General features: G+C 58.1%; 3 protein-coding genes across 5 annotated transcripts; 1 reads left to right on the forward strand and 2 right to left on the reverse strand.

The window, feature by feature from the left end:
• Positions 1–13,432: 13,432 nt before the first annotated feature.
• INPP1 (inositol polyphosphate-1-phosphatase) lies at positions 13,433–28,427 on the reverse strand. Of its 2 annotated transcripts, none has more exons than XM_045576241.1 (6): positions 28,367–28,427; positions 21,070–21,293; positions 18,015–18,075; positions 16,842–17,042; positions 15,616–15,790; positions 13,433–14,158 (listed from the first exon to the last, which is right to left on the reverse strand). In XM_045576241.1, the coding sequence occupies exons 2-6, from the start codon at positions 21,271–21,273 to the stop codon at positions 13,579–13,581; spliced, it is 1,221 nt and encodes a 406-aa protein (XP_045432197.1). In that variant the 5' UTR covers positions 21,274–21,293; positions 28,367–28,427; the 3' UTR covers positions 13,433–13,578. The 2 variants fall into 2 exon arrangements, with proteins under 2 accessions (XP_045432197.1, XP_045432198.1); XM_045576242.1 differs by having other exon boundaries at positions 21,070–21,287; positions 28,388–28,414.
• A 5,783-nt stretch (positions 28,428–34,210) lies between these two features.
• HIBCH (3-hydroxyisobutyryl-CoA hydrolase) lies at positions 34,211–57,388 on the forward strand. Of its 2 annotated transcripts, XM_036423196.2 has the most exons (14): positions 34,212–34,357; positions 38,143–38,185; positions 39,325–39,465; positions 40,899–40,983; positions 43,169–43,240; positions 46,235–46,287; positions 48,647–48,725; positions 49,157–49,302; positions 50,643–50,729; positions 51,720–51,778; positions 52,318–52,399; positions 54,231–54,350; positions 54,596–54,629; positions 56,938–57,388. In XM_036423196.2, the coding sequence occupies exons 1-14, from the start codon at positions 34,338–34,340 to the stop codon at positions 57,051–57,053; spliced, it is 1,137 nt and encodes a 378-aa protein (XP_036279089.2). In that variant the 5' UTR covers positions 34,212–34,337; the 3' UTR covers positions 57,054–57,388. The 2 variants fall into 2 exon arrangements, with proteins under 2 accessions (XP_045432195.1, XP_036279089.2); XM_045576239.1 differs by lacking the exon at positions 43,169–43,240 and having other exon boundaries at positions 34,211–34,357.
• A 3,256-nt stretch (positions 57,389–60,644) lies between these two features.
• On the reverse strand, positions 60,645–61,815 carry CUNH2orf88 (chromosome unknown C2orf88 homolog). The gene is made up of 2 exons (XM_045576244.1): positions 61,141–61,815; positions 60,645–61,032 (listed from the first exon to the last, which is right to left on the reverse strand). The coding sequence occupies exons 1-2, from the start codon at positions 61,191–61,193 to the stop codon at positions 60,732–60,734; spliced, it is 354 nt and encodes a 117-aa protein (XP_045432200.1). The 5' UTR covers positions 61,194–61,815; the 3' UTR covers positions 60,645–60,731.
• Positions 61,816–68,411: the final 6,596 nt, after the last annotated feature.

A 68,411-nucleotide genomic window follows, 5' to 3' on the forward strand; every position in this document is an offset into this window, starting at 1 on the left:
GGGCGGACAGGCGGGCAGCGGGCGTTTGGGGGGCGGACAGCGGGCAGCGGGGCGTTGGGGGCGGACAGCGGGCAGCGGGGCGTGGGGGGCGGACAGCGGGGCGTTGGGGGCGGACAGCGGGCAGGGGGGCGTTGGGGGCGGACAGCGGGCAGCGGGGCGTTGGGGGGCGGACAGCGGGGCGTTGGGGGCGGACAGCGGGCAGGGGGGGCGTTGGGGGGCGGGCGGCGGGCGTTGGGGGGCGGACGGCGGGGTGGTTGGGGCGGACGCGGGCAGCGGGGTGTTGGGGGGCGGACGGCGGGGGTTGGGGGCGGACAGCGGGCAGCGGGGCGTTGGGGGGCGGACGGCGGGGCGTTGGGGGGCGGGCGGCGGGGCGTTGGGGGGGGGACAGCGGGCAGCGGGGTGTTGGGGGGCGGGCAGCGGGCAGCGGGGCGTTGGGGGGCGGACGGCGGGGCGTTGGGGGGCGGACAGTGGGGCAGCGGGGCTTTGGGGGCGGACAGTGGGGCAGCGGGGCGTTGGGGGCGGACAGTGGGGCAGCGGGGCGTTGGGGGCGGACAGTAGGGCAGCGGGGCGTTGGGGGGCGGACAGTGGGGCAGCGGGGCTTTGGGGGCGGACAGTGGGGCAGCGGGGCGTTGGGGGCGGACAGTAGGGCAGCGGGGCGTTGGGGGTGGACAGTGGGGCAGCGGGGCGTTGGGGGGGCGGGCGGCGGGGCGTTGGGGGTGGACAGTGGGGCAGCGGGGTGTTGGGGGTGGACAGTGGGGCAGCGGGGCGTTGGGGGTGGACAGTAGGGCAGCGGGGCGTTGGGGGCGGACAGCGGGCAGCGGGGCGTTGGGGGCGGACAGCGGGCAGCGGGGCGTTGGGGGCGGACAGCGGGCAGCGGGGCGTTGGGGGGTGGACAGTAGGGCAGCGGGGCGTTGGGGGCGGACAGTGGGGCAGCGGGGCGTTGGGGGCGGACAGTGGGGCAGCGGGGCGTTGGGGGCGGACAGTGGGGCAGCGGGGCGTTGGGGGTGGACAGTGGGGCAGCGGGGCGTTGGGGGGCGGGCAGCGGGGCGTTGGGGGCGGACAGCGGGCAGCGGGGCGTTGGGGGGCGGACAGCGGGCAGCGGGGCGTTGGGGGGCGGGCAGCGGGGCGTTGGGGGGCGGACAGCGGGCAGCGGGGCGTTGGGGGGGCGGACAGCGGGCAGCGGGGCGTTGGGGGGCGGGCAGCGGGGCGTTGGGGGGCGGACAGCGGGCAGCGGGGCGTTGGGGGGCGGGCAGCGGGGCGTTGGGGGGCGGACGGCGGGGCGTTGGGGGGCGGGCAGCGGGGCGTTGGGGGCGGACAGTGGGGCAGCGGGGCGTTGTGGGGCGGACAGCGGGGCGTTGGGGGCCCGGGGAGCAGCGCGCCCAGGCCCGGCCCTCTCCGGGGAGGGCGCGGGCGGGGAGGCCGGTGCGTGCTGCGCCCGGAGCGCCCTCCGCTGTGTTTCTGGTCAGACCCCGGGGAGGGCGGGAGGCGTGTGCGAGTGTGTGTGTGTGTGTGTGTGTGTGTGTGTGAGAGAGAGAGAGGGGGGGGGCTGGGCGTGCAGGTGCGGTCCCACAGTGACAGCAGTGATAATAGTGATAATAATAATATTAATAATTTATTACTAATTAAACAGGCAGCCGCACAGGGAGCGTCCGGTGCCCCGTGACCCTGACCCTGAGAGAGAGGCAGCGGCACGGCCAGTGGCTGGCGTCACGTGACTGCCCCCCAGCCCGATGCCAGCTGGACAGTCCCCTCCACCTCCGGGGCTCGCTCTGCACCGGGTCACCCGTGGGCTGAGCCGGAGAGTGAGGCGTGAGGCCGCTCTAGGGGGGCACACGTGCCGGCGCCACCCCCAGCGCGCCCGGAGGGGGGCGGCTGGGGTCCACCGGGGGCTGGGGGCGCTGTGGGGTCGGGGGTGGGGTTCGGGCTGGCGGCCTCGGGCTTCCAGCATGGTGAGAGGGCCCTGACCCGCAGCAGCTGTCACCACAGCACTGCCGCCCGCAGCCCGGCCTCCAGGGCCTGTGCGAAGGGGGGCAGCCGCTGACTCAGTCCTCTGCGCTGCAGGTGGAGGGCAGGAAGCTGGAGGATGGGGGGTGTTTGGGGGAACCACGGTCGTTCCTGAGTTTCAGCGGGAGAGGGCGCCAGGCCTGCCCCTGGAGCCGTGGTGGTCTCACAGACGGCAGTCTGAGGCCACGCGTGCTCCCGCACCTTTTAGGGCGTGCGGGGTTCCAGCAGGCAGCCGCCGCCTCCGTGAAGCTGAGCACAGACGCAGACAGACAGACAGACAGACAGACAGACACAGGCCCTCCAGGCCGGGCTCCGCCCCCGTGGGTCACTGGTGTGTGTGGGAATGCGCTCCCACGCGGCCGCCCGCCCGGGGAGGTCCCCGGCAGCGAGGACGTGGGAACCACGGCTGGCCGAGGCCGTGTGACTGAGGAGGCAGCGCCGGGGCGGGGTGTGTGTGTGTGTGTGTGTGTGTGTGTGTGTGTGTCACACACTGAGGACGCTAAGGCCCGGTGGCGGAGTTCGTGGAAAATGCAGGGAGCCTGTGCGTTTCTCTCTCTCCCCCTCCCTCCCTCTCGCCCTTCCCTCTCCCTCTCCCCCCTCCCCTGCATTCCCTCCCCCCTGCGCGGATGGCGTGGCTGCAGGGACCAGGGTTGGGGCTGGGGGGGCGTGGCAGAGAGGGCGCCCGGGCCACGGTCCACGCAGGCTCGGAGCCAGGCTCGCCACAGCTCTGGGTCCCCGGCCGCCTGGATGCTGGGCCTCGGTCTGCAGTCCCCGAGGAGGACAGGGTGCAGGTGTGTGGCCGGGCGGGCCCAAGCCTCCCGCATCCGCACTGGACCCGCCAGCCTCCCCGTGGCTCACAAACTGCCTCCTTCACCTCACTCCTCCCCACAACGCCTGTGTTTCCTGTCTGCTTTTTCCTGGCAGGAAAAGATTATTCTTTTTAATCCTCACCAAGGACATGCTGAGAGAGGAAGGGGGGAAGGGAAGTGTCCGGGGAGAGGAAAGCCGCGTAGGTGGCCTTCCCAACGAGGGACCCCCAGGGGTGCGCCCTGACAGGGATGGAGGGACCCCCAGGGGTGCGCCCTGACAGGGATCAAGGGACCCCCAGGGGTGCGCCCTGACCGGGATGGAGGGACCCCCAGGGGTGCGCCCTGACAGGGATCGAGGGACCCCCAGGGGTGCGCCCTGACAGGGATGGAGGGACCCCCAGGGGTGCGCCCTGACAGGGATCGAGGGACCCCCAGGGGTGCGCCCTGACCGGGATCGGTGCCGGGAGGGTCCTCAGCCACCTGACCCTTCACAGCTGAAGTGATCATCCTCTCTGATGAAGAGGAATATGCTAATTAACCGTCACTGGATCACAAAGATGGCTGCACACACAGCTGAGGCCAAGTTCCCATAAGGAGCCTTAGCGAGCAATCAGCAGGGACCTGAGGCTAGCCCTCCCCCACCTGGCAGGGCTTGACGGGACCTCAGGCCACACCCCCTGCCCGGGGTCAGGCTGGGGCATCTCCGGCCACACCCCCCCAGCCTGGCCCCAGCGCCAGGCCAGCGGACCCGAGGCCATGCCCCCTCCCGGCTGGGCCTGACGGGCCTCGAGGCGCTGGGCTAGGGGACCTCAGGCTGCTCCCCCCGCCCCAGCACCAGGCTGGGGGAGTCAGGCCAGGCCCCACCCAGCGGGGCTCCACAGGTGATCTCACCTGGTGGGGTGTCCCCTCCTGGTGGGGCTTAACGGAGGACCTCAAGGCACGCCCCCACCCCAGTCTGGGCTGGGGGACCTCAGGCTGTACCCCATCCTGGCCCCGGGCCAGGCGACCTGAGGCTGGCAGGGCTTGACAAGGATGGGACTGGCTGGGTCTGGATCTAGCCCAAGGGGGCGCGGCAGCCAGATCGGGGTCTCACGAGATTTTTGAGGTGCATGTGGGTGGGCGGGGACTTGACTCTGACAGGTGAGCCCCAGACTCTGTTTTCATACACATTTTACTGATTTTCTTTCATCTCTGACACTTCTATGATAAAGGGCAAATAGCAACATTAAATCATTTCCTCTAGTCACAGGTCACTGGTTGTTGATAACAAAGCGAGCAGGTTGCTGTCGGCAGGAACAGCTCACACGTGCATGGGACTCCCTGTGCCTGGGCTGGGCGCACCCTTCCCGTAGTTATTCACGGACCCTTTAGAGCTCACACACAGTACGGACCGTCATCCCGGTGACACAGGAGGAGCCGGTGTGTGTGAGCGCGAAGGGCCAGGGGGTTCCTCCGTGCTCCCGAGGGCCCCCGGGCCCCGCCCGAGGGGAGAGCCTCGCCGTGCCCACTCCGCCTCGGTGCCCTTCTGACCGGAACAGCCACGCCCACACCCCTGAGGCCACACCCCCTGCCCGGGGTCAGGCTGGGGCATCTCCGGCCACACACCCCCCAGCCTGGCCCCAGCGCCAGGCCAGCGGACCCGAGGCCATGCCCCCTCCCGGCTGGGCCTGACGGGCCTCGAGGTGTACATCCTCCTGCTGGGGATGTGCCCGCAACCAAGGTACATGCCCTTGGTTGGAGTCTACGTGGACGGGAGCTGTACACATCGCCACCACGGCTCTGTGCCCGGACGGAGCGGGGCCCGTTAGCCGGCGGGCACGGAGGACGGTGCCCATCATGGGTGGGGGGAGCCTCCAGGGAGGAGCAGGAGGCCTGGGGCCGGGCACAGGCCTGGGAAGAGCAGGCCGGGGCAGCGGCAGCAGCGATGACGCCGAGTGGGAGCTGTGCGTGGGGGCCGGGGGGCGGGAGGTGGAGGATGAGGTCGGAGGCAGGCGGAGGCAGGAGCAGCCAGACACCTGTGCCCCGTGGGCAGCACGGAGTGGAGCTCGCTGCTGTGCACCCGGGGGAGGGGGGCGGGAGGGCTGGTGTGCAGGGTCAGGGGCAGGGGCAGGGGCAGGAGCAGGATCGAAGAAGGACCAGCCACAGAACTGCCGTAGGAGGAGGAGGCCCGGGAGAAGGTTGCCTCAGAGCCTGGGGGCAGAGGTGGGAAGAGTATAACTCAGCCCTGCTGGTGTGGCTCAATGGACGGCGCATTGGCCTGTGGACTGAAGGGTCCCGGGTTCCATTCTGGTCAAGGACACCCATGTACCTCAGTTGCAGGCTCCTCTCCAGCTTGGGCCCTGGTTGGGCTCCTGCAGGAGGCAACCAAGTGATGTGTTTCTCTCCCATCCATGTTTCTCTTTGTCTCTCCCTCTCTCCCCCACTCTCTCTAAAAATCAAGGGGGAAAATATCTTCGGTGAGGATTAAAAAAAAAAGTACCTTCCATTAAGAGGCTGGTAATTTACCAGCGAACACGGCTCTCACATGATTGATCATATAGAAGGCAGCAGACGCTGTCAGTGGAACACAAATTAACTTTTAAACATCATCACGCCCCTAACTGGTTTGGCTCCGTGGATAGAGTGTCGGCCTGCGTACTAAAGGGTCCCGGTCAAGGGCATGTACCGTGGTTGCGGGCACATCCCCAGCAGGAGGTGTGCAGGAGGCAGCTGATCAATGTTTCTCTCTCATTGATGTTTCTGACTCTATCCCTCTCCCTTCCTCTCTGTAAAAAATCAATCAAACATATTTTAAAAAAACACAAACATCTCATTTCACTCTGCTCCTCTCCTGAGAGAACTCCATTCGGCCCGTGGCCGGATGCACACGGTTCCTGATGGCTGACCACCGCCATGAAGCGCTGAGTCTCCTGATGGCGCCTCTGGGTGTCCCTGCAACAGGTTTCTCCGGCCCCTCCCTCCGCACGCCCCTCCCAGGCCCGGAGCACCACGCATCACGGCTTCCCTCTGCACATGTCCCAGTGCACACCACCGCGCCTGGGATGGGACTGTTACATGACTCTTAAAATACTTGTTTTTTTCTTTATGAAATGTTTATTAGAGTATAAATACAGCCAGAAAAGTGCATGTCATAAGGATAAAACCAATGAGCTATAATATTAAAAACTTTGTGTATTAACCTCCAATAGCAAAACGATGGAGCATTGGAGCACCCCACAAAGCCCCCTTGTGACGCTGACAAACTGCCGGCCCTCCCCTCTGCCCACAGGTAGATTTCACGCTGATCTCTAACCCCTCAGAGTGGTTCTGCCTGAGTTTGAACTTTAATTGGAATCAAACGGTATATTGTGTTCCGTTTCTTTTGGTAAACATTGCATTGCTGTTGTAGTTATTTCATTTCCAACCCATGTTTTTTAAAATTCTCCTGCCGGTAGACATTCGGATTATTTGCGTTCTTTGGCGCGCACACGTGTGGATTTCCGTCGTGTACACTGGGAGTGAGTGCGGTCGCTGAACCACGGCCTGGGTGCGCGGCCACCTTTACTCGTCACTGCCAAACAGTGTTCCACCGCGGGTGCGAGACTCTGTACCCCTCCTGTCGGTTCTCTGTTCCTCCTCCGTGCCCTCGCCTGTATTGTCAGTCTGCTTTTTTCCAATCTTCGGTTTTGAAATAATTTCGTGCTCACAGAGGAGTTACGAAGGTAGAGCAGAGAGCTCCACCCCAGCCTCCTCTGAGGTTACCGTCCTCCGCAGCCACAGGGCAGCGATCAAAGGGAAGGAGCCCGCATCGCTCTCACCGGGCCGCACCCTCCCCGGCCAGCGCCCTCACCAGGCCAGCACCCTCCCCGGCCAGCACCCTCCCCGGCCAGCGCCCTCCCCGGCCAGCGCCCTCCCCGGCCAGCGCCCTCCCCGGGCCAGCACCCTCCCCGGCCAGCGCCCTCCCCGGCCAGCACCCTCCCCGGGCCGCACCCTCACCGGGCCGCACCCTCCCCGGCCAGCGCCCTCCCCGGCCAGCGCCCTCACCGGGCCGCACCCTCACCGGCCAGCACCCTCCCCGGGCCAGCACCCTCCCCGGCCAGCACCCTCCCCGGCCAGCGCCCTCACCGGGCCGCACCCTCCCCGGCCAGCGCCCTCCCCGGCCAGCGCCCTCACCGGGCCGCACCCTCCCCGGCCAGCACCCTCCCTGGCCAGCGCCCTCCCCGGCCAGCGCCCTCCCCGGCCAGCGCCCTCACCGGCCAGCGCCCTCCCCGGGCCGCACCCTCCCCAGCCAGCGTCCTCCCCGGGCCAGCACCCTCCCCGGGCCAGCACCCTCCCCGGCCAGCGCCCTCCCCGGGCCAGCGCCCTCCCCGGCCAGCACCCTCCCCGGCCAGCACCCTCCCCGGCCAGCACCCTCCCCGGCCAGCGCCCTCCCCGGGCCAGCACCCTCCCCGGCCAGCACCCTCACCGGGCCGCACCCTCCCCAGCCAGCACCCTCCCCGGCCAGCACCCTCCCCGGCCAGCGCCCTCACCGGGCCGCGCCCTCCCCAGCCAGCGCCCTCTCTGGCCAGCGCCCTCCCCGGCCAGCGCCCTCTCTGGCCAGCGCCCTCCCCGGCCAGCACCCTCCCTGGGCCGCACACGGCCCTGGCTTTGATTTCCCGTCTTCCGCCCACGTCTTCCAGTCCCGGGACCTCATCCAGGCCTCCTGGGACACGTGTGCTTCCGAGTGCCCGCCCCTCTGACCCCTCTCCAGCCTTTCCCTGCCTCCTGGCCTTACCACTCACAGGACTCCAGTCAGGCAGCTGGTAGAAGGACCAACAGTGGTCTTTCTTTTAAAAACATGTTTCTATTGATTTCAGAGAGGAAAGGAGAGGGAGAGAGAAACATCAGTGTGAGAGAGAATCATCTATGGGCTGCGTCCTGCACGCCCCCTGCTGGGGATCGAGCCCGAAACCCGGACACGTGCCCTGACTGGGCCTCAAGTTCAGGACGATGGTCAACCAGCTGAGCCACACCAGCCAGGCCTATGGTGCATGTTTTCATTAAAACAGAACATACCCATAGTATGTAAACAACATGAATCACTACAAAGTAGACACACTCATGTCTGCCATCAAGGTAGAGAGCCATGGTTGGCAATCCGCGGCTCGAGAGCCACATGCGGCTCTTTGGCCCCTTGAGTGTGACTCTTCCACAAAACACCACTTGCGAACGCGCACATACCGTGCGATTAAGACTTCGTGGCCCATGCGCAGAAGTCGGTTTTCAGCCTGGGCGAGTCTGTTTTGAAGAAACGGCGTTGGAACAAAGAGCCGCCTGTGGCTCTCGAGCCGCCGTTTGCCGACCGCTGGCAGAGCATTCCTGGCACCCTGAAAGTTCCCTTCTGCCCTTTCCCACTCACCGCCTCCCCAGGGCACCGACTGCCCTCCCTGGACCCCGAGTCACCCTGCGGCTGGGCCCCGCCCTTGGGGGAGAGGAGAGAAGGAGGGAGGGGGAGAGGGAAAGACGGATAAAGAACCACGATGGGCAGAGGCTGGCGCTGGGCTGAACGGCAGTGTGTGTGTGTTCCCCCGTCTCCATAGTGAGCGCGGCACCAGGACGACCTTCAGGGCTACCCCAGGCGGGAGGCGGGGGGCGGGGGGCGGCACTAAGGCCCAGCCCGGGATGAGGGCGTCACCTTGGCCAGCGGCTCTCGTCAGCGGCGCGTTTCTGAAGGGGACCCTGATGCACATTCCACTAGCTCGGCTTGGTTGTGAGCATCGTGTGCACGGAAGCGCACAGGAGGGATGGTGCGTTGCTCCTTTCATCCAGCATCACGCCTGGGAGGGGCATCCGTGCGGCCTCGTTCCGTGTCAGTGGACGTGACACGTCTGCGCTTCCCCTGCGCTGAGCGCCGGCTCCGTGCTCAGGTTCTGCCCGTCAGGGGCAGCGTTGCTGTGGGTACGCCTGTGCATGCCTCTGGATGGGTTCGCACACGCCCTCTGCCGGGTGTGTAATTCTAGGGGCATTGTCTAAATGCCAACAGCAGTAGCGCTTGGATGTTGGGTTTTCCTCCTTTTTACTTTCCCATATTTTTCAGTAAAAAAACATGTAATGAAAAGAAAACTTAAAACACAATCAAATAGTTAAGGGAAATGGTGTGTTCAGCTGTATGAAATACTAGAGGCCCGGTGCACAAAATTCATGCACAGGGGTGTGTGTCCCTCAGCCAGGCCTGCACCCTCTCCAATCTGGGACCCCTCAAGGGATGTCCTGGTAGGATCGGGTCTAAATGGGCAGTCGGACATCCCTCTCACAATCCAGGACTGCTGGCTCTCAACTGCTCGCCTGCCTGCCTTCCTGATTGATCTTAAATAGTTCTGCCTGCCAGCCTAATCACTCCTAACCACTCCCCTGCCATCCTGATTGATACTTAACTGCTACCCTGCCAGCCTGTTTGCCTCTAGCTTCCCTCCCCTGCAGGCCTGTTCACCTCTAACTGCCCTCTCTGCAGGCCTGGTCACCCTCAACTGCCCTTCCTTGCATGCCTGGTTGCCCTCAACTTCCCTCCTCTGCCAGCCTGTTCACCCCTAACTGCCCTCCACTGCAGGCTTGATATTCCCCAACTGCCCTCACTTGCAGGCCTGGTCCTTCCCAACTGCCCTACCCTTCTGGCCATCTTGGGGTGACTATCTTGTGTCCACATGGGGGCAGCCATCTTGTGTGTTGGGGTGATGGTCAATTTGCGTATTACTCTTTTATTAGATAGGATTGACAAATATTTCCTAAATTATATAAACTTATGCTCCCACCAGCATTGTATTATAAGAGACTTTTTGTTGCTCCAAATTCTCACAAAAAATGATATTGATTGAATCTTAGCTATGGAGGGGGGGGGGCGGCAATGGTACCCTTATGTGGTTTTAATGCATTTTCCCGATGACTAGTGATGTTGACCATCTTTACTCTTAAATACTCTCGTTTTTTGTTGATTTGAAGAAGTCTTTTATATCTTCTGGATGCAGGTCTTTTGCCAGATTATAAGTATTTTCTCCCACTCCATGGCTTAAATTTTCATCCAATTATGCTTAGAAGGAAAACAATTTTAGGGACGTTGTCTAAATGTCAACAGCAGTAGTGTTTGGATTTGGGGTTTTCCTCCTTTTTACCTCCCCATATTTTCCAGTAAAAAGCATGTAATGAGAACTTAAACACAATAAAACCATTAAGGAAAACGGTGTGTTAAAATAGGATGATGTCATTTAAAAGTGGCCCATTGCCAGAAGTTAGCCAAGACAAGGACTCGGCCATCATTGTCTTCAGTGTCTCCCGATGACCATGCATGTTTGCTGGAGACACCTGGCGGACATTGGTGGAAGTTCACAGGAGAGCATTTGCCATCTTTCTTGCTCCAGCATATGTCAACAGTTTGCCTCAAACAACTCTTGTAAAAAAATTGAGAAATAAAATTAGCCAGCCAGTGTTATTCAGTGGTTGAGTGTTGACCTATGAACCAGGAGGTCATAGTTCAATTCCCTGTCAAGGCACATGCCCAGGTTGTGGGCTCCATCCCCAGTGTTGGGTGTGTAGGAGGCAGCTGATCCATGTTTCTCTCTCATCATTGAAATTTCTCTCGCCGGGACCGGTTTGGCTCAGTGGATAGAGCGTCGGCCTGCAGACTGAAAGGTCCCGGGTTCGATTCCGGCTGAGGGCATGTACCTTGGTTGTGGGCACATCTCCAGTAGGGGGTGTGCAGGAGGCAGCTGATCGATGATTCTCTCTCATCGATGTTTCTAACTCTCTATCCCTCTCTTTTCCTCTCTGTGAAAAATCAATAAAATGTATTTTTAAAAAATTTTTAGAAATTTCTCTCTCCCTCTCCCTTCCTCTCGAAGTCAATATACACTGAGTGGCCAGATTATTATGATCTCTGAACATGTACTAATCTGGCCACTCAGTGTATATTCTATATAATAAAAGGCCAATATGCAAATTGTCCTCTCAATCAGGAGTTAGACCAGCCAGGCAGGCTGGCCAACTGCCCATGTCCCCTCCCTCTGACCAGGCTGGCCGGACACCACCCATGCTTGAATTCATGCAATGGGCCTTATAGATATAGATATAGATATAGATATAGATATAGATATAGATATAGATATAGATATAGATATATAGATAAATATATAGAGATATATATAGATAGATATAGATACAGATATAAGGCAATTGCAAAAACAGAGGGGACATTTTTAAATCCCGAGTTCTGCTCTCAGATGACTTTGCGAATGTTTTTGAGCTCCTCCTCTAAAGAAATGAGACTCAGAGCTCACCCTCCCCAGTGAGGGTCATGAAGAGCATTAATGCAGGCCTCTCAGCGGCTGCACTTACAGGGGCCCTGGCTCTCCGCAGAGGCTGCACTTAAAGGGGCCCTGGCTCTCCGCAGAGGCTGCACTTAAAGGGGCCCTGGCTCTCCGCAGCGGCTGCACTTAAAGGGGCCCTGGCTCTCCGCAGAGGCTGCACTTAAAGGGGCCCTGGCTCTCCGCAGAGGCTGACGGGAAGTGAGATGCTCAGACTATCCGTGTCTCTGTTCTCCCCCGCTTCCCCCATCCTCCCCCGCATCCCAGTGAACTAACAAACTGCCTGTTCAGGTCACACTGAAGATGACTGTTCTCACTGCATTTTACTGATATTTTACATATTCTAAAGTGTTCGTATGGACAAGAGCTTTTTCTTAAATTGTTACTGACAAGAGAGACAGAGAAACATCAATTTGTTGTTCCACTTATTGATGCATCCATGGGTTGATTCTTGTCTGTGCCCTGACCTGAGATCGGACCCGCAACCTTGGTGTATGAGGAGGAAAGTCTAACCAGCTGAGCTACCCCGCCAGGGACCAGGGCTTTCTCCTGAACCGTGTTCCAGTTCTCCGTTCTGGTGCAAGACTTGTTTCTGCTCCTTCATAGTGTGTTTTGTGAGGAATGAACTCAGTGACTTAACAATCAGCCTGTAACATTACACGTTAAATGGTGAGAGCACATGGGGTGGGGGAAAGTAAATCTACAATTATAGTTCAAATAAAACAATAATTAATAAACAATACAAGAATAAATCCTGTTCTGCACACTCACAACTGTAAACCTCCTTTTACCCATTCCTGAACCGCGGGCGAGTCCACCGTCAACCACCGAGCACAGGTCAGGCTCTGAGAGCGATAACCCTGTCACTCAGCAAGTAGCTGTGTGCAACCAAATGCTGTTGGAGTTTGTGATTGTGAAGAAAATGCTGCAGAAATGGGCTTGGCCGCCAGAGGTGGCAGGATGTGGGCGAGAGGGAGGCCTGTGAGGGCAGCTCTGCACCTCACCAGGCTGCTGGACCAGGAGGTCTGGGCTGCAGGGAGAGAGCCCGCCCGCCGGGGACGGGTACGTACCTGTACCTCTGCTCGGTGTTTTAAAGAGCCACGTCCAGTTTTTGCTGAAGAAAAGGCCCCTGTCATGTGGGGGGGGGTGCGGGAGGGTGCAGTCCGGAGCTGAGCAGAGGCTGTGAGGTCACAGGGTGTGGCGGTGGGCAGAGGCTGGCCTCCCACCTGCTCCAGGACTGTGCTCTGTTACCAGGTGTGTGTGTGTGTGCGTGTGCGTGTGTGTGGTGTGGTGGGGGTGGGGAGCGGAGGCCCGGGTCCCAGGACATGGTTCCCGGACACTGAGGGCCCAGGAGCAGCTAGTCCTGTGCCTGCCTCTGGCTTCAAGTGCGGCCCGAGCAAACACTGCGGAAACCACTGCTCCGTCCTTTCCCTCTCACCTGCCCAGCGGAGTGTGCAAGGGGAGTGTGCAAGAGGAGTGTGCAAGAGGAGTGTGCAAGGGGAGTGTGCAAGGGGAGTGTGCAAGGGGAGTGTGCAGGGGGTGTGCAAGGGGAGTGTGCAAGGGGTGTGCAAGGGGAGAGTGCAAGGGGAGGGCTGGAGAGAGAGGAGTGGAGAGGGAGGGTGTAAGAGTATTAGTGTGTATGAGTGTGTGTATGTGTATGCGTGTGAGTGTGTGTGTGAGCATGTGAGTGTGTGTGCATGTGTGTGTGCGTATGTGTATGCATGTGAGAGTGTATGAGTGTGTGTGTGAGCATGTGTGTGTGCATGTGAGTGTGTGTGCGTGTGTGTATGCATGTGAGAGTGTGTGTGCATGTGAGTGTGTGTGTGCGTGTGTGTATGCATGTGAGAGTGTATGAGTGTGTGAGCATGTGTGTGTGTGTATGCATGTGAGAGTGTGTGTGCATGTGAGTGTGTATGTATGCATGTGTGTATGAGTGTGTGTGAGCATGTGTGTGTGTGCATGTGAGTGTGTGTGTGCATGTGAGAGTGTGTGTGTGCGTGTGTGTATGCATGTGAGAGTGTATGAGTGTGTGTGAGCATGTGTGTGTGCATGTGAGTGTGTGTGTGCGAGTGTGTGTATGCATGTGAGAGTGTGTGTGTGCATGTGAGAGTGTGTGTGTGTGCGTGTGTGTATGCATGTGAGAATGTATGTGTGTGGGGATGGGGAGAGGAGGCCCAGGCTTTCCTTCGTATAACAGGAATGCTGTTGGAAGCACATGAACTTGGCTAAGTTATGCATCAGATTCCAGGTCTAAAGGCCCCGCGGCGGCAGCACGGACAGCACCCCCCAAGCACTTCACACGGCGCTGCTGCAGGACTGTTTATTTACAGAAATTACATGTATGACACAGAGGGGCACTCCTCCGGGGAGGGGCTGCTGGCCACCACAGCAGAGCTGTCTGCCAGCGACAGGCGTGGGCCCGGCCACGCTGGGTGTCCACGGCCGGAGGGCGCCTACGCCCGGGCACCCACGGGCGCGGGCTGGTCCTCAGGCGGGTCCTCGGGCGCAGGCAGGGCCCCGGGCGGCAGGAGCGGGGCCAGCAGGCTCAGGAGGGCCTCCAGCTGCGGGCGGGAGCGGTAGGCCACGAGGCCGCCGCGGTTGGCCCAGCGGTCCACGCCGCGCGCGCCCGGGTGGCCGCGGTGGTACAGCAGCTGCGGCCGCTCGCGGGGCGCGGGGCCCGGGGCCAGGCAGGCGCGCAGGCTCGCCACGCCGCCGCCCATGGCGCGCAGGATGGCGTGCGGCGCGCACGAGTCCCACTTGAAGGTGGAGTCCTGGGAGAAGACGTACAGGTCCACCAGGCCGCGCACCACGCACAGGCCCTTGTAGCCGGCGCCCGCGGCGCGCACCACGCGGCCCCCGCACGCCCGCGCCAGCGCCGCGCGCACGGCCTCCCGCTCGCTGGCGCTGACCACGGCGGAGAGGCGGGCGCCGCCCGCGGCCTCGGGCCCGGCCCACCGCTCGGCGGCGGGCGGCAGCGGGGAGTGCACGTTGGTGCCCATGTAGGAGAGGCCCCAGTAGCGCCGTCCTTCCCACCTGCGGGGAGAGGGGTTTGGTGAGACCCTTACAGCCTCACCTGTGCCTGTGTGTCCGGCGCTCCGGGGGAGGGGCAGCCCGGGGAGCACCTGGGAGCGGCCCCCGCCCCGCCCCGCCCCGCCCCGCCCCGCCCCGCCCCGCCCCGCCCCGCCCCGCCCGCCCCGCCCCGCCCCGCCCGCCCCGCCCCGCCCCGCCCCGCCCCGCCCCGCGGGGACGGGCCCACCCGGGCCTGGGCCTAGCCTACCTGCTCACAGGGCCACGCCCCCACAGGCCACGCCTCTCCGGGCCACGCCCCCGCCGCCAGGCCACGCCCTCACAAACCACACCCCCACAGCCACGCCCAATCACCAGGCCAGGCCACGCCCACGGGCTACGCCCCCACTGGCCACGCCTTCATGAACCGCACCCACAGGCCAAGCCCCTCCGACCACGCCCAATCACCAGGTCACACCCCATTGGGCCACATCACGCCCCACGGGCCACGCCCCCGCAGGACCACGCCCTCATGGGCCATACCCCACACACAGGCCACGCCCCCAGCGTCGCACCCCACTGCCTGGGCACGCCCACCGCCGCCGGGCCACGCCTCAGCACGGGCCACGCCCACCGCCGGGCTCACATTTGCCTTTCATTTCTTCGTGTTGAAAGCACGACTGAAGCGTGCAGTCTGCCCTAACCAAGTCTGACCCACTTCAGGGAGAACATGGAACCGGCGGCGTGCGGCTCCGGGGCTGAGCGTGGGCCTGTGAGCCAGGAGGTCAGGGTTCGATTCCCGTCAGGGCACAGGCCCGGGCTGCGGGCTCCATCCCCAGTGCGGGGCGGGCAGGAGGCAGCCGGTCAGTGATTCTCTCTCCTCGTGGATGTTTCTCTCTCTCCCTCCCTCTCCCTTCCTCTCCCTGAAATCAGTAAAAATGGATTTTAAAAGAAACCACAAATCAAAACGGAACCCCCAGGAGAGAAGCGGTGCTTCCACCCGGGCCTGTCGGGGGCGCCCACCCGCCACGCTCCACGAAGCTCCGTGGAGGGAGGGGAGCGAGGGGCCTCACTCTCACAGGGACAGCACCCCGGAGGCAGGGTCTAATCCGGGCCAGAGCCCCTCGTCTTTTCTCTGGGTGATTTTCACGTTTGGGTTTTGAACTTCTTCTAAAATTGTGGGACAGTTCAACAGGCCCCTCCCATTCCAAAGGTCTCAGCGGGCAGGGCGGGCCCGTGCCAGCCACTTGCTTTGGCGCGGGTTCGAGGACCAGGGAGCAGGGCTGCTCTCTTCCAAAGGCACAACCACGACTCGGCCCACACGCCACTTCCTTCCCGAGCTTCCGCCGTGGCCCGCCCCCGGCCAGTGGGCCAGGCCCCAGAGGACGTGGCTCCAGCGGCCGGCCCGGCGGGGCGCGTCCTGGGAACGCCACCGGGGCGGTCCCCTGCAGCTGGCGGAGCCGCGGCGCCACGGGGCCCCCTACCTGTGGGTGACGGGGTCCAGCGTCACGAAAGGCTGGTTGATGACGCCCATCAGGGGCAGCCCCGACTGCAGGTCGTAGACGCCGATGAGGATGGTGACGCAGGCGAGGCCGCGGGGGAAGACGCCGTGGCTGGGCTCCACGTCGGCACAGCCCTGGATGTACTCGTGCGTGGAGTCTGCAAGGGGTTCAGGCCGCGGGCGTGGAGGAGTGAGGGTGAGCACACCCGGGAGCGCGGTCCTGCAGCATCTCGTCCTTCTCAATAACCGCGACAGTCTGAGCGTTTGTGGCCCCCGCCCCCATCCGAACCCTCAAGACAGAGCCAGTCCGGGTGGCTCAGTGGCTGAGCGTTGACCTAGGAACCAGGAGGTCATGGTTCGATTCCTGGTCAGGGCACAGGCCCGGGTTGTGGGCTCTGTCCCCAGTAGGGGGCGGACAGGAGGCAGCTGATCCATGATTCTCTCTCATCATGGATGTTCCTCTCTTTCTCTCTTTTCCTCTCTGAAATCAATAAAAATATATTGAAAACAAATACACACACACACACACACACACACACACACAACCAAAAATCAATGAGCTACAGATTTTGGTTCTATCACAGTCGTGACCTGAAAAAGTGTCCACGGGGCCTCCGTGCTGACGGCTGGGGAGTCCTAAGGGCTTCGCCTGGCCTGTGCCGGCGCTGACTGCCTGTTTTGTTGAATTGGCAGGAAGTGGTTACAGGGAGCGACCTCACCGAGCCTGGGCTTGCGTTTCCCTCCGAGAAGCCGAGGACCCGGCCTGTGGTGCCGCCTGGCAGGTGCCCGCTGCAGCTGTGTGCCCCGTGGCTGCCTGTGTGCCCTGACGTGTGGCTGCTCTCGCTCCCTCCTCCCTCCCATGAACAGCCTGGACCCTGACACCCTTCAGAGAGGAGGGAACTCAGCCCTGCACGTGCGCCCGTGTGTGTGTGCACCCCCCCCCCCCCCCCGCAACAGATCCACAAACACGTATACATATCTGTTACAGGGGACAGGTGCACGTCTGTTTATAACAACACGTGCTAACACCTACCCGACTCTTCATTTCAAACTGTAAAGATTTTAAACTATTCTCAATTTGTATTATTCTAAGTTCCCTATCCCCCCCCCACATACACATACACATACACACACACACACACACACACACACACACACACAGAACCAATTGTGACTAAACAAACGAATGAAAGCAAACCCTCCACTGACCTATGGGGTCCACCCAGATTCCCATCGTGTCCTGTGGAATGGCGACCTGGACCGAATCCAGGGCCTGGTCGGCGAAGGGCACGTCCTCATGCACGACCTTGGCCAGGGCCGCGGCCGCCGGCTGGTTCCCGTTGAGGACTTTGCTCAGCAGCTCGGCCGTCTCTGCCTCCGTGGGGCACAGCCTCAGGACGATCTTTTCCCCTGGAGGGAAGAGACAGGCACGGCATCTCAGAGTGATGGAAAGGACCGCAGCGGGGAGGGGGCAAGGCGGTGCGCTCAGGGCAACGGGCCCGTGTCCGTGGCCCCGGAGCTGCCCACGGCCAGAAGCACAGGAGGTCCACATGTGGGTTTTGAGTTTAGACCTTGACCTGAAATCGTGGTCTATTCTGAAGAAGCACATCTTTCTGGGGCATTTGTAACTCCCATTAGATTCCCAAAGGACCACTCAACTTTCCAAAAGGTTAAGTTAAGCCAAAACCGGTTTGGCTCAGTGGTAGAGCGTCGGTCTGCAGACTGAAAGGTCCCAGGTTCGATTCTGGTCAAGGGCATGTACCTTGGTTGTGGGCACATCCCCGGTGGGGGGTGTGCAAGAGGCAGCTGATCGACGTCTCTCTCTCATCGATGCTTCTAGCTATCTCTCTCCCTTCCTCTCTGTAAAAAATCAATAAAATATATATATTTTTTAAAAAGTTCTGATTTAAAAAAAAAAAAAAAAAAAGGTTAAGTTAAGCCCTGGACAGTGATGCTCAGTGGATAGAGCGTTGGCCTGCAGACTGAAGGGTCCTGGGTTCTATTCCGGCCAAGGGCACATGCCCGGGTTGCGGACTTGATCCCCAGTGGGGGACGTGCAGGAGGCAGCCAATCAGTGATTCGCTGTCATCACTGATGTTTCTATCTCCCTCTCCTTCTCCCTTTCTCTCTGAAATCAATAAAGATATATATATTTTTTTTAAAAAAAGGGTTAAATCATACATTACTTAAATGCCACATGTTTACATCTAAGATACCTCATTTCCCTAAGTTAAATGGCCTGGAATTCTGAATGGAGCTTAATATTCAAATATATAGTCGTTTAATGGAAGGCTCCCAAGCACCCATTAGAATGTAAGCTGGAAGTTAGGACAGGATACGATCATAAAACTGACAACGACACATGAGCACCTGTGTACTTACCCAGAGCATTGGTAAACTCGTTGGACTCTTCCCCCAAAATTTTCTCCTCCAAGCCTGGAAACTGAACAATGCAGGGGATGACAACAAGCCAAAGCAAGAACAACACCCCCCAACACACACACACACACACACACACACACACTCACACACACACACTCACACACACACACTCACTCACACACTCACACTCGCACACACACACACAATCACTCACACACTCACATACACACTCACACACACACACGCACACAGGCACACACACACACGCACACACGTGCGTGCACACAAGCACGCACACAAGCACGCACGCACACACGTTCCGTTCTGAACAGGTTCCCATTTTCTACTTCAGAGCGAGCAGCACGCCTAGGCGTGAAGTTCAGGAATGTGCCATTCTGGAAGCCCACCTCAGTGTGACTCAGGGAGGCCAGGGTGGCTCAGCACTTAGCTCACTAAGTCTTCCCTGCTCCCCCGCCCTTAGAAAGTGCAAGTCAGGGGAGAAAGCTAGCTTCCTTCTGTCCTGGTGAGTTTGCAGAAGTATTTCTAGAAACTTCCTCTATTTCCTTAAGGGCCATGGGACTACCCGTGTTTCCCCGAAAATAAGACATCCTCCGAAAATAAGACCTGGCACATGGAAAGATAAGACATCCCCTGAAAATAAGACCTAGCACAACGTTGGGAGAAAAAATTAATATAAGACACTGTCTTATTTTCGGGGAAACGGGGTAGAATGCTTCCAAAGGAAATATGTTAACTCCTGCTCTTAAACAGCACCCTGGTCGCTGAGGTAAGTTAGCGTTATTGATCAAGCACCGCAGACTGTACTTGAGCCAGACAGAAGGGGGTGAGAAGGTAACATTACTTTCATCCTCCATGTTCACCTGTGTTTTCTGCACCTGTTGGAGGTCTGGTTCACCTTCAGGGTAGGAAGGTGATACAGCCAGACAAGGGAGATATTTGATGAACCAGTAATTTATGCATCAATATAGAATTAAAAAAAAATAAAGCTGCCCTAGCCGGTTTGGCTTGTGGATAGAGCGTGGGCCTGCGGACTGAAGGGCCCTGGGTTAGATTCCGGTCCAGGGCACAGGCCTGGGTTGCCAGCTCAATCCCCAGGAGGGGGCGTGCAGGAGGCAGCCGATGGATGTTTCTCTCCCTCTCTCCCTTCCTCTCTGAAATCAATTAAAATTGTTTACACAGAGCTCAGGAAGACTCTCCTCCCATCTGTGTAGGACCAGGAAGCGTTCCGATCCCTCTGCCTCTCCAGGAGAGATGTTTCCCTCCACATCCGTGCCGACTCCCGGTCTGTGAGATGTTCCCAGGGGAGGAAGGCAAGGAGCGCTCCCAGTACGTGCCCTCAGCCACCCGCCAGCGGCAGGAGCGTGATAACGCCCACACCCGCTTGGCACCCAATTCTGAGGACAGGGCGCGCCCGCCGGGCTGGGCCCGGCTCCCCGCCCGCCTACAGCCTGAGTCTGAGGCTGTGGGAGGCGAGTCAGGAAACAAAGATGTTTCTTCCTTCTCGCCAAAGGGGAGCCTCACTTCTCCGTTCAGTCCTGGCCCGCACCTCCTCAGCGAAGCCTGCCTGGACGTGCTGTAACGCTGTGGGCAGAGACACCGCCAAACTGCATGCGGCACTTCCCTCAACCAGCTGCTCGGCAAGGCCTTGCCATGGCTGTCTCAGTCAGGATCAGCGAGGAGCTTGCCCCATTCAGCCCAAAGGGGCAGGCATCGTAGGGCACAGAGAAGTGTAGTTTGTAGAGGATTCTAAGGGTTGTTTAGCCCTAACCGGTGTGGCTCAGTGGATAGAGGGTCGGCCTGCGGACTGAAGGGTCCCAGGTCTGATTCCGGTCGAGGGCATGTACCTTGGTTGCAGGCACATCGCCAGTAGGGGGTGTGCAGGAGGCAGCCGATCGATGTTTCTCTCTCATCGATGTTTCTATCCCTCTCCTTTATCTCTCTGTAAAAAATCAATATACTAAAAAACAAACAAACAAAGGGTTGTTTATTCTTCCTTCCTGTGGTCAGGAATTCATTTAGATGATTCTCTTTTTTAGTAAATGTTTTTGTTGATTTTTAGAGAGAGGGGAAGGGAGATGGAGAGAGAGGAACATCCATGATGAGAGAGTGAATGATTCTTACTGATTCCTAAACTTTGAGCATTTCATAGAGAACTAGTCCAATACCTTATAGTGCCTTCCCTCACAAGCTCTGTCCTCCTGAGGGTGTAATCTTTCGATCCGATAGAAGCCACGGCAAGGCAGAGCAGACTGGAGCCATGTGGCCTGTGCTCAAAACTGGCTCACTCGCCTGCTGTGTTACCTCTCTGTGCCAGCCTTTCCTCACCCTCTCCCGGGATTACTAGTCCTTCACAAAACTGTTCTAAGAGCTGAGAAGTCAAGTAAGCCTTTAGAGCAGTGTCCGGCATGCAATAAGCATTTGCACGTGTCTGTTAGTGGAGTGATTATTAGCATTCATGAGTACAGCCCTGCCCCGATCAGTTTAAAATCACTGGAACCACAATCATTGTTAGTTCTAAATAATACTTTTCTAGTGGAACAAAGGGGGACTATAAGACTCCAGAACTCTATGAGCATTACTCGATTATGTCAGAAAGTGAGACTTAACAGATCAAACTCTTTTTTAAAGTTATCAAAATAGCATTTTCTCATTTCTGTTGCAATAAATGATATGTGTCATGCACACATACAGGGGAAACGTTCTGACCACACGGAGCCGAACAGCTGAGGTTCTCTCTCCTGGGGGATGATGTCTGCTTATTTTCCCGAGAACGCGCGCGACTTATTCAAAAAGAAGCTCAATAAAGGGGAAGGCCTGTTTCTCTCTAGCTCTGAGAACGGGGACTGGTTTTTATTTCATTTGCTCTCCTGTATTTTCAAACTGAATTTTCCTGTATTTCCTGCAGTGAACGTGCCAGAAACGTTATAGTGAGTGAGAACCAGGGGCCTCAGCCCCCCGGTGGAGTGTATGTGGACCGAGGTGCTGGCCCTAAGGGGGCGGAGGAGGGGGCGGGCGCCCGCAGGCGTGGGCCTACCTTGGCCTCCATGTGCCGCTTGATCACCTCCTGCACCAGCACGTCGGCCAGCGTCTTGAAGTCCAGGGCGAACTTCTTGTTCTTGTCCTCGCCCTTCTTCTCCTCAATGAGCAGCTCGAAGAGGGCGTCGTGCTGCCGGCAGGCGCGGGCGATGTGGGCCGCCTTCTCCGAGACGCGGAGCAGCTCCCGCAGGATGGCCGACATGGCGGCCTGGCCCCCGGCAGCTGGAGAGAGGAGGGGAGAGCGTGCTCAGAGCGCGGAGCCCGTGCCGCCAGTCTGGCCGCTGGCAGGGGGCGCGGTGGGCATGGCAGGGGGCGAGGCGGGCAGGCTGAGCGAAGGCTGTGGGGCGGGGGCCGCCGGGTGGGGGCCGAGGGGTGGACAGCAGCTCATGGGGAACACGCGCTGTGAACAGGCACCAGCCAGGAGCTCACCTCCCAGCCACCCCTGTGCCCACCGCACCAGGCACGCTTCAGGGGACGGCCGGGCCTCAGCCAACGGCGGCCGCTTGTTTCTGTTTGTTTACATCTATTTTATTGATGTCAGGAAGGAAGGGAGAGGAAGGGAGAGGGGGAAACATCAGTGATGAGAGACCTGTGGATGGGCTGCCTCCTGCACATGCCCACTGGGGACAGAGCTCACAGCCGGGCCTGTGCCCTGACCAGGAATCAAACCCTGACCTCCTGGTCAACCACTGAGCCACGCCAGTCAGGCGGAAACTTGTTTTTTAAATATTTAAAGATATATATCGATTGTCTGGAAAGCCCATTAGGCCAAGGACCGACATCTCGGTGCCAGAAGGCGTTTGGACGGGAACCTGGGTTCTACGTGCGAACCCTGCAGACAGACAGGTGAGCGAGGGCTAAGGGAAGCCAGCTTCTCTCAGGGACCAGGATGCTCACCTGCGGGGTGGACGCAGGGTTCTCCCGTTTACCTGATGGGGAGGTGGGTGGAGAGGGTGTGTCCTACCAGTTCTGGGGTGACTTCCTGAGCACGGAGGCCCTGTGAGCGCCGTGTGCCCGGCAGGACTGAGGCCGCCGGGCCAGCAACCACGGCAGCCTCCCGGCCCCCCCCCCTCCCCGCTGAATACGTCCAGCGGGGAGAATTTCAGAGAACACAGTGAGTAACCACGCACTGCTGGGCCTGAGCCTTCTGGCCTCCGAGCTGATGAGGACGAGCCCCAGGAGCCCTCGGCGGCGGCGGGTTCATGGTTAGTGGCCACAGCTGGTTTGCGTTGAACACGTTTGCTAAAAAAACTTTCAATGCTACTTTCTTAAGAGTACGGGTCAACCACCTGAGAACTGTGTCCGCCTCCACAGGGATGAGAGGACAGGGAAGGGCAGCAGAGGCGGGAGCTCACAGGAGGGCGGGAAGCCGCCCCGCAGGGAGACCCCCGCCCCCGGAGATGCCCTGCCCTCCAGCCCTCAGCTCCAGGCCCGCCGTGAGGCCTGAGAGGAAGTCGGGGAGGGGGGAACCTATTGCAGTGCCAGGAGGAGGGCTGGCGACAGCAGCAAGTTGGAAATAACCTTAAAGGTGGGCGACGTGGGCGCTAGACTATGCGGTCCTCAGACATGGTCCTGAAGGACAGGTCACATGGGGCCACGTCACTGCTGTCAGCCAAGAGGAAAACAACTGAGACACGCAGCTGGGGGAGCCTCGTCCCGCCCCCGGGAGGTGCGGGTGCGATCCCGGTCAGGGCACACACCAGGTGTGGGGCCGATCCCGGTCCAGGTGCGCGGAGCTCACACCTGGCAGCTGCTGTGTTTGACCCGGGACATCGCTACTTGGCACCTGCCTCGCTGCAGACGCGCTGACCTCGCTACTGACGTTTCTCCGCGCCCCCCTCACCCGCACCCACCCCGCTCTCTCCGGCTGTGGGGCCTCCGGCGAGGGAGGGCTCAGCTCTGCCAGCACCCAGTTCCCTTCCACCGCCTCCTCGGGCTGCCCAGCGCCAGGCCGCCACGGGGGACTTAGACTCAGGGTCTGTGTCTCACAGATCGGGAGCCGGAGGTCCGGGACCGAGGCGCTGGGGCCGGTGTCTCCGGGGCTTGGGGGCGGCCTCCTCCTCGCCGGGCCTCGCCGTGGCCTCACCGTGGCCCCTCCGCGCTGCGCTCAGCCTCCTGGTGCGCCTCCCCCGCTTATAAAGCCACCGGGCGGGGAATCGGGGCTCAATCAGGGCTCACACGTGGCCCCACTTAACGGGCTGCTCCTGAGGCCTGTCTCCGCCTCCAGTCCCCTTCTGAAATCCTGCGCTCACCGCTTCCCCAGGCCAGTGCTAGCCCCGTGGCCGGCAAACGCATGAGCCCGCAGAGCCAGATACCAACAGGACCACCTCCGAACTTCCTCCGGAGAGAGCGCCACGTTTTTCAAACTTCCACTTCGCCCATCGCCACCTCTTCAACACAGACCCGCCCAGGCCGTGGTGTTTTGTGGAAGAGCCACACTCCAGGGGCCAGAGAGCCGCGGGTGGCTCGCGAGCCGCAGTCTGCCGACCACGGCTCCAGGGGGCTGCACCTCTCGGCCCCCGGGCCCGAGTGCCTTGGTGAGCGGGGCACAGCCGATCCCCCGCGGGGACCGTCGCTCTCACGGCCCAGCCACCGCGCGCCCGCCCGCTCCGTGCCAGCCTCTTCGGAACGGGGTCCGAGCGGGAGGGGGCGGAGACGACCACGTGAGCGCCCACCACGGCCTCCCGCTTCTGTGGCGAGAGAGGCTCTCCCTGGAGCAGGTCAGCGAAAGGGGGCGGCAGGGCACCTTTAGGCTTTTCTGGGAAGCCCATCGCCCACCAAGGTAAAACTCTTCTGACGAAATCGGTGTGGCTCAGTGGATAGAGCGTCGGCCTGCGGACTGAGGGGCCCCCGGTTCGATTCCGGTCAAGGGCATGTACATTGGTTGCAGGCACATCCCCAGTGTGTGTGGGGGGAGGTGCAGGAGGCTGCTGATCAATGATTCTCTCTCATCGATGTTTCTGGCTCTCTATCCCTCGCCCTTCCTCTCTGTAAAAATCAATTATATATATATATATATATATAGAGAGAGAGAGAGAGAGAGAGAGAGAGAGAGAGAGGAGGGAGGGGGAGGGGAGGGGGAGGGGGAGGGGGAGGGGGAGGGGGAGGGGGAGAGGGAGGGGAGGGGGAGGGGGAGAGAGGGAGAGAGAGGGAGAGAGAGGGAGAGAGAGAGAGGGAGAGAGGGAGGGAGAGGGAGATAAAACTCTTCTCATTCCTGACCATCCGATTCCCTGGCCGAACAGCAGAGGTTTACAGTCCTCCCGCCCAGGTGTGGGGGACAGCTGCAGGGGGACTGCGCTGGAACCCCATACACCTGGGCTCAGCCCCGGGAACCAGCTGTGTGGCCCCCGGCAGCCTCCCTCCCTCCCTGGGCCTCCCCGCTCCGGTGGAGGGAGAGTGGCCCCTGGCAGACCGTGAGGGCCAGTGAGACAGTCCGGGGAGCCCCGCACAGAGCCTGCGAGAGCCGACAGTGACAGGCGGCTGTTAACCGGGAAAAGGCGAGACCAGCACTGTCCGGTCACCGCCGCGCCCTGGCGTCACCTGCCTCTACACCCGGGCACCTCCTGTTCCGAGCGGCTCCCGGGGTGGCCCGACCGGAGGGCAGTTTCTGGGCGTCAGGAGGAACCCTGGCTCTGGGAGCGGCGGGCGAGGCCCCTGGGATCTGCAGGGCCCCTGCCCTGGGGTGTTCTGAGGCCGCTGAGGGAGATCTGGGGCCGGGTGCCCGTGCTGGAGAGCGTGGGCCGGCTGGCCGGCCGGCCTCTGCACAGGGGCGGGCGGGAGGCCGGGGCGCCAGCGAGCAGGCGGGGAGCAGGGAGGGGCCATGCCTCCGGGGAGAACGGCGGCTTAGCGGCCCCTCCACCTCCTCCGCCCCAGGGCCTGTGGGGGCCGTGGCCATTGTCACTGCTCTGCATAGTGTTTAAAATCTCTCCGAGGGCCTCCTGGCGGCTTGAGCGGCTCAGCGGCTGAGTGTCCACGTATGAACGGGGAGGTGACGGGTTCAATTCCTGGTCATTGTCAGGGCACACGCCCGGGTTACGGGCTTGATCAGATCAGGAGGCAGCCGATCAATGATTCTCTCTCATCACTGACATCTCTCTCGCCCTCTCCCTTCCTCTGAAGTCAATAAAAATACATATTTTTTAAAACTGAGGCAGTAAACGTCCACTGCCTTGGTCTCCCCGAGAGCCCGTTAGGAAGGCGAGGACGAGGTCGCTCCCCGGTTCGGGGTCTTCTGTCCCCGCACCCCCACTGCGGTCTGCGCAGCGCCACCCCGTCACCCTCCTGGGTTCCAAAGCCAGCCCCGCGGAAAGGGGCCAAAAGGAGGGGCGGGGCCGTGGGGGAGGGACGCGGGGCCGTGGGGGAGGGACGGGCCCGTGGGGGAGGGACGGGCCGTGGGGGAGGGACGGGCCCGTGGGGGAGGGATGGGGCCGTGGGGGAGGGGCGGGTCCATTGGGGAGGGACGGGCCGTGGGGGAGGGACGGGCCCGTGGGGGAGGGACGGGCCCGTGGGGGAGGGATGGGGCCGTGGGGGAGGGACGGGGCCGTGGGGGAGGGATGAGGCCGTGGGGGAGGGACGGGGCCGTGGGGGAGGGGCGGGGCCGTGGGGGAGGGATGGGGCCGTGGGGGAGGGGCGGGTCCATTGGGGAGGGACGGGCCGTGGGGGAGGGATGGGCCCGTGGGGGAGGGACGGACGCGGGTCCATTGGAGAGGGACGCGGGCCCGTGGGCGGTGCGGGAGCCCGGCCTGCTGTTCTGAGGTGCCACTCGCTGTGGGCACGGTAGGACTGGCTTCAAACTCTGCTTTGAACGTGGCCATCCTGTCTGACGCTGGGCTGCGGGTTCGCGTCTTCCCGCCGATGGTAACTCATCGGGCTCCGCGATGCGTCCACACCCACCACTGCCCCCCACGGCCCGGCCCCCAGCTCTGCCTGGCACCACCGCCTTCCACGTGCAGGCCTGGCAGCCAGGGCACGGTCCGGCCTCCGGGGGTCAGGGAGGGGGGTCAGGGCGGGGGGTCAGGGAGGGGGATCAGGATGGAGGGTCAGGGATGGGGGTCAGGGAGGAGGTCAGGGTCGGGGGTCAGGGCGGGGGTCAGGGATGGGGGTCAGGGAGGAGGTCAGGGTCGGGGGTCAGGGCGGGGGTCAGGGATGGGGGTCAGGGAGGGGGATCAGGATGGAGGGTCAGGGATGGGGGTCAGGGATGGAGGTCAGGGATGGGGGTCAGGGTGGGAGGTCAGGGATGGTGGTCAGGGCTGGAGGTCAGGGATGGGGGTCAGGGTGGGAGGTCAGGGATGGGGGCTCAGGGATGGGGGTCAGGATGGGGTCAGGGCGGGGGGTCAGGATGGAGGGTCAGGGATGGGGGTCAGGGATGGAGGTCAGGGATGGGGGTCAGGGTGGGAGGTCAGGGATGGTGGTCAGGGCTGGAGGTCAGGGATGGGGGTCAGGGTGGGAGGTCAGGGATGGGGGCTCAGGGATGGGGGTCAGGATGGGGTCAGGGCGGGGGGTCAGGATGGAGGGTCAGGGATGGGGATCAGGATGGGGGTCAGGGCGGGGGGTCAGAGCGGGAGTAAGGAGGGAGGGTCAAGGCAGGGGGTCAGGGCGGAGGGTCAGGATGGGGGTCAGGACGGGGGTAAGGACAGAGGGTCAGGACAGGGGGTCAGGGATGGAGGTCAGGGTCGGGGGTCAGGGATGGGGGTCAGGATGGGGGTCAGGGCGGGGGGTCAGGATGGAGGGTCAGGGATGGGGGTCAGGATGGGGGTCAGGACGGGGGTAAGGACAGAGGGTCAGGACAGGGGGTCAGGGATGGAGGTCAGGGTCGGGGGTCAGGGATGGGGGTCAGGATGGGGGTCAGGGCGGGGGGTCAGGATGGAGGGTCAGGGATGGGGGTCAGGATGGGGGTCAGGACGGGGGTAAGGACAGAGGGTCAGGACAGGGGGTCAGGAATGGAGGTCAGGGATGGGGGTCAGGATGGAGGTCAGGATGGGGGTCAGGGCGGGGGGTCAGGGATGGGGCTCAGGGATGGGGGTCAGGGCGGCGGGTCATGATGGGGGTCAGGGATGGGGGTCAGGGCGGGGGGTCAGGATGGGGGTCAGGGTCGGGGGTCAGGACGGAGGGTCAGGGCGGCGGGTCATGATGGGGGTCAGGGATGGGGGTCAGGATGGGGGTCAGGGCGGGGGTCAGGACCGAGGGTCAGGGATGGGGGTCAGGGCGGGGGGTCAGGATGGGGGTCAGGGTCGGGGGTCAGGACGGAGGGTCAGGGATGGGGGTCAGGGCGGGGGTCAGGACGGAGGGTCAGGGATGGGGGTCAGGGCGGGGGGTCAGGATGAGGGTCAGGGCGGGGGTCAGGATGAGGGTCAGGGCGGGGGGTCAGGATGGGGGTCAGGGCGGGGGGTCAGGGATGGGGGTCAGGGCGGGGGGTCAGGGATGGGGGTCAGGATGGGGGTCAGGATGGGGGTCAGGGCGGGGGGGTCAGGATGGGGGTCAGGATGGGGGTCAGGATGGGGGTCAGGGCGGGGCGTCAGGATGAGGGTCAGGGTCGGGGTCAGGACGGCGGGGCTGGACCCCAGCTCCGCGCAGCGGGAGAGCAGAGCCGGGCGCCCGGCAGCCGCCACCGCCCTGCCGTCCTCCTTGGCATCCGGGCCGCTCCGCCTCCGCCCGAGGAGCCGGGACCCGCTAAAACCCGCTAAAACCCGAAAACAGGCGCTCTCCCCTCCGCCCGCCGCGCCGGCAGCAGCGGAGCCCGGCGGGCTGCGGGGACCGAGCGGCCCGCCGCGGGGCCGGGGGTCCGGGGTCGCCGGGGGTGATGGCGGGGGTCACCGGGGGCCACGGGGGGACCATGGGGGGTGATCGCGGGGGTCACCGGGGGCCACGGGGGGACCATGGGGGTGATCGCGGGGGTCACCGGGGGGCCACGGGGGGACCATGGGGGGTGATGGCGGGGGTCACCGGGGGCCACGGGGGGACCATGGGGGTGATCGCGGGGGTCACCGGGGGCCACGGGGGGACCATGGGGGGTGATCGCGGGGGTCACCGGGGGCCACGGGGGGACCATGGGGGGTGATGGCGGGGGTCATGGGGGCCACGGGGGGGCCATGGGGGGTGATCGCGGGGGTCACCGGGGGCCACGGGGGGACCATGGGGGGTGATCGCGGGGGTCACCGGGGGCCACGGGGGACCATGGGGGGTGATCGCGGGGGTCACCGGGGGCCACGGGGGGACCATGGGGGGTGATCGCGGGGGTCACCGGGGGCCACGGGGGCCGGGCGCGCGGGGGCCGGAGCCCAGGCCGCGCCACTCACCTGCGTCCGCGATGGGGGAGGGAGCGCCGCCGGCGGGCGCGGAGGGCGCGGAGGGCGCGGCGGGAGGACCCGGCTCCTCGGCCGGCGCCGCTCCGGACGGAAAGGGCGGGAGCGGAGGGCGGGGAACCGGGCGGGGAGGCGGGCGGCCTGCGCGGTCCCCGGGGCGGGCGGGGCGGAGGGCGCGGAGGAGGGACCGGGCCGCCTGCCCCCGCCCCCGCCCGCCTCCTCCGTGCCCGGTGCCCGGTGCCCGGTGCCCGGCGCCCGGCGCCCGCACCCCCGCCGGCGGGCGTCACAAGCGGCGGGGCCGCCGGGAGCGGGGCGGGCGGGGAGCTCCGGTCCCCGAACCCCGCCTGGGCCCTGTGGCCGCCCCAGAGGCTTTATTTCTAATCTGCATTTCCATTGGTTCCGGAGGGGGGGTGGGGAGGGAGGGAGAGAGAGAGAGAGAGAGAGAGAGAGAGAGAGAGAGAGAGAGAGAGAGAGAGAGAGAGAGAGAGAGAGAGAGAGAGGTCAATGATGAGATGGAATCGGACCGGCCGCCCGCAGCCCCGGGTGGAGGCGGACTGTGCCCCTCGGTGCCTTTGGGGGGCGGCAGGGGGCCGGGCAGGGGCCCGTTTCTAATGGAAACGCGGGTGCTCGCCGGGGTGCGGGCCTCGCCCCTGCCAGGGGCCCTGGGTGGCACCCTCTGAGCCCTCCGCCCGCACCAGGCCCAGGACAGCTGTGCGGGGGCGCGGCTCGGGCGGGAGGAGCAGCAGAGTTCGGGGGAGAAGGGAGGGGCGCAGGGGGAGGCTGCCTGTCACACCGCATGGCGCCCCACCCAGGGGCCCCCCTAACCCAGGACCACCACGCACACCCAGGGCTGTCCGGGCAGGCCCAGCAGGTGCGCGGGGAGGCTGCGGGCTGGGAGAGGACCCCTGTCACCCTCCCAGCCCAGGGCCTGCCAGGGGAAAGCTCCTTTTACAGGGTTTCTTACCGGAATCTCTCCAAACCGCCACCGCCTCCCCAGGCGTCAGCCCGGCCCTCGGAGCCCCAAGACGGAAGCCTGGGGCGAGCAGATGGTGCTGAGAACCTGCCCACTGGCTCCGGGGTGAGCCCGGAGGTCACAGGGGTCACGGCTCCATCCCCAGGACAGGCCCCCTCACAGTCCATACCCCAGTGTGGGGTGTGCAGGAGACAGCCCGTAGGTGTTTCTCTCCCATCATGGATGTTTCTCCCTCTCCCTCTTCTTTCCTCTCTGAAACCAATAAAAAATGTTTTTGTATTTTTTAAAAAATAAGTGAATTGCTTTTTATCTCAAAGTAAGCATGAAATTAAGGGCAAAATTAGAAAAGTGGCAGGCTTGACTATAGCATTTTTAACTTTTTTCGTCAAAAAGACCCATTAAATAAAATTAAAGGTAAGTAAAAAATCATTAAAAGCATCCCTAATCATTAAAATATAGATACCCTGTTTCCCCGAAAATAAGACAGTGTCTTACTTATACGCCGTATTTTCCAGCGTATAAGACGACGTTTGAAACGGAAAAAAAAGTCAACTGAAAATCGGGGGCAAAAGACCAAAATTGCCCAAAAATTACCTGCAGATCTTGACGGCAAAGTGAGTCTTTTCTTTGAAGTGGGGGATAGTCTTATACAGTGAATATAGGCCTAAACCTATGTTTTAACTGTAAAATTAGGGGGGCATCTTATACGCCGGAAGATACGGGTATATTAATTTTTGCTCCCATAGATGCACTAGATCTTATTTTCAGGGGATGTCTTATTTTTCGATGAAGAAGAATACGGTACACATTTATTGTTAAAATAAAATAAAGGAAATTTATTACCTGTATACGGTACGGTAGTACAGTAGTTGTCAACACAAACCAGACAAACTGTGAATTCTACAGTATCAAGAATTTACTCATTTATTCAATGACAATCATGTCATCATCTTCTGGAACATCATCATAACAATCCAATTCCTGAATTTCCTGGTGAATTTCTTGTGACTCCATTTCTTTCAGAATCAGTGGACCAAATCTCTCATGTTTAGCCTAGGGGGGGCCTTATTTTCGGGGGGATGCCTTATATTTCACTCAGAAGGAAACCTGTAAGTAGGTCTTATTTTTGAAGGATGTCTTATTTTTGGGAAAACATGGTAGATAGGAAGATAGATAAGAGCGTGACATCCTTTTTAAAAAAATATATATTTTATTGATTTTTTACAGAGATGAATAGATAGTTAGAAACATCGATGAGAGAGAATCATCGATCAGCTGCCTCTTACACACCCACTACTGGGGATGTGCCCGCAACCAAGGTACATGCCCTTGACCGGAATCGAACCCGCGACCTTTCAGTCCACAGGCTGATGCTCTATCCACTGAGCCACACCGGTTTCGGCAAGTGTGACATCCTTGTTTGCTCAAAAGGCCTTACAAAGAAAAAAAATGCCCTGCTGTTGTCTTTTAATAAGCAAACATGTAAATTAGTTAAGCTAAGAAAGAAAACGGCCAAGGCTCTTTTTAAGGGAAGTGAAAACTTAAGCCGCTCAGGCTAAGAACAAAAGAACTGGCAGTGCTGGCTAGCCTTTGGGGCAGTGCCCCTGCCGGTGCCTGGCCAATGGCACCCAGGCCTGAGGAGGACAGAAGCTGCTTCAGTGTTTCCTCAATTTGGCAGAGCGCAGCCAAAGCCTCAAAAAATGTTCACATTCTTTGACTCAAAAATAGCATTTCTTGGGACTCATAATACAGGGATTGACAGAGGTTGGTTTTAAAAGCCCAGATAGCAAATATTTAGGCTTTGAGGCCACATATGTCTCTTATTACTTTTCTTCTTTATGTGTCTTTTTTTAACCTTTAAAAACTATGAAAGCTATTAGCAGCTCGCGGGCTGTGGTCTGGAAATGGCCTGTGGGCAGAGTGTGCGCAAAGAGTAGAGGGACCACAGGAACGTGTGCCCACAGTGCACTTGGTAATTGCTGAGCGGGAGAGAGCGAGAGAGAAAGAGCGCGCGCGCTAAGTGTCTGAAGACAGAAATGGGTCACCAGAGAGGAGGAACCAAGTCTGTTTGTTTTATTTCAGAGAGAAAGGGAGAGGGAGGGAGGGAGGGAAAGAAACATCAATGATGATAATCATTGATCAGCTGCCTCCTGCACGCCCCACACTGGGGATGGAGCCAGCAGCCCGGCCTGTGCCCTGACCCGGAATGGAACAGTGTCCTGGTTCAGAGGTTGATGCTCAGCCACTGAGCCACGCCACCCGGTGGAAACAAGTTCTTTAAAAGTTTTAACAAGTTGCAGATGATGTTTTTTGCATGAGGATTTGTGACTTGAGTGGAAAAACACAGTTTACAAACAAATGTCTGTGTTGTCATCCCAAAGACAGCAGAATCGTACATGTATATGAGCATAGAACAAGAGCTAAAAGACAGAAACACATTAAGATGTTGTTAGAGGTCTCAGGCTGGGGGCGTGACTGTACATATTTGTGTTTTGTTGTTGTTGTTGTTGTGTGTTTGCGTTTCTTTGAGTGACTACATGCTGTTTTTGCATTCAAGCAAAAAGAAAAGAGACTTTGCTCGGGCGACAACAAAGCACCTTAGTTTGCAGTGTGAGAAAACCTTTTCTGAATCTACTCCCCCAGATGGAGGTGGTCACTCCCCCTTCGGCACCCCACAAACACACACACTGGTCTTGTGAGTTTGGCAGCATCTGCCGCCTGCAGCTCTTCTGCGAGGTCCGTGCACAGCTGACCAGGCGGTTCATGGGGAGGGGACAGCGTGGGCCGCCCACAGGGGTACTGGCTGGAACTGGTTTAGCCGTAAGCGGTCCCAGCATCCAGCGCACAATCTGACCTTTGTGTCCACGTCGTGACCGTAAGTCATATAAATCACTCACGCGCGTCTTCGGGAAGATTAGATAACGCTTGTGAACGCAAAGCTCAGCTGTGATTTTTAAAAAGATGTAGGGAAGGAATCTTTAACGTCTGTGATGGAATATTTAACACTCTGAGTCTTTCTTAAGGCAAGTTTAGTGCGTTACATACACTGGGGGGAGGTGAAGGTGGTAGAGTGACCATAGGTGGCAGAGGTGTCTAAATAGAAGGACACATTTCTGGAACAAGTCGGGCAGGTGTATTTACAGTAACGTGGCAATGTGTGGGACTATACGCTTCTCTCTCACAAGTTCTCACTGCGCTTGAGTGATTTTCTTTAGTCTCTCTCTCTCTCTCTCTCTCTCTCTCACACACACACACACACACACACACACACACAGAGTCTATATGTTAAACTTCATACAATGCGAGCTGTCTTCCCCCCCTCATCTTTTCCAGATGTATAAAGGATAGCACAAGCCTGGAAGCATGTGGATCCTTAGGGTCTGAGGGTTCCCCTCACAGGTGAGTGGAAGGCTGGGATCCGGAGCAGGAAGTTCCAGAAGGAACGCTGTGCTGCTGCTCCCTGCTCTTGGCCGGAACATTCTTGGCCGGAACATTCTGGGTCAGCTCCCGCCCAGCGCCTGCTGGTGGGCCTCGAGTTCTGTGCTGTTGGCACAAAGGTGACCCGTGGAGCAAGCACATCATCAGCGAGTCATTTCCTTCCATTCTCAAGCTTCCTGAACGTTCCCCTGGTTAGTCATCTAAGGGAGACCTTACATCAGCTTTTGTTGGATCCTCCCTGATGACTCTCGTGTGTAAAATCATTTTATTGCAAACTCTGTTATCTCAAACGTTACTTCCCGATTGCTTACTCCTTTTGTGTATTTTGTTTTGGAATGTTTGCCTACCTTTATGTTGGGAACTGTTAACAGTTTTACAACCTGTCTTTTGGATATCACATGACCGATATGAAAATGAAACTAATTTGATAGGGAATCGTGTATTGAGTGCTTTTAATTTCTTAAGCATTCAAAATACAATTTTTAGAGGCTTCCTTAACATTTGTCACACACAAAAATCTATTTGTTTCCTACGCCACACCCGTTGGATCTCCACCCTCACGATCCCAAGTCATTCTGGTAAAACCTGAGGCCAATGGGGGAGCGGACAGGCCGGTTGTGCTGTGTCTTTAACTCATCAAGCGACTTCCTTCTGTGCAAGTTCTGGGTCATCGATGTCCTGTTGTGGAGGCATTTCATCTGATCAAGTCCTCAAATAAAAGACTATTAAATTTACATTTTTATTTTTATATATTTCATTGATTTTTTTACAGAGAGGAAGAGAGAGGGATAGAAGTTAGAAACTTCCATCAGCTGCCTCTTGCACACCCCCCACCAGGGATGTGCCCAGGACCAAGGTATATATGCCCTTGACCGGAATCGAACCTGGGACCCAGCCACACCGGTTTCGGCTAAATTTACATTTTTAATTTAAAGAGGTTAAAATTCCAGGAACGCTTCCCATGTCAAATTCTGCTGGTGAAGGAACACGCCCAGCCTAGGCCACGGGGCGTCCCCCAAGAGCCTCTGGGCGAGAACCTCTTTCCTGCCAATCAGCTCGCGTCTGCTCTCCGCCGCCGCTTCCGCCCCCGGCCCCGCCCCTCCGCCCCAGGCCCCGCCTTCCCGCCCTCAGCCTTAGCCCCGCCCCTCCCCTCCCGCCCCCAGTCACCCAGGCCCCGCCCCTCCCCTCCCGCCCCCGGTCACCCAGGCCCCGCCCCTCCCCTCTCGCCCCCTGTCACCCAGGCCCCGCCCCTCCCCTCGCGCCCCCAGTCACCCAGGCCCCGCCCCGCCCCTCCCGCCCCCTGTCACCCAGGCCCCGCCCCTCCCCTCCCGCCCTCAGCCTTAGCCCCGCCCCCGGTCACCCAGGCCCCGCCCCTCCCCTCTCGCCCCGCCCCTCAGCGCTGCGTACGGGAGCTCCCGAGGCCGCCCCGCCCCTCAGCTGTCATCCGCTTCCGGGGGCGCGGGGCGGCGGGCGGGCCGGACGCGGGCGGAGCAGCCTGTGGGAGCGCCGCCCCGCCGTGTGGTGGCCGGTGTTCTGGAGCTCAGGCCGCCCGACATGTCGGGGCTCGTGTCAAGGTGAGCGGCGGCGGGCGGCGGCGCGCGCCTGCGGGAGGAAGTGTCGCCGGGCCGGCGGCCGGAAGCTCCGAGTCGCCCTTGGGGACCCCACACTCCCGCCCCGGCCCGCCCGGCGCCCCGGCCGCCCTCCGGCCAGCACCGCTGGAAGCATTCCCGCGCTCCCGCCCCGACGCTGCGGGACTCCTCCCTCCGCACAGCGGCTGGCGCTAGAGGAGTGGGGGGCGGGGGCCTGCCGGCGCCCCGTGCTCCGGCGCCGGTGCCCCGAGCGGCCCCGCCGGTGCCCGGAGCTCCCGGCCGGCCGCGGGCGGAGCGCGGGGGAGCGCGTGTGCGGAGCCCTCACTCCGACGCTGTGCCCGCCGCCCGCTGGCGTCCCGGCGGGTGGCCGCACCCGCCCTGCGGCCCCTTTAAGGGGGACCGGCTGCCCTGCGGCCCCTTTAAGGGGGGCCGCACCCGCCCTGCGGCCCCTTTAAGGGGGGCCGGCTGCCCTGCGGCCCCTTTAAGGGGGACCGGCCGGCCGGCTGGCAGCGGAGCCGGGTCCCCGCCCTCCGCCCGCGCTGGGCGGGAGTGTCTGCCTGAAGAAGGCGTTGCTGGGGGACACTGTCCACAGGCCCAGTGTCAGGCCCTGTGTGAAGAGACGGAGGGGTCGTTCTTTACTTTTCATGCTGTGAGACGAGCGGCCCGCGCCTCCGAGCAGCTCAGAGGTTCGGTGGCGTCTGAGAAAAGCAGCCCAAATCCCGCTCTGCTCCTTTTGAAAGTGGGCAAACGGCGTCACGTAGCCAGCGGGGAAGTCCCGGTTACTAACGAAGTTGGCTGACCCGGGCAGGGGCTTGTCACCCCCAGAGGTCAGGCTGGCTTCCGTCCACCCTCCATGGGGCAGAACTGGCCGGGGAGCTCTGGGCAGTGGCAGCCTAGCACCGCGGAGCCCGGGGCCCGGGGCCGCAGCCTGAGCCCCCAGTGCATTCAGGGAGAGGGCCCAGGAGTGCTTCCGGGGAGCTGGGTCTCCGTGCTGGGCTGAGCTGTGGGGTAATTTCCCGGGAGCGCCGGCCTGTGACGCCACAGCTTGTATGCACAGTAGAGTCACCTGCAGACTTGCACACAGCCGAGGCCTGGGTCACAGCCGAGACCAGGGAAGTCCTAAGCCCTGGAGGTGGGCACAGGCACAGGGGTTTTGTCTGTAAAGTCGGTGCTTTTAGAAATGTGTCGATCCCAGAGTTCAGGGTGAAGTGACAGAGCCTGGCCTACCTAGGGACGTTTTCTAAGTAGGGTTTTCATAAGTCATTTAAAATCTGAACTAGGCTTACCCGGGAGCACCATTTCTAACGTTTTTTAAAAACCTAGCTCCGTTCTATCTTTTTGGAACTTGTTTTTAACAGCAGAAAATGTGAGAGCTCTCTTCTTTAAGTCAGAACACCTTTGAATTCCTTCCTGAGGCCAGTACCCAATGCCAGAGCAAGGTTAGAGATGTGCTGCCAGATTGGCGAGCTTTATGTAACAGCTTCTACACTTCCTGCAGCCCGTAAACAGGAGAACAGGCCTAGCTTCACGTCCCAGTGTTATGTGCAAGACAATTTTATTTCACTCATGGAAAGTTAATAAAAACCTGCCAAATGCAGGTGTAACTCACTGAGTGCTGCATACATAGGTCGAAAAAATCTCTGGACCAAAGCAGAAAACAAGCAAACCGAATTGCCACTAAGTTCCTTACCAGATTTTATATAATCACTAGAGGCCCGGTGCACAAAATCCTGCACCCTCTCCAATCTGGGACCCCATAGGAATCGGGCCTAAACTGGCAGTTGGACATCCCTCTCACAATCTGGGACTGCTGGCTCCTAACCACTCACCTGCCTGCCAGCTTGATTGCCCCCTAACCACTACCCTGCTGGCCTGATCAACATTTAACTGCTCCCCTGCTGGCCCAATCCCCCCAACTTCCCCCCTCTTGCTGGCTCGATCACCCACAACTGCCCTCCCTGCTGGCCATCTTGAGGTGCCATCTTGGCGGGAGGGCGTGGTGCGGTGCCACCTAGGCCTTTATTTCATAGGATTACTTCTCTTCTGACTCATACGTGTATTCAGGTATTCAGAGTCCCCAAGTAACTGAGTTTAAGTAACTCTGAGTTTATGGTCTTCTCTTTTCTTCCCATTGGCTCCAAAACTGTCACGTGGTTGAGGGGAAGCAGACATACATACCCCAGCCTTCATCACTCAGCCAGGGGCGTCTCCACAACCTTGGGGTCCACGGCTATAGTACAAAGAAGAGGTGGTAACGCTCTGAGAGACACTGCGGGGTGCCAGGCCCCACAGACCCCCTCCCCACCCGCACTCGTACCCTTCGGGGATGTGTGGGGGAGCTCAGCACTGTCCTCTAGTCACTGCGCAGGTCTGTTCCCACGCTGCTTGCTAGTGATGGGAAGCCATGCCTTCCTGCTGGCCTCCAGCTGTGTGGCCCCAGTCCTCTGTTCAGGGACTGCCGCTGTGGTCTGCGTTCGGCTCATCCGGCGCCCTGACACACCACATCCACCGCCCTGAGGTGGGGCCAGGGGTGCTGTAGGGCAGGGTCTTGCCTTGTGCTTTGGGAAAGTTCAAGAAGGCAGGGCCAGCCTCCTTTTGTTCCTCTGGTGCCCTGGCCCCGCAGGTCCCGACCAGTTACAGAAAGCAGACAGGCTGGCTGTGAGGTCCTCTCACTGGGTGTCTGGGAATTGTACTGACCCGGGGCAGAACGTTTTTGAGTAAAGACTTGGCAGTGTTTTCGTAAGTGTGCAGGAGCGCACCCTCACTCCCTCTAGCTCCCTCCCTCCAATTCTTCCTGCGATCTTTCTTCCTGATGGAGGAGGCAGTATTTTCGTGGTGATGACTGTTTGCTGCTGGCCATCTGGGCGTATCTGGACGCAGAGAGTATTTTCCCCAGTCAGTTGAACAGTGGGTCCTGGAGTATTGAGTTCCATTTAAAATGAAGCTACTCTCCACCACCGCGATTATACAGGCTAATTTAATCCACCGCCCAAGCCTCCCCTGCATTTCACCTGTTCTTCCCTCTTCCTGGCCACCTCTGGCCTTCTCCTGTCTCCACGGCTCTGCTCTTTCAGAATGGCCTGCACGGGACATCTTTCCAGAAAGGCTTCCTCTGCTTCGCAGTGCGGATTTAAGATTCCGCTGTGCCTTTGTGGAATGGTAGCTGGTTTCTTTTTATTAATATTTCATTGTGTAGAAATACCACATTTTATTTATCCTTTTACCCATTGAAGGACCTCTGGTTACATCCATGTTTAGGCTCTTGTGAATAAAGCTACCATAAACACTTAGGCACTGGTTTTATTATGAAAATATTTTCAACTCATTTGGATAAATACAGGGAGTGCAGTTGCTGGATCATATGGTAGAGTATGTTTAGTTTTGTAAGAAACTGCCCAGCTGTCTTATAAAGTGGCCATACATTTGTTTCTACCAGCAATGAATGAGACTTAAGCCTTTTTAATTTTTGTATTGAATTTATTGGGGTGACATTGTTTTTTATATAATTTGTTGGGTGGCATAGGTTTCAGTGTATAACCTTTAACACATCATCTGTACATTATACTGTGTGTTCACCATCCACTCCCAAGTCAAGTCTACTTCAGTCACATTTATCCCCCTTTGCCCTCTTCTACCTAAATCTTAAAAAAACCACACACCTTTTTGTTTTAATACATTTCCGAAGAGACTAAAGCAATGCGTATAGTATTTATACGTTGAAATGTGACTTCTCACATTATTGTGTTCATTGTATCCTGCATTTGTTTCAGGTTTAACGCATTCAAAAGGACTCATGTCATACTGCAACACTTGGTAAGTCGGGGCTTTGTTTTGCTGGCCTGGTAGGTTAGGAGGTGCAGCTCACAATGCCGTTGTTTGGGAAGAAGAGAAAGACTGGCAGGTGCTGACCTTGGTACGCCCTGAGGAATGGTGCCTGACCAGCATGACTTGTGGGAGGCGGCCTGAGGCAGGCTGCGGATAAGAGCATGGGTCTTCGCAATGTGAATATGTGTCTTTTCCGATGGTCTTAGGTGACCCTGCTAGCGGTTCTCAACCTGTGGGCCCTGACATTAGAAAGGTTGAGACCCGCGGCTGTGGAGCCTAAGACCACCGGAAAACATGGATATTTACATTACGATTCATAACAGGAGCAAAATTACAGTTATGAAGTAGCAACAAAAATAATTTTATGGTTGGGGGTCACCACACCATGAGGAACTGTATTAAAGGGTCGAGGCATTAGGAAGGTTGAGAACCACTGCCCTAAAGGAATGTATGAAGTGGGTGGAGCCATTGGCCTTGGTCAGTTGTGTGTAGCGGAGACCTGGGAATTGCTGTGTAGCTTGAATGATAACTCCGGTGTTACATCAGTCAGCAGTCTAGGCCCTGAGCAGTGAGACTGGGGATTAAGTTCCGGTGTGTGAGGCCCTCATGGGAGCATGGGAGCAGGTTCTTCATGCCTGTGCCATGGAAGCCTTCATTTTACACCTGCTGGTTCTTCCTCCTTTCCCAGCACCATTCCTCAACCAGCCTTTATTCTGCTCAGGTTCATTTTCAAATATTCATTGCTATGTTTTGCATGGACTGTTCTGTAGCATCATCACCCCCTTTTTTCTTGGCATATATGAAGGCCCAGCTCAAATACCAACTTTTTCCAAGTTATTGGTAGCCACTGTAGTCTGAATTATTTGCCCTGTGTATTCATCTTTGCTTTTTAAGTAGCTAATATGTTGGTTGGTATAAGTAATAAGAGATGTAAGGGTATTTCATCGTCCACGTTGACTCCCTACACTTAGAGGACAAATGTAAGGATGTGTGGGGTACGTGTGGTGGTTTTCCCTGGAGCGGTCTATCAGATGGACGCAGTCACCGGGTGATGGGGTCACCCGAGCCTGTGTGAGGCTCTGCCTTTGGTGTCGCTGCTTCCATGAAAGCTGTCATTGCCCTCACAGAGGCTGTGCGCCCACACGGATGCGGCCGCGGAGGTGCTGCTGGAGAGGAGGGGCTGCGCAGGGGTGATCACCCTGAACAGACCCAAGGCCCTCAACGCCCTCAACCTGAGCATGATCCGGCAGATCTACCCGCAGCTGAAGGTGGGTCGTTTCCTCACAGCAATTGTATCTGCCACGTTAAAATTCCTTCATAGCCCTCTTCTGGCATTCTTCCCCGTGGAGTCATTGGCTGTCTGGGATCGGCCCACGTCCATCGATTCCTAGCTCAGCGCTGGCCCTGCGGGTCCCCTGAGGCACCAGGCAGGGCGGGCGTTGCCCCTGGAGACGGCTCCTCCACTCCCCAGGCTCTAAATCTCTCCTCTGTCCTGCCTCTCCATTCCCCCCGCCTTTTACCCAGCGATACTGGCTCTGCCTCGTGGGCCTGGCGAAGGCACAATGTACTCGGCTTCCCCACGGCAGCAGCCTTCTGATGGAAGACCACTGCTTTTTAGCTGCGTGGCCAGCCTTTTCTGGAAGGCCATCCGTCAGCTTTCCTGTTCTAAGTGACCTGCAGGCCCAGGGGAATCATAACTCTAAGCGGGACCATTGGTGCTGGAAAGCTGGGCTTCTGTTTATCACTCACTCTCCTGTGTCTCACTCTCCTGCTGTGCGCGAGGATGCTAGGGCCTCCTTGGATTGCTGCGGAGAGAATCAGGCAGTGGGCCTCGTACGGTCAGCCACATGGCGTTACACAGAGGCGAGCTCTCCCTGGCCACCTGCTCTCCATTCTTCACCTGACCAGTCTCTCTTCCCTTGTGCTGTGTCTGTTGGAATTCCTTGTAATAGGTTCTTAAATGTGACCCAGAGAAATAAGCCCGGTGTTCCGGGTTCGAGGTGGGCCGGAGAGGAAGCAAGAAGAGTTCCTGTAGAACGCCACGTTTCCACCGGCTGTCCAGCTGCATCTCTCCTGGGCATCCGTACTTCTGTTCCCAAGTGTGAATTCACAGCACCTCTGTTAGCTCTTCTGTCTGGAGTTAACTAATATCTTATTGGTCCATAGTTCCAGTCGTTTGAATTTACACTGGCTCTTGGTTCTTTTATCCTACTTAATTTTTAGCTGGCCTTATCAGCCCCAGCTTTCAGATTTGGTCTGTGTGTTTTCTCTCTGTCACTTATAAATTTGTCAGTAGGACAGAGCCCTATATCAACACACTAGAAAGATTATTTCTCTGTTTATCAACAACCTGTGGATGGATTACTAAACTTATGCAACCCGTAGTTGTATTAAGTCCTTATATATATTTAACTTTTGTCTAGAAGTCACGGCAAAGACATCAGATGCCATCGTGAAAGTTGGGTCACAAAGTGTATTCATTGGCAGCCTACATTGGCATAGCCTCTATTTACGTCTGAAAAGAAGTGAAGTTGGGGTCTGTTCTTCTGGACATACCTTATAAGGATATGCTATGTATCACATATGATATGTACACAGGGGGGCGGGCAAAAGTGGTCTATCGGTTTACACAGGTAAGGATGTGTGTCTGTGCCAGTGCCCGTATCTTAATGAGCTTGTGCTTATTCTGTCTTCTTTCTAGAAGTGGGAGCAGGATCCCCAAACCTACCTGATCATCATAAAGGGCGCCGGTGAGAAGGCTTTCTGTGCTGGGGGAGACATCAGAGGTACAAGCCCCCTCTCCCCTGAGTGCTCATCCACAGAACGATAAAGTGTCAGCAAGCTTGCCCACTGCCCCATTGTTTGGTTACTTTGTAGAAATTTTAAAAAGGTAATATATTCTCATGTAGTTAACTTGTCAGTTTAAAGGTGAGTGGAGCCTTATGTATTGATTTTTAGCTTCTTTAGACTATTTTTGCATAAAAGCCTAACTTTGTATTGTTGTTTGGAAATACAGTTACAAATTCTAGAATTAGTCTAGTTTACATGAAATAAAACAGGGATTTCAAGTCCAGGAAATTTAGCTTCTTTCAAGATCACAGTTCAGAACAATGAGTGGGCATGCAGAAAAAAAAAATTTAATGATATTGTGAAGGTCATTAATTTTATATGGAAATGATTGATTAGAATAAGCTTAGGAGGAAACATAAGATCCCTCCTTTCCTGGGAGAATGGCAGGTGGTGGTCGGGACTGAGCAGAAGGTGGAGGAGTTTGGGGCGTGAATCAGGGAGAGCTTCAGAATGACAGAGATATTGAGACCGTCTTCTAATAACCATGGAAAGAGGCCAGATTTGGAGCGTGCTAAAGGAAGATCACATTAGGGGCTGGAGTTAGTTTAAAACTATAGTCAGCAGTTTTTGTGTGACTTGCCCATACAGAAGACACACTGTCCCTTTCATTTGTATGTTAGTGGTAATCCTCAGAGGCCTTCGCCACGGAGGGCGTTGTGCTGCAGTGAGGGGGAGAGGGCCTAGTGGTGTGACTATGCGGGAGGAAGGCAGCGTGGAGCTGGGAGGACAGTGACTGCCACAGGAAGGAAACCGCTTGGGAGTGCTGGTGACTCGGTTTTCTGTGCGCCTCTGGGTCACGCCAGGCAGCGGCATGCCGCGGCAGCACCTTTGGGAGATGGATTTCCTTTTGCATTATTAATAAATATGGTCTCACTATCTAGTGACCTCTAGCTTCTCCTTCTGTGTTTCTCCTTCAGTCTTTTACAACTGCTTCCTTCTTGATTTTGTTCCTCTGGCCTCTGTGCCTCTGTAAGTACTCCTTGTCACTTTCTGGGAAATCCCTCACTGTTCAGACTTGGCCCAGACTGTGTCTTCTGGGAGCCTCTTTCCAGCCTTGACGTGAGCATCGCACCGACACTGTGTCTCAGTGTCCTCTTTCCAGGCTGCACTCCGGGCCACTGTCTTACCAGTAGAGCACTGTCCCCATGATTGTAGCACCTAAAATGGTGCATGGTGCTACAATCATGGTGGATGCTCAGTAAATGTTGTGTGGGGAAAAGAAAGTGGCAGAAATATTGAATTAGATGGAATACGTGTGTGTGTGTGTGTGTGTGTGTGTGTGTGTGTATATGTATATATATATATTCCACTCTGTGTGTATGTGTAGTACACTTGATACATATGTCACCACTGGCCAGGTAGCTGCTTTGGCTAGAGCATCGTTCTGATGCACCAGGGTTGTGAGTTCTATCCTGGTCAGGACCACATACAAGAGTCAGCCAACTGCCGAAACCGGTTTGGCTCAGTGGATAGAGCATCAGCCTGCAGACTGAAGGGTCCCAGGTTCGATTCCAGTCAAGGATTGCGGGCACAGCCCCACTGAGGGGTGTGCAGGAGGCAATTGATCGATATTTCTCTCTCATCTATGTTTCTAGCTCTATCCCTCTCCCTTCCTCTCAGCAAAAAAATCAATGACATATTTTTAAAAAACAGTCAACCAATGATTACATAAATAAGTGGAACAATAAATCCATGTCTCTATCTCTCTCTCCCCTTCCCCCTCCTCCCTCTCTCCTTTCTCTCTTTCTCTCAAATCAATAAATTAAAAAAAACAGATATATACTACCAAAATAAATGTATATCCACCAAATATTTATTCAGGTGCTACAGAAAACAGTCAAAAGAAAGTGCATTTTGTAGCAATATATAACTTATACATTTAAGTGTAACATTTTGTAGGAAGTTCTTAAGAATTTTCCTTTGAAATTTTGACATGGGACTATGGATCTGGGGCTGACTATAACATATCCGTGGCACGGGCAATTTCAAAACATTAACAAATCCTTCTAGAGTTTTCCCCGGTACTGAGTATTACAATATTTTAAATTTATTTTACTGACTAGAAAACACTTTTAAAAAAAATTTATAATCTTTCTTTCTTTCTTTTTGTAACAATCTCAGAAGTGGTGAAGGGAGACAGGAGGATAAGCCGGGATTTCTTCAGAGAAGAGTATGTGCTGAACAATGCCATTGGTACGTGCTTTGCTGACAGCTTTGAAAACGGAACCAAGAAAAGCAGCATTAACGTATGAATTATTGAAAATGTAATCAAATAATCTTACTAACCTTTCATATGCTGTGTGTCAGCCATAAGTAAATTTGATTAAACTATTCGGACTGTTCATTCCAGAACAGCTGACACTTTCCTATCAGTAGGCTGTCTGTCCTCACTCGTTTGTCACTCAGTCGATATGAAAACATGATTCTGATCACAAGGCTGGCTTTCTGGGAAAACAGAAGCCATGGGTCCCAGTTTTCTGGGTAAAGTGAGGAATCATTTTCTGATTCTAGAGAACTTGGGGATGAGACGTCTCTGTAGTTGATGTTCAGATCCTGGGTTTAGAGGTTAAACTCCAGCGGATAATCCAGTCAGTGCTGTGTGCGGCCCAGCCCTGGAGCTCAGGCACCAGTGCTTCATTTTGCTTGCTGTTGTACCATGTATGTAGAAGAAGTAGGATTCTACGCGTTTTAAAATTAAAGATTTGGAACATAAAGAGCCAGAAGACACTCCTCCGCAGAGCAAGAAGGCAAGAGAATCCAGAAAGTTGAAGATAATCTAAGAAATCTCTGGGACAACTTCAAGCGAACCAACATCAGAATTATGGGGATCCCAGAAGATGAGAGAGAGCAAGATATCAAAAACATACTGAAAGAAATAGTGACAGAAAACTTCCCACACCTTGTGAAAGAATTAGACTTACAAGTCCAGGAAGCATACAGAACTCCAAACAAAAGGAATCCAAAGAAGACCACACCAAGACACATCATAATTAAAATTCCAAGAGCAAAAGACAAAGAGAGAATATTAAAAGCAGCAAGAGCAAAGCAGATAGTTACCTATAAAGGAGCACCTATCCGATTGTCAGCTGATTTCTCAACAGAAACCATGCAGGCCAGACGAGAATGGCAAGAAATATTCAAGGTGATGAATAGTAAGAACCTACAGCCAAAGATAATCTATCCAGCAAAGCTATCACTCAGAATTGAAGGCCAGATAAAGAGCTTCACCAATTAAAAAAAGCTAAAGGAGTTCATCACCACCAAACCAGAATTATTTGAATTGCTGAAGGGAGTTCTTTTGGAAGAGAAAGTAAATAAAGATAAAAAACTATGAGCAACGAATACTTAACTATCATCAAGTGAATCTAAAAACCAAAAAAAATCAAAAAAAAATCTGATGAACAATATTAACTGTTGAATATAATAGAATCAGAGGTATGGAAGGGGAATGAACTGACAATTCTCGGGGAAAAGGGGAGAGGGGGGTGTGGGAAGAGACTGAACATAAACTGTGCACCTATGGATGAGGACAATGGGGAGTGGGGAAAGGGCAGAGGGTGGGTTGGGAACCTGGTGGAGGGGAGCAATGGAAAGGGGGAAAAAAGAGGAACATCTGTAATAATATGAACAATAAAGATTTATTAAAATAAAATAAAATAAAAATAATAAAATAAAATTACAGCTCCGTCTGCCTTGTGACTTTCCTGGCATGTCATCCATGTCTGCCCCAGAGGCAGCTGCTACCCCTCTGCAGAGACCAGTGTGGTTAATTCATGGTTTACCCGCCCAGACCACACTCTGGGTTTTCACCACAGACTTAACTATATGTTATATAGAGGGTGTTCGTAAAAATGTATACAGACTTCAGCAGCCGGTAACTCAGTTAACCCTTTGCACTCCGAACCATTCTGGACATTGGCTACCAGCTACTCGACGCTAACGGCAGAAACGTGCGTTGAATTAACTCAATTCCCTGTAAGCACTAATAAACTGCAATGTCCCCTGAGAGGGGACAGCGGAGTGCAAAGGGTTAATTTTCACTCCTTTTTAGGTTTAACCGATTTCAGATAATGGCTGAAGTCTGACTCAGCTTTGGGCAAAGAAAATGTATCCTGAAGTGCTGCCAGGCCTTTTTTACGGAGATACATAAAAGATAAAGTTCATGGTACAAAACTGGCGATAGCTGACAAATTGAGGCACACAAATGCTGAACAGAAGGACCCTTTATGTCTGCGACCCCACTGCTTCGCGCTATCACAGTGTCTGGACCAGAATGGGCATCAGGTTGAAAACAGGCGTTGGCAAAAAAATTACTCATATCTGTAGTCTCTTTAACTTTTGAAAATGAACTGTGTGTTAATAAACACTGACTTAATAACCGTTCGAAGTGTATACACAGTTTTTGGGACACCCTGTCAGATATACACATAGATATGCATGGAACCGGTGTGTGTAAGTGCATTTGTGCCTAATGCCAGTGTCTGTTGAGTTGGCAGTTAATGATGGAGCTGAGACTACAGCCTGGGTCTCTGGCTTCTGGGCCGTGCTTTTTCCTTTATGCTACGCTTCTCTTTTATGCTACGCTTCGTATCCAGTTCCTTGAGATCTATAGAAAACAAGTTACGTTCTTTAAAACACAGCTGTGTACATAGACATCAGGGGCTTGTAAGGCAGTTGTTAGTCATATTTCTCAGGAGCTGAGGTAAACAAGGCTTTTCTTTGTTCCCAGTTGCAGGGTTGAGTTGTTAAATGATAATGAACAGATGATCAGGATTGTTTATGGGTTGTCATTTAAAAAAATATATATTTTATTGATTTTGTACAGAGAAGAAGAGAGAGGGATAGAGAGTTAGAAACATCGATGAGAGAGTCATCGATCAGCTGCCTCTTGCACACCCCCTACTGGGGATATGCCTGCAACCCAGGTACATGCCCTTGACCGGAATCGAACCCAGGACCTTTCAGTCCATAAGCCGACGCTCTATCCATTGAGCCAAACCGGTTTCGGCTGGGTTGTCATTTTAAGAAGAACATTTTACAGGCCACACGTTTAGTCTGCCTTGATATTTCTTGCAAAACATTTCCTTGGGAAAATATTCAGTTCATGTAATGTTTTTTGTTTGTTTGTTTGTTTTTGGGGGAAAATATGTTAAACATTGCAATTAATTACAATTCTTTTTCTTTTAGATTCTTGCCAGAAACCGTATGTTGCATTTATTCACGGAATTACAATGGGTGGAGTAAGTAAACTGTTTTACTCTCATCATTACTATGTGAGTTGTATTACAAATAAGTTAATTATTAAACAGAAATAGGGCCTGGCCAGGTAGGTCATTGGTTAGAGCACTCTCCTGGTACTCCAAAGTTTCAGGTTCAGTCTTCAGTCAGGGCACATACAAGAAGCAACCAATGAATGCATCAATAAACTGAACAACAAATCAATGTTTCTCTCTCTCTAAAAAAATGATTAAAAAAACACACAAACCAGAAATGAAGCGATGAATATAACACAGTAAAGCTCGTTGAAACAAAGTTATGTTTGGATTGCAGACCTTGCAAGTTTGAGATATATATATATATACACACACACACACACACACACACACAATACTCACTTCTTTCACGTTTAAACTATCTCCACCCAAAAGAAAAAGGTCTTACTTATGTTAGATGCTGTGTTAGCTCTGAATTAACAGTTTTTTAACAAATAGAACTCACTGAGTTTTGTTTTTAAGACATGGAGAGCCCTTTTCTACAATAAGTAACCGGATCACTGCCAGCAGTGTTGGACGAGATCCTGGCTGTGCCTGTGTTTCGCCCTGAGGCTGGGGTTGTCTGTGGCACTAACTCCCTTCAGTGACTGTTCTCTGACATCCTCTGAAACGTGCTTGTCACCGAAATCTGTACTTCAAGCACAAGCTCTTACAAAGAAATCTTACAGGGCCCTGGCCTTGAATAACTTGACGTGGATTTGGAGAAAACTTAAGATAATTAGCCAAGTGGTAAATTGTTTGGCACTGACAATAGCAAAGACAAAGGTTTAAAGAAGTGGGAGGCAGAAGGGAGGCGATCCAATAGTTGGAACAGAAATAATAAGATAACTAAAGATTATTTTCTCTTAATTAACTAAAAACTATTATAAAAACTCTCAGACCTTTAGGAGGAACTGCCTGGGACTCCAGTGGCCTCTGTGTCACCAGCCACAGCCCCACTGGTTTTACAGCCAGAGGCTATGTGACGTCTCTTCCCAGTCCTGGAATCCTAGGCGGCAGTATGGTGTGGGCCAGGGACCCCTTGCTCTTGGGGTAGACCTCTGCAGCCAAGACATCTCTCCCATTATTCACCACACGTGGGTGTGGGACCGGCCAGCACTGCGTCTCTGCCCTCCTACCAGCCTGGGGTGGCTGTGCTTTCAGTCCCTAGCTGTAGGACATCCACTCAGCCAGATTTCAGGCGGCTCTGAAGGATGGTGGTTCTCTAGCTTAGGTGTCTGACTAGGTCTTAATAGAACACCTATAACATGATATTGGCCTTTATAGAGTGTCAAACATTGTGACTGACCTCGTAAATGTTGACATCGAAGGATATAGGTAATAACTGAAGGATTTTATTCATTTCCATTGTCTTTTAAAATATAAGATTGACATGTAGTACATAGAATTTATAGGAAATTGCATGTGTTTTTTAATATTTTCTGAAAAAGGTCTAAAAATTTTAAGAGCTTTTAAATGGCTGAACTTGAACTGAGGAAATGTAATGAAAAGTTAGAATAATCAGAAATGAGGCTCTTTCCAATGAGTTCACACTTACAGAACTCTAGTACTTGACATTGGTTCAGATAATTTACATGTTTTAACTCAACTGTGTGATGTCAAAGACAGGTACATTGGTTAGAAAGGATTAAGAGTGAGAACTAAATCTAATGGGAGTTTTGAACAATGTGAAAAGGATGTAACATAGGAAATGTATGTTACAGTGTGAACACTGACATAAATTCTGATACTTTGCCATCACGTGTATACTCTTTATTCATTTTATTCAGAGATGCCTGTTAAGGTGTCCTTCTCAGTGACACTGGGTCAGAGGCTTGCAGCCAGCCTTTTCACTTTCTAGAACGTGTGTCTTAGTAACCGTTCTCAAGAGTTACATGCTTGGCCCCATGGCAGCTGAGAAAAGTGATTCTGCTGATTTTACTGATGGAGCTTCAACATAGTAAGATGTGCTCACATTGTCCTTAAAGCTGCGGGCGCTTCCTGGAATAGCTGTGTGTTTCTGACGGCTGGTGCCATGAAGCGCACTCGGGTTCCGGGTAGTCACAGCTCCAGAGGCCTTCCGTTCGGAATGGAGGTGGGGGAAAGAAGCATGGCAGGAGAGGGAGTGAGAACATTTCTGCTAAACAAATCTATTGCAGACCCGGGGGGCTGTGCACTGGCCACCCAGCCGTCTCCTGAGGTTGTGGGTTAGGGCTTCCTGTCAGGCCATCTCCTGGAAGCAGTTCTTGTGGGATGAGAAGAGGATTATTGTTTTATAATACTCTGAGTGGATACATTTGTTTTATCCTCTTACAGTGTTTTAAAACATGTTTGGCTTATTTCCTAGGGTGTCGGACTCTCCGTTCACGGGCGTTTCCGAGTGGCTACTGAAAAGTCTCTCTTTGCAATGCCAGAAACTGCAATAGGTAAACAAACCCACATTTTCATAATTACGTTATTTCCACTTATTTTGACTACGCTGTGCATCACATAAGAGTTCATTAATTTCTTCAATAACAATGTAATCTGGACTGCTAGGAAACGGAATATGTGAACAGCTTTATGCTAACAGACTGGACAGTGCTCTGACAGCTGAGTGGCCAGCGGGAGGTTCTGGCTCCATTTTGATTGATTGTTTTACCACCTCTCTATGGGCAGCATTTTCCTGCTTTTTAAGATGCCTGGCAGTTTTTAACTGGATGGTAGACATGGCATACGGGCCAGGCTGTGTACCCGCTTCGGCCTTGCCCAGCACAGTCCTCACTCGCGTGCTGTCCTCAGTGCCAGCCCGCCTAAAGCGAAGGACGTTCTATGCATCGCCTCCCTGCGAGCCCCGGCATCTGTTATCTAATTTCAGGACTGTTCCCTGACGTGGGCGGAGGCTATTTCTTGCCAAGACTTTCAGGGAGACTTGGTTACTTCCTGGCATTGACAGGGTTCAGGCTGAAAGGCAGAGATGTGCACCGAGCAGGCATCGCCACACACTTTGTAGACTCTGAAAAGGTGAGTGCGGGACGTTGCATCTTGTGCTGCTGGAAGAACTCTCCCGGGAGCGGGAGGCGGGGGGGTCCTTGGCTTTGGTGAGCCCGGGCCTTCTGCCTACACTGTGACCGCAGGGAAGTCTCCGATCCGCCTGGCTCCTCGCACGGACGCAGGCACTGGGTCTGGATTCAGAGTGGTCCTGCCTGACACTTCCTGTTATAGTTTTAAACGAATTATTACGTTTTGTACAGAAATCTATTTTAAGAAAGCCTAACGTATAAAAATCTAAAGTTACATAAACAACGGTAGGCCTTTATTTTATAAAAACACTGGAGGCCGATGCATGAAATTCGTGCAAGGGGCTCAGTCCTCCCAGCCCCGGCTTCGTCTGGAAGGTCGTGCGGCTGACCCGTCTAATTAGCCTATCACGCTTTCATTGTTATAGGGTTTTGTTTTTGTTGTGTGTTTTTTTTAAAAATATATTTTATTGATTTTTTACAGAGAGGAAGAGAGAGGGACAGAGAGTTAGAAACATCGATGGGAGAGAATCATCGATCAGCTGCCTCTTGCACACCCCTTACTGGGAACGTGCCCCCAACCAAGGCACATGCCCCCGACCAGAATCGAACCTGGGACCCTTCAGTCCGCAGGCTGACTATCCACTGAGCCACACTGGTTTCAGCTGTTATAGGTTTTTGAAGGGTTCTCTTGGTTGTCAGTTCCCCTGATTCATTAAAAGGTACATGTATACAATTTGGTCTTACGCACTTGGCCTAACGTGTGTCTTTGCTTTGTCTTTTTTAAAAACAGCATCGCCAGTTTCCTTAGCACAGTGGCCAGGACAGAGAGCCAGCAGCCAGGGTTACTCCCAGGTGCCATGGCCTCTTTAGGCCCCACTCCCACGCCCAACCCCGTTTCCCATCTCCGAATGGGGGCAGTCTCACCATAATAGTTGAAACTACTTGTGTTAGATGTAACAGAAAACCCAATTCACGGCGATTTTGTCTCAGAAATCCGAGCAAGAGGTTTGGGGTTTGTTCTGGGACACCTGGCTGAGCCCCCCTGGGTTGGCGGATGGCACTGAGCCGGGGGCAGAGGAGCCGACCCGCTCATCCCACCAGCGCTTCCCGGGACCGTGGGACCAGGCTCCTCGGGAGCACGTGGCAGTCGGAGGGCGGGGGGGAGGAGGTGTTGGGGAAGGGGAAGAGAAAGGGATGTTACATAAATGAAAAGCACAGAGCTGAAGGTCCCTCTGCGCGGCTGTGAGGGCCAGCCCATTGGCTGCAGCTGCAGATTCTCTCCCCTCTGGCATCTCGTTACTGTTACTTTTTTACCTTATTATTGTTATTTTTTACCTTTAGTTGAGCCTGTTAGAAGAAGATCTATTATCCCTGAAGTCTCCTTCCACAGAAAACATTGCAGATGTCTTAGAAAGTTATCAGACAAAGGTAAGCTTGTCAAAGGTAACCTCAAGTTTAATTCCGGGGAAGGGCGAGGGCCTGAGGAGTGGCTGGTGAGCACTGTGGGGTGTGGGTTAAATGAGTGTGCGCAGCCTGCTGGAGAGCACAGAGGAAGGGTTTGCAGAGCTATGGGGCGGGGGGACGGGGACTGAGAATCCCCTCATTAACACAGTGCTGTGGACGAGTCCCCTCGTTGATGCGGTGCTGTGTCACGGCTCAGCACGCCTGCAGCAAAGGTCTGTGTCCACCCGCTAAGGAGGACCTTGAGCCTGGCCGGTGTGGCTCACGGGTGGGGCAGCATCCCGCACCAGGAGGTCGCCCGTTCCTTTCCCGGTCGGGGCACGTGCCCGGTGTCGGGCTTGATCCCCAGGAGACGGCACGCAGGAGGCAGCGATTGATGTTTCTCATCATCAATGCTTTTCTCTCTCTCCCTCTCCCTTCCTCTCTCTAAAGTCAATGAACGCTTATTAAAGAAAAGAGAATGGCCTTGATGGAGGGGAACGTGTGCATGAGGGGGGCCCGGGTTGTGAGGGGCCCGCGCTGCCGTGTGAGGAACGAGGAAGGTGGGGAGGGTAAATGAGAGCTTGTGGCCCAGAATTAAAAGCCAGTTCGAACCGCAGCTGCCCAGGCCTTACGTCTGCGGCTGCGGGCAGCTGGCGGGGTGCCTGCATCCCGTGGGGCTGGGCAGGACTTCCCAGGTCCTTGCAGTTCGTGAACTTCCTGACACGCTTAACGGTCATGTGCCCATAGATGACGGGAAATAAAAACACAGGGACACTTGGCCTTGACCCTGTCAGGTGCTGGCCTGGCATAGACACGGTCTGGCTTTGCACACGCAGGCAGCAGGCAGGAGCCTGTGGGGGCAATGGGACTGAAAGCGGGTCACTCAGTGTATCGGTAAATATGCACGGATGGAGGATTAATGTCAGTGTTTTTCAAATTTTTCAAATTAACGTCAGTGTTTTTCTTTTCGAACAGTCCAAGATTGATGAGGACAAGGCATTCGTGCTGGAGGAGCACCTGAGCATGATCAACAGGTACTCAGGCCGGGCCTCCTGCTCCCAGGCTGTCGGGGACCTGTGATGGGTTCTGTCCTGCTGAGCACGCGCCCGATTCTGCAGCTGGCGGCACAGAGCCGTCACTCACTGACCTGTGACAACAGCTTCGTGGCCTCGCTGTGGGGAGCCAGGCCATGGCGTTTGGGCCATCTGCCGCCCCGCCTTTAAGTGGGAAGAGAGGCTGGAAACTACCGCATTCACTTCCCTTTATCTTGGTAACGCCGTTTTCCCTGAGGTCTGACGGGCCAAGCCCCTCGGCCAGGGGTTAGTGAGGGTCTGAGAGAGGACAGCGGAGGGAAACTACTGGAGATGGGACAGCCGTCTCTGCAGTTAGAAGCACACTCTTCCAGTATGGATATCGTTCACTCACAGTAACAGACGCAGGATCCAAAGAGGAGGCCCTGTGCATTGCCGGAGGAGAGCAGTGTCTCTCCCCCGCCTGTAGGGGGAGCTGTGCTCAGGCTCCTGGCTGTCAGGAGGAAGGGCTCTCACAGGTGCCATCCCTGTCTTCCCTGCAGCTGCTTCTCCGCTGACAGTGTGGAGCAGATTATTGACAATCTACAGCGAGATGGCTCGCCTTTTGCCCTGGAGCAGGTGAAGGTAAAGCCAGGGGCACGGGCTGGGTGCTTGGGTCAGGGGCCTCCCGGGGGCCAGGCAGAGCACACTGCTGTTATTCCCACGAAACCTCACCCAAATCCGATGCCCAAGGCAGCCGGTGGCCGTCCCGGGGGCCCCAGGAGGCACGCTTCCCTTCCAGGGTCCTCCTGTCCGGGAAGCACAAGGGACATGGGGATTCGAAGGTGGGGCAACGCAGACGGTCACCTTGCAGCCGTGACATTGGCCTGTAAGTTTGTCTAAGGAGCAGCAGCTCAATACATGGTTTTTGTAAGCAGGAGGTTTCATTACAAAAAAGAAAACTTTCTAAACCATTGTATGCCATAATGCCAGCGGGGGGCCTTCCCCACACACCACGCATGTCTGTGAAAAACAGCTTTCCCTAAGTGGCAGCCCTGACCAACTGTAAAATCATTTTTTTGTGAGAATTTTCAGCTGAAAAATTTTCAGGGTCCCTTTCTGTCCAGGATTATGAGTAATTGTAATATATTTTTTATAATATTCATTGCCAATTGATTTTTTTAATTCAAAACATCGTGGCGTGTGGGGATGGTGTCCACTTTGGACGCGTGGCAGTTAGCTGGTTAAGCCAGCAGGAGGCCCCGTGTCCAGCCATGCCCAGCGCCCCCTCCGCCCCCAGGCAGGTCCTCAGCCTGAGGGAGCAGCCGGCCAGCTGGCGACAGTGACAGCGGGAGGCGCTCTCTGTGTGAGTGACGGAGGGTAGGCCCTGTGCTTTCAGGCTTTAGACACACAGGCCCCCTCAGCAGGCGGACAGCTGCCTCCCTCCCTCCCCACAAAGGTCACTCACGTTATTGAAGCTTTTAGGAATGTTTGCATAAATGGAGGCGATCATTTTCTATTTCAAGGATGGTGACTTCAGTTGGCTCTCTGTTTCAGAGCAGTATAGGAACTGGCATTCCTGGTTTTGTTCTTAGCGCGTGGCTAAGTGTGCACTTAGCAATTCCGCATGACAGCAGCCACGCAGCACGGGGCCTGACGGTGGTCTGGTGCCCTTTCGGCAGCACGGAAGTTCAGTGGCACCCCCCTTACTAGCACCCTCCCCCCCGGTGGGGGGCTGGACGCCCACAGCGGCCCTCTGTTCCTCTGGCTGTGACCGCCCCGCACGCAGAGCAGGGCCACACACTCGCCACCTGCAGCTCTGGGAGGGAGCGTGGCTCCAGAGTGACCTGACGGACGTGACCTGACGTGATGTGACGTGGGTGAGATCAGACCCTGAGGAGGCTTCCTGGCTGAGGAGCAGGAACACCAGGCCCTGCAGGAGAAGAGCCGTTGGTGTGGGTGAAGCGTCTGCAGACGAGAGGTTGTGGCAGACCTGAAGAGGGTCCGTGTTTGTCCCTGAGAGCCTCTCGCTGGCTCCTCGCCCCGGCGTCTCCGGGGCCTGTGTGCTTCTGTGGGTCCAGGGCGTAGCCGTGGCCGTGTGCCAAGGGGCTGCCACCTCCTCACAGCTCAGGGTCCCTCTGTCCAGGATTGACGGGAGACAGCATGTTCTCAGCATTCTCACTGACCGTTAAACACACGTGTGGTTTCAGTGTCCCCAGAGGTGACACATGGCACAATGCTGAGTGGCCTCCCAGGAGCCCTTCTCCATTGGAGAGGAGTCTGCTGGGGGCCACGGGTTAGAAAACCTCGCTTGGCGCATGGACAGGATTAGCCGAGGGGAGCCGCACGCTGCTGGGACCGCCATCTGAGTGCTGTGTGAGGGAGCACATTTAACACCGTTTATTCCACCGCTCAGCTGTCTGTCACAGACAGTAAAGGAACTGTGGTCTGAAACCGGCAGACGCTTCCCTAACAGGTGATCAGTAAGATGTCTCCAACGTCGCTCAAGATCACGCTGCGGCAGCTCACAGAGGGCTCCTCCAAGTCCCTGCAGGACGTGCTGACCATGGAGTACCGGCTGAGCCAGGCGTGTGTGGTGAGGATCGTCTGAGTGTTGGCGTCTGAGGCTGCGAGCCAGCGTGTGCTCACTGCGGAGCGTGCCCAGGACGGAGCCATCACGGAACACAAACCCGCGGGCCGGGCGGCTGGGGCGCGGGGACACTGGGGCGGTGGGGGGCGGTCCGCGCCGATGCTGTGGCCAGCAGTGGCCCGGGAGGGGGAGCTCAGCGGGGGGCGTGCCGGGGCAAGGCCTCACCAGCTCTCCCTCCTCTCCTCTTCCAGGGAGGCCACGACTTTCCTGAAGGCGTCAGGGCAGGTGAGTGGCTCCTTTGGCTCTCCTGGGAGCGCACACTGTGTCCGAGATGGCTGCTGTCTTACAGTGAAAACTAGGCTTTTGTGCAGATTGCAAAGAGTTAAAAATTACCAGCGGGCATATGGGGAGATAAGTCATTGCATCCGATATTGCTTTAAAAATTTACACGACCGGCTCACTGCTCCCTCACTGATATGTAAGAGGTCACCTGCTTTTAAAGGCCCGGGCAGAGGCAGTGTGAGCTTGTCACTCATTCTGCTGCTGGAGCTCAGAGAGGTGCGTTTATTCCACATCAAGCCCTCAGTCCCTGCCCTCTCCCTTCCCTTCTCCCTCCCCTCCCTCCCGTCCTTCCCTGCCCTCCTCTCCCCTCTCCTTCCCTTCTCCCTCCTGACATAATTAGAAAATATGTGACTGTTTTTGTTTATTCCTGTTTTTGCTTATCATCTTCAAAGCCAGTATAATTAGAAGAAGCAAATGGTTGATTTTTTTTTTTCAATTCTAGCACATTTGCAATAATTTGATGCACATGCCATGTCCCTAAAAACCATAGCGGTTACTCCTGTGAGTTTCCCTCTGTGTGCACTTTGCACATCTGATTCTCTCGTGCTTTTACTGACCACTCTCATGTGGTGAGACGGGCTGTGCCCTGGCTGACAGCGCTGTGCTCTCGGAGCTGGCCTCGGTAAGCCCGGTGCGCTGGCGGAACTGTCTGAGCTTGCGGCCGGACAGCGGAGCACAGTGACCTGGCTCACTCCCTCTTCCAGGCGCAGGGCTGAGCTGAGGAGGTGCTAGGTCGTACAGAAGCCGAGTGAAATGGCATTCCCCCAGTTCCCAGCGGCGGGGTCAGAGCCGGGCTTCTGGTGTGAGGAGGGTCTGTGGTGCTTGGGTTATGCCGCCAAAGCCTTCATTTCATGGGAGCAGCCTTCTTAAACTTCACAAGACAGGCTTGTTTCAGGTACTCGCAGGGATTCTAAGGAAAAAGCACTGAAGCTGAGCAGCATTAAGTTCTGGTTATAATGCAGGTTTTATTCGTCTACCTTTTACTAAAGAGAAAGGATAGGCCCTCCTTTCCCAGCGTAACCTTTTCATTCAGAAAGGAGCGCCTATGCTCAGGAGAACTGCTTGGTGTTTTGTATAACTAAATGTTTGCGTTAGTCTGCTAACTAAAAAATATGCCATCAGAGTAAGTAAACGAGCAAACGAGGGGAGTGGCTGTCAGATGTTTGCTGTCAGCACCTGGAGCCACCGGCTCCGGGCGTGAGGGAAGGAAGCAGGTTGTTCTGCAGCGCAGCGAGCTGCGGCGGAGGAGCCATGCGGGCTGCCGCGCCTGCAGTGACAGGCCTGCTCCTCGGGAATGAGACGGACTCCGAGCTCTTACTCTGTCCTGGCCTGGAGGGACCGGGCGGCAGACAGCACTGGCCGAGGCCGGGCCTGGCGGGAAGCATGTCCCAGGCTGCTGCATGCCACGAGGTCGGCTGGGATGGTGACGTCATGCTCAGCACCCTCACTGTCCGTGCTGACGCGGGCCTGCAGTCAGGCAGCCAAATAGAGCCCGGGCCCGTGTTTAATGATGCCCCCCTTCCCCTGCCCCCACAGCCTGCTCCCTTGTTCCCAGATGGCTGCTCTAACCATTTACCTTTAACCCAAAGGCGCTGTCTAGTTCCCACATGTTGGTGCATTCCCTCTTCACAGGGTCTGTGCACGTCTTAGCATGGCTCACATGCCCGCCACAGCCATGTGCATGCAGCCCCCCGCCTCCCCCACCCGGGCTTTGTGACAACTGTCCCTTCCCATGCAGCGTGAGGAGCACAGGCTGCCTGCCCGGCCGTCCCCATGTGGCAGCGCCTGCCGCGGAGTCAGCGGGAAGCTGGCACCCGCAGGGCCTGTGCAGATGGCCTCGCTCACCCCGGGGCCTGCCGGCGCCCTCCGGTGACAGCACCCATGGGGGCTCCTCATGATGCCGGTGACGGTCGTGTTCGGACTCGGCCACAGGAGTCAGGGTCCACACTGGGTCAGGCATGAGCCCCTTCCTCTCCCTTCAGCCGTCCTCCCTCACCTCAGGCGGCCCCCTCAGCCCCGCTGGCCCTGCTTCACAGCAGGAGGCCCTTCCCGGCTCCGCTGTGGAGGACGGGTTCCAGCCGGGCTCTGGTCCGCGGCGGAGGCCCGGCTGGCGGCTGCCCCCCCGGGACCTGTGGGCCCGCTTTTAGAGGAACAGACACTCCCGCTCCGTGGACAGCCACGCCTGGCACCGCAGGGCTGGCGCCCGGTGCCGGGACCTGGGACGGAGCAGTGACCTGACCCTCTCCCTCAGTGCTGATAGACAAAGACCAGAGCCCGCGCTGGGAGCCGGCCCGCCTGGCGGACGTGACCGAGGAGGACGTGAGCCGGCACTTCAGGCCCCTGGGGAGCAGCGACCTGCGCTGGTGAAGGTGGTGAAGCGCCGCCGGGAGGGGCCTGGGACCGAGGCTGGCCAGCGGCTCGGCCCGTCTGGCCGCTGCCCGCTTCCGGTGCCTGCGAGCGGCGCGTCCGCTGGCCCCGGGGGAAGGACGGAGCTGGCACTTCTGAGCCGCGGCCGCAAGGGAAGGGGGGGCGCCGCTGGCCTCGCCGCGCGGTGTGCGTCCCCTCGGGTCACTCCGCTCTGCAGAAGGCGCCCGCCTGGGAGCCGGGAGCCGGGAGCCTGCGTCTAGGGTCTGCAGGCGTTTGTATGTTGATTAAGTAAACTCATGTACAGATGATCAAAATAAAACACGCCATTTTTTGGACTCTGTGTTAATGCTTCCTAGGCTTTCCGCTGTGGTGAGGCTATTTTAAATGACGGAGGGACTGTAACAGAAAAGCTCTTTTTATAGCATCAGAAGCCTCGGCAGAGAGAAAGGCTTTCGTGAAGTTGCCTCCCCCGTATTATTAACTCAGCTTGGCGTTTTCTACAGTTAACCCTCCCCGCCCCGGGGAGACGGAGGCGACCGTCCCTTCCCTCTGCAGTGCCCGCTCCCTCCTTCCCTTCCCCCCTTCTCGGGGAGGGCGGGCTCACTGCCCCCTCAGTACCCGCTGGCCCTGACCCTCCCCAGGGAGGGCGGGCTCACTGCCCCTGCCGTACCCGCTGGCCGGCAGGTGGGAGCTGGGGCGTCCAGACTCCAGGATGGAGCTGCCCGCTGCCTGCAGTTGGTGTCCAGCGTCCATGTGGGCCCTGCCGTGGGTCCTTCCCGGTGCAGTGGGGAGGGAGCAGTGAACTCGGGCTTCGCTCAGAATCGAACCCCCTCAGGAACTGGACGGCTGACAAGGCAAGGTACTCGGGCACACGCCCCCTCAGGGGCTCCAGGCTTGGGGCCTGGAGTGTAGGTGGGAACGCCGCTAAGATCTGCTGCTGTTCACGTGGTAACTCGTCTGGTTTTTCCTTCGGCAGGAACCCCCGGAATCCCATGGTGGTAGGAATAGTGGCAGCCGACCACGATTCTCTCGCATCAGTGATGTTTCTCTCTCTCCCTTCCTCTCTGAAATTAACATATGTGTGTATGCATGTATATTGTAAAGCAAAGCGGTGGAACTGAAAATGACATCCAAGGCTTTATCCTGGACCTTCCATAGGCGGGGAGTGCGGCCGGAGGAGTGAGGCAGGGAGGACCTCCCAGGACCTGAGGACAGAGCGGGAGTGAAGGCGCCAGGACAGGGAGCGCGCCAACATCCTGCTCTCAGCGCTCCGTGGCCCCGTGTGGCCCCGCGTGGCCCCGCGCGGCCCCGCAGCCACGTGCGTTAGTGCTTCTGCTCAGTGTCTGAGAAAAGCAGGAAATACTGAGGCCTCGGCGTTCAAGTGTGTGTGCTAAACCATCAGCTTACTGAAGTCCAGTAAGAACTCACAGCTGGTTAGTGCAACTAGACTTTTATTGTATAGTTCAAAAAGTGTTCCCACAAAAATACCTGGGAAAAATACTCCACTTCCTAGCGAGGTCTCACGGGGGAGTTTTGCCAAAGAAGACAGAGTGCCTCTGAGCGGCCATGGCCGCGGTCACTCAGGGAGGAGGCAGGAAGCGGTGTCAGGGCTTGTCTGAGGGGCTGCTCGTAGGGTTTGTAGTGTGTCTTCCCTTCTGATGTCTCCGGCTGGCCCTGGGCCGGCACTGGCCTGTCCTCGGGGGACACTGGGGAGCTGGTGTCCATGCTGCTCTCGCACTCTGCCCGCCCCCCTCCCTCACTGTGGTGTGCCACCGGCTGGAGCAGATGTTCCCTCTGCAGTGACCGATCCTCCCTCAGGCAGCCCTCTCCCTTCACAGGGAAGTAAGCTAACATTGGAGGGTGAGGGTCTGAAGGAGCCTGAACGGCCCTATTGCGGAGGGTCTCGTCCCTCCGCCTGTCTGCCGCCCCTCCCGCTGCTCCGATGCCTGTGCCAGCCGCAGCCTCTCCCCCATCCCCCACCCCCGGGCGGCTGGGTGCAGGGCGTCTCCCAGGGGCCAGGGTGCGCGGCCGTGGGGTCGGGGGGTCGGAGGTGGCACCGTGCAGAGATCACACTCAGCGACGGGGACTGGGTGGCTCTCCCGTGCGCCGGGCGGAGGAGGCGGAGGGCAGTGCTTAGAACGCCCGGCCCGCAGCGGGCCTCGGTGCGGTGTGCGGTGTGCGGGGGCCGGGGCCCTGTGTTCTCAGAGCCTGTGTCTGGGTAACATCCTTCGGCGAATGGCCTGTGCGCGGGGTCCCGAGGCGATGGAGGAGGAGGGAAACGGCAGCTTCTGGGAACACTCAGCGCCTCACCGTCCTCCGGGGACCCTGCCGGGCGGGACGGCGCCTGCGCAGCTGGACGAGCTCCTGGGGCCGGGCAGGCGGGTGAGTGATGGCGTCCCGGGCAGTGGGTGGCCCGTCACGCCGTCACAGACCCTACCCTGAGCTCGGCCGGGCTCAGCGCAGTGTGGGTGAGGGCGGCCCGCTGGCCGCTGCGCGGATTCCTCTCCGGAGCCACAGCCTCTCCCTCCCGAGGCTCCTGACAGACGAGCCCCTGGGACCGACGAGGCCTCCCGGGCTCAGCGCTCCGGTTCCCCCAGCAGGGCGGTCCGGAAAGGCCGTCCGGAGGCCCAGCCCGCCTCCCCACAGCTGTGTCTCCGCGCCGTCCCCCCCTGTGTCACCGGATCGCACACGGCTGATTCTTTAGAGAGAAGCCAGACCTGTGGAACAGTCCGTACACGGCGAGCGCCGAGGTCAGTGCGCGAGGGCGGCCTCCAGCCCGCACCCGTGGGAGGAAGCGGGCGCACACAGCACCGCCCGGCCTGCCCGGCCGCCGCCGTCTCCGAAGGCCCGGCTGGTCCTGTGCGGTCTGTCCGCGGGGCGGGGCTCTGTGCCCGGAACGTAGCCAGGACCTGGGCAGCCGTGCCTCCGGACATGCTCCCGGGACGGCTGAGCCACCTGCTCCGGGCGGCCGAGGGCCCTGAGGTTCGGGGCGGAGCGTGTCGCAGGTGGAAGCCCAGCATCCTGTCTCTCTGGCCCTCGCTCCAGGATGCCTCTATTCTCAGAGAGGAAGAAGGGGAAGGGAGAAACGCATTGGTCGCCCCGCCCGGACTGAACACACAGCAGAGGTGTGAGCCCTGACGGGGTCAGCCCGCAGCCCTTGGTGGACACGACGCCCGCCGAGCCCGGCCAGGGCGCGTCGGTGAGGGACAGGCTTCCCGGGGAGCCGCCTCCTAACACGGGTGCTGGTGAGAGACGGGTGCCCTCGGCCACGCGGTCTGACCGCTGACCACCGTGATGTGAGCACCACCGTCGCCAGGGCATTTCCAGAACCATCCTCCCTGCCGTGGGGCGCTGGGTAAGTGAGCAGCAGGTGTTCGTGGTTTCAGGGCGTCTCAGCACGACGCACTTTCATTGGTTGGCGATGCCGCCCTGTGCGGGCACAGTGCTGCACTGGGCGTCCTGGGGCGGCAGGACCACAGGCCCGTGGCTGGCCCTCCCGCCCGACCCCCACCGCGCAGAGAGGGCCTGTGGCCGCCACCTTCCACCAGGGCCCTCCTCCTGCTGTCGTCACGGACTGGTCTTTGCGTGGAATGGAGTCACATGTGTTTATTCATACAACGCTTTGCTCTGGTTCACGTAAGTAAACTAGCACCGACTCTGCCCGCAGCCGCACCGGCGTCACCGCTGGGCCGCGCAGAGGCCCTCGCTCTCGATGAACGGGATGTCCGCGTACTTGGCGTTGCTGTCCACCCACTGCTGCAGGGCGCCGCTCAGGATCTCGTGCGACAGGCGGTTCGCGAACTGGCTCACCACGATTTTGGGCCCTGCGGGTTCCTTCACCTCCTGCACCTCCACCTTCTCCACCTTCTCCACCTCCTGCACCTCCTCCTGTACCTCCTGCACCTCCACCTCCACCTCCACCACTTCCTCCACTTCCTCCCCTTCCTTGGTGACTGGTGACGGCACCCACAGCTCACACCTCTCCAATGGCTCACACCTCTCGATTGGCTCACTCCCCTCAGTGGGCTCACTCCCCTCGGTGGGCTCACTCCTCTGGGTGGGCTCACACCTCTGGGTGGGCGCACACCTCTCGATGGTGGTGGGGAACGGGAAAGCCTGCTTGGACTTCATGCAGCCCATGTTGCGTGGACGGCGACTCGAGGCCTGGCTACCTCAGCAGCATCTTAGGAAGCTCCTGTCCACAGGATGCTGACATTCGCTGCCCCGCCACCTGATCGCGCTCCTTCCCTGCTTCACGTGGGGTCTGCCTGTTGAGAGAAAGGAGTTTCATGGTGAAGGCGTGGGCACAGACACGGCGCCAGCACACAGCCCTAGCCCTTAGCACACACGTCCTCCAGGTGAGCAGAAGACTGCTCTATCAACAGAAACAAGGACAAGAGCTCAGGGGAGTGGCCAGTGACCAAAGAGGAAAACATTGGTCCAAGATCTTGAAAAGCTGATGACACGGAAAACGCAGTCCGGCTCTCCTAGCTTCGATTCCCTGTGGCCACTGGGACCGACCCCTGCTGGGCTCCGGGCCATTCTCGCCACCGCCTGTGAAGGAAGTTCCCGGGGCACAGACGCCCTTGCTGACAGCTCAGCTGTGGCAACCTCACTTCCTGTGAGGACTGGCGGGGTTTGTGTTTGAACTTTCTCACTCAGCAGGGATCTTACACAAGGTACTACAAGCCGGGGCAGACAAACACCACAGTATGCCATTTTTTAAAAAGTCTTTATTGAGAGAAACCAAGATGGCGGCATAGGTGAACACCTAAACTGCTGCCTCACACAACAATTTCAAAATTACAGCTAAAAGACAGAACAGAAATCATCCAGAACCACAAGAAAGCTGGCTGAGTGGAAATTCTGTAACTAGAAGAAAAGAGAAAAGCTCATGGAGAATCAGAGAAGCTGCAGAGGACTGAGGTACGAAGACGTGCACGCAGAGAGGAAGGGCGGCTGAGTGCCCGGCTGGCTTTCTCTGGCGGGAGGGAGAAGGAAGCTCCCAACTGCACTGAACTCCAGTTCCAAGTGCACTGAACTGTCCCGGGAGCAGGCACCGTCCCGGGAGCAGGCACCGCCCTGGGAGCGGCCACTGCAGAGGCCGGTGATGTTAGAAAGGGGGCGAGGGCTCATCACGAGCGCGCCTGCAGCTGGGGGGGGTGCCCGGGAGGCTCCTTACTGTGGGCCCAGCCCAGGGGCCAGTGCTGGGCACCTGGGGGTCTCACCAGACCCGGGCTGCTAGTGCGACCCAGGAGACCCCAGGAGTTGGGGCGACAGGCAGCACTGGCCACCTCTCCTGAGCCTCCAGCACACACGTGTGACTGCGGTGCAGAGCCCCGGGGCGCAGTGAGCCCCGCGCTGACAGAGCTCCCTTACACAGCGCAGCCAGCGCGGCCGCCGCCGGGCAGACAAAGGCCCGTTCTCCGGGACAGTCCGCGCCATCGCAGGGCGGACACCGCCCGGGCGCCAGGGCAGCGGTGAGGGGGGAGGGAGGCCCTCGTGCTGGTCCCGGCGGGCAGCCGGCATCAGAGGATGGGAAGAGCTCCGACACAGCTTATGTTTCATTGACGTTTGGGAGAGAGAGGAAGGGAGGGGAGCTGGAAACATTGCTGAGAGGAAGTTGTCAGGCAGCTGCCTCCTGCACACCCCCGCTGGGATCCGGCCTGCCACCTGGGCTGGGCCCTGACCGGGGGTCCAGCCGTGACCGCCCAGGCCATGGTTTGGTGCTCAGCCACTGAGCCACACTGGCTAAGTGTTCTCGAATCCTCTATTCTTGTCCCTGTCCACGTCCGGGCAGTGAGTCCCATACCAGGGTGGTGCACTTTATATCCAACCTCAAACCATATGGATAGCACAGAGTTTCCTCAAAAAATTAAACATGGACCTGCCATTTGACCCAGTGAGCCCACTTCTGGGAATGCATCCTGAGAAACGCAAGCACCAATCAGAAAGGATATGTGCTCCCTCATGTTTATAGCTGATAACGAGATCTGAAAACAGCCTTCCTCAGTGCATCAGCAGATGAGTGGATGCAAAAGCTGTGATACCTGCACACCATGGAACACTATGCAGCTGAGAAAAAGAAGGACCTCTTGCCCTTTAAGACAGCATGGAGGGACCTGGAGCGCATTGTGCTGAGTGAAATAAGCCAGGCAGAGAGACACGTGCCCCACGGTCTCACTCACAGGTGGAATCTCACGAACAATAAGCTGATGAACAAAACAGAAACAGAGGCACGGACACGGGACAGACACGAATCTCAGCAGACAGGAAGGACCGACCCAAGACCCCGTGCGCACAGCACTGCCCGGCCCATAAGCACAGGGACAGCGGGGCGGGGGCAGGTTGGGGGGAGGGGGAGCCGGGGACACCTGCCATACTCTGGGCAGTGAAGCTGCAAACGGAGAACTAAAGGGTACAGAGCTGGCCGCCCACAGCCCGCCACCTGGCTGAAGGGCTGTTCTGAAGGCAGCTAGCCTCTGCTCCCCTGGTTCCAGCATCGGCTGTCCGCTCCCTTCTGCAAAGCCGTGTCCGCTCTCAGACCGAGCCAGCCCCTAACCCAGCGGCCGCCCGTGGTCCACAGCCACCGGCCGCCGAGCGCTGCTCTAACCCACCCTGCTTATTACACGTCCCCTGGCCCCCCCGCCCCAGCCCCCACCCCCGCCAGCCCGCGTTCCCAGCCTCTTCGCTGGCGGTGGAGGACGGCGGTGAGGCCTGCCTGCGTGAGCCCCTGAGAGAGGAGCACCGTCGGTTAAATGGTTTCCCATTAATCGATCACAGGCTGCTCCGCGGCCGGGCAGTGAGACTAAAGGGTAGAGGCAGGGTTCCCCGTCCCTGCAGACTCCAGAGCAGCCTCCTTGTTAAGCAGTGAAACCGCCCCAGCCGTTTAGAACAAGCGGGAGGCGTAAATAATACATCACAAGAGTGGTAAGCTCGGGCACAGACGGGCCCTCCCAGGCGGAAGCACAGATCATTTGGAGACTTGGAAGAGCCGTCCCTCTTGTGGGAGACATGAGAAAACAGTCCGAACCCTCCCAGACCCTCGGTCACAGCACCACGAGTTCAGGGAGTGTGCTACTGAGAATTTAACCATTCTCTCGTGAGACCCCCCAGTCCTAAGGAGCAGCTGGAGCTCCGGCTCCATGGCTGACGGTGCAGTGGTTTGGGCTGTGAGGGGAGCAGAGGGATGGGTACCTCAGACGTGGTCCAGCCCTGCTTCTTATCCATTGGATTGCTCACCAATCCAAAGACATGTCCTCTCCCATCACGCTGCACCTTCCCCACAGCCGGCTCCTGCTCCTGGGGTCCCCCTGCCTTCCCGGGAGCTGAACCACCCCTGCCGCCCCCTCTCCACCAGCACCCTGCCCCCTTCCCTGCCCAAACCAACTCTGCACGCCTTCCGGGCTACGGGAACCCCCTCCTCCGGCAGACTCCCCGGCTTCCTCAGGCGTCCTCAGGCTCCTCCTCTGGAAGGGACACCAGGCTATTGAGCGTATATATACGCGCTGTCTCCCCAATGAGAGGGAGGTTCCTCAGCCAGGGCCCTTCTCCCTCTATTCGCTAATCCAGGGCTGGCTCTTCAGCAGACACCGGTGCTCCAGCAGGAGATGCTGGGGTAGAACTGGAGTAGACAGAGTCCTCCCTCTTTCCGGGGCCGCAGGCAAAGGCCACAGGCAGCGGCAGGCTGGCCCGTGTGCCCGTGACCCGGCCTCTGGACCTCCTGCCCGGCGCCCGGCACTCCGCCCGCACTAATGCCCCCTCAGCCCTGGAGAAACGGGCTCACAGCTCGGAATTCACCAGGAGCACGTCCGCTCTCCCAGCGCAGGCTCTTCCCGCTCATCCCCTGGAGCTCTACTCCCCGCCCGCCTCCCGCAGCACACACCGTGATTGGCGTGTTCCTCCCCCCGAGTCGCCACGGGTCCACGGCACAGCCTGCTGTGGAAAACACGCCAGTGGGACGCCCGGACGCGAGGGCAGGGGGCAGGTAACCGGAGGAAGACGGCGGGCTGCCCAGCACAGCCTGCTCCCCCAAGGCAGGCGGTGCTTACGCCGAGCGGCCAGGACCGCGTGCAGAGAAGCAGCGAGGCCGCTGCCCACGGAGGAGGGCGGGAGGGGGGAGGGAGGGGGAGGAGGAGGGCGGGAGGGGGGAGGGCGGGAGCGGGGAGGGCGGGAGGGCGGAGGGCAGGAGTGGGGAGGGCCTGGCAAGCACAGGCTCCCACAGCCTTTCCGGCACGCGGGGCAGGAGGCAGATGCTCACCCCACCCCCACCCCCCATGGTACCCCGAGACCCACACACAGCAACACGAAGGTGACTGCAATCGGAAAAAGGACAATTTTGAGGAATTCCGGGTCAACAAACCGCAGTTATCTTTGCAGAAATAAAGCGAAGCTGTGGCACAGAACTCGGGCATCGCAGACTGGCTGTTAGTCTGGCCAATTCCAGTTTAACTGTAAGCAGAGGGCGTGTGGGGAGAAGGGCCGTCCGAGAGCTGGCAGTCACTTCTAAACGATGCTCACGGCTGTGAGAGGTCGGAGAACAGAACACTCCCGGTCGCCCAGCAGGCGTGTGATGGCATGTTCTCACGTGTCCTCAGAACGCGGCTCCTCGGCTGAGCCTGTGACACGCTCAGTGCTGGCTCAGCGGCGTCACCAGTTCGCTCGGCGCCATCCACCGAGCTGACCGGGTTCCGCCTGTACTGCCCTTGGCACTCAGCGCCCGCCTCCCAGCCAGCACCCTGAAGGCAGGTGGCGCCCACCTGATCTCAGCATGGAGGAGAAGTTCTCCAGGTCAGGAAGCTGGTGGGTGCCAGGCCCGGCTCCCAGACTGCTCCCAGTGCAGCACGGGGCCTGTCCCGTCACCAGTCCCGTCCCCGGTCCCCGCGAGGCTGGGCGACAGGCAGGCGGTGAGAGAGCGGTGGCGGTGCCTCATCAGGGCGCAGACAGAGCCGGCCGGAGGCTTAGAGCCAGAGGAGAACAAAGGTTCGCGTTCAGGATGCTCCCGGCTGTGTAACGGGATCAGTGGCCGTGTGAGGAGAAGCCTGGGCCCCGCACGGGGCTCCACTGACGCCTGGATCCGTGTGTGTGTGTGTGCGCGCGCGCAGCTCAGAGGCTCTGCGTCCGGGAGACGCCATTCCGCTCAGTGATGGCGGCGTGCCCACTCCAGGCCCCCCGCGGCCGCTGGGAAACCGAGGCTCGGGGTGGGTGAGGCGGGGCACAGGAGACGCGGGTGCTGGTGCCACGTGGGACCTTCCTTTTTGACTGATTGTTGGTCCCGACTCCTGATGGACAAGGCGCCCGCTCTGCAGAGAAACCTGCCTATGATGTCACAGGCAGGTGATGTCATCGGTGGGTGATGTCACATGTGGGTGATGTCACAGGCGGGTGACGTCACAGGCGGGCTGGCACAGGTGCACCGGTGAGCAGCAGGTCGGGGGCCATGGGTGCCACGAGGTTGCCCAGGGGAAAGGGGGAGTCCCCGGAGGCGCTCTGGCTTGTTGGACGCTGGAGAGGGAAGTGATGGGCGCAGAGGCCAGAGCACAGAAGCGGGCACAGCGCGCCCAGGGCCCGGGGCTCCCGGCGGGTCCTTCCCGGGAGGCCCGGCCCGGCACCGCCCCGCACCGCCCCGCACCGCCCCGCACCGGACAGGGCGGCTCGGGCCCCGCCCGCAGGGGAGGCGCTGGGGCCGGAGCTGCGGGCGGTGCGGCCCGTCCCCTGCACCCCCGTTCCCGCCGCGCCGCGCCCGGGGCGCCCACCCTCCCATCACCTGCCCCGCAGGGCGCCCCCTGCGCCCCCACAGGGCCTGCGCACCGGCCGCTGCCCGCTCCCCCGTCTCCCGGGTCCTGGGGGGGAAGGGGAGGGAAGGGGGAGAGGGAGGAGGAGGGGGAGGAGGGGAGGAGAGGGAGGGGCGGGTCTCCCGTCCGCGCAGCTGCGACCGGGTCTGCGCCCCCACCTCCCGCGTCTCCACCGCCAGCGAAGCGGACAGCAGGTGCCCCGGCCCCCGACCCCTGAGATCCCGGCGCCCGGGACACGCACACACACACACACACACTCACACACACACTCACACACACACACACACACACACACACACACACACTCACACACACACACACACACTCACACACGCACACGCGCGCGCGGCGGTCGCGCCCAGCTGGCACCTACCGGCCGCTCCGGGCTCCGGCGGCAGGAGCGGGAGCCGCGCGGGGAGGACGGGGTGTCCTTCGGCCTCGGCCCCTCCTCCTCCCGCCGCCGCCCTCGGGCCCGCCCTCCCCGCCGCCGGAGCCCGGAGCCCCCGCTCCCCGCCGCCCACCCCCCCGGAACCGGACCCCAGTCCGCTCCTCCCGCCGGGCCCCGCCGCCGAACCGGGCGCCCTGGCCCCACCCGCGCTGCCTGGGGGATGGGGCCGCGGCCCCACAGCGCACCCACAGGACCCTCCTCCCCGGGCGCCCCGCTCAGCGCCACGGCTCCCCCAGAGCTGCCCTCCGCTCCCCGCAGGGATGGCCCCCCTGACCGCCCCCCTGTCCCCCTGTCCCCCTGTCCCCCTGTCCCCCTGTCCCCCTGTCCTCCTGTCCCCCTGTCCCCCTGTCCCCCTGTCCCCCGGTCCCCCGTCCCCCTGTCCTCCCGTCCTCCCGTCCCCCTGACCTCCTGTCCCCCTGTCCCCCTGTCCCCCTGTCCCCTGTCCTCCGGTCCCCCTGTCCCCCGGTCCCCCTGTCCCCCTGTCCCCCTGACCTCCTGTCCCCCTGTCCCCCTGTCCCCCTGACCTCCTGTCCCCCTGTCCCCCTGTCCTCCGGTCCCCCTGTCCCCCTGTCCCCCTGTCCCCCGGTCCCCTTGTCCCCCTGACCTCCTGTCCTCCTGTCCCCCTGTCCTCCGGTCCCCCCTGTCCCCCGGTCCCCCTGTCCTCCGGTTCCCCTGTCCTCCTGTCCCCCTGTCCCCCTGTCCCCCTGTCCCCCTGTCCCCCTGTCCTCCGGTCCCCCTGTCCCCCTGTCCCCCTGTCCTCCGGTCCCCCTGTCCCCCTGTCCCCCTGTCCTCCTGTCCCCCTGTCCCCCTGTCCTCCGGTCCCCCTGTCCCCCTGTCCCCCTGTCCCCCTGTCCCCCTGTCCCCCTGTCCCCCTGTCCCCTGTCCTCCGGTCCCCCTGTCCCCCGGTCCCCCTGTCTCCCTGTCCCCCTGACCTCCTGTCCCCCTGTCCCCCTGTCCCCCTGTCCCCCGGTCCCCCTGTCCTCCGGTCCCCCTGTCCCCCGGTCCCCCTGTCCCCCTGTCCCCCTGTCCCCCTGTCCTCCGGTCCCTCACCAGGTGAGCTGGCCGCCCCTCCTCTCAGGGACGCAGAGGGAGCCCGGGGCCAGTGGTTGAGCCTCG

The sequence above is a fragment of the Pipistrellus kuhlii genome, unplaced genomic scaffold (assembly GCF_014108245.1).
Source record: "Pipistrellus kuhlii isolate mPipKuh1 unplaced genomic scaffold, mPipKuh1.p scaffold_m20_p_79, whole genome shotgun sequence".
In the NCBI taxonomy this organism is placed as follows: domain Eukaryota; kingdom Metazoa; phylum Chordata; class Mammalia; order Chiroptera; family Vespertilionidae; genus Pipistrellus; species Pipistrellus kuhlii.

What these genes read in the sequence shown, in the direction of transcription:
- HIBCH (XM_036423196.2), top strand. Translation starts at nt 34,338, where the DNA reads ATGTCGGGGCTCGTGTCAAG. An exon ending in ATGTCGGGGCTCGTGTCAAG is followed by an intron (nt 34,358 to 38,142) that starts GTGAGCGGCGGC and finishes CATTTGTTTCAG; the next exon opens with GTTTAACGCATTCAAAAGGA. An exon ending in AGATCTACCCGCAGCTGAAG is followed by an intron (nt 39,466 to 40,898) that starts GTGGGTCGTTTC and finishes TCTTCTTTCTAG; the next exon opens with AAGTGGGAGCAGGATCCCCA.
- INPP1 (XM_045576241.1), bottom strand. Translation starts at nt 21,273, where the DNA reads ATGTCGGCCATCCTGCGGGAGCTGCTCCGCGTCTCGGAGAAGGCGGCC. An exon ending in CGAGTTTACCAATGCTCTGG is followed by an intron (nt 17,043 to 18,014) that starts GTAAGTACACAG and finishes TCTTCCCTCCAG; the next exon opens with GGGAAAAGATCGTCCTGAGG. An exon ending in CTGGACCCCGTCACCCACAG is followed by an intron (nt 14,159 to 15,615) that starts GTAGGGGGCCCC and finishes CTCTCCCCGCAG; the next exon opens with GTGGGAAGGACGGCGCTACT.
- CUNH2orf88 (XM_045576244.1), bottom strand. Translation starts at nt 61,193, where the DNA reads ATGGGCTGCATGAAGTCCAAGCAGGCTTTCCCGTTCCCCACCACCATC. An exon ending in TTCCCCACCACCATCGAGAG is followed by an intron (nt 61,033 to 61,140) that starts GTGTGCGCCCAC and finishes GCCATTGGAGAG; the next exon opens with GTGTGAGCTGTGGGTGCCGT.